Consider the following 69,067-nt stretch of genomic DNA (forward strand, 5'->3'; position numbering starts at 1 on the left):
GGAACACCAGGCCTTCCTTATCCTTACTCACTGCCTCTTTAGCTCCTGTAAGTGTTTGCACTATTTCCTCTTCACAAGGGAAGACCACTGCTTCCTCAACTTGGAAATCACCTCCAAGGAGTACAGTGAGGTTCTCAATCATCTCCTCTTGGGATACCTTGTTGACCTGGTAAAGATCTCTGCGGACATCTGCAATTCTGCATCATGTTGGTGGGTGCTTTCTGATATTGGATTTCTTGCCTTAAGAATGTCTTTAGCTCAGGTGGCGTTTTAGAAACAAGAGTTTTTATTCCATGGACAGATGTAAAAGGCCCCCTATGTTTTCTTTTCCATTTCACAACGAGTTGGTCAATAAAATCACTGGCTCTCACTTTTTTGTAAATTCTCTTTCAACCTTTTCTTTTTCTTCTCTTTCTGCTTGTTGCTCCAGGTCACCTCCATTAAATCTAGTTGTTTGAGAATAGTAGTGGTTGACCGCTAAACTTCATTGATTTGTTTTTCTTATAGGCTAGCGTAAGATCATCTTTGATCCTCTTTGCCTTGAACATCCTGTTTGAGTGTTTGGCCAATTGTGAAGCAAGATAACCAAACTTGGCCAAGTATAATACTGCAGTCAAATTGTTTGTATCGGCAAGTTTTTTTGTTGGTCGGATGCCAGTGTATGGAGAAGAGTTGCTCGAGCAGCATTAAGATCAACATCCTAATACTTACGCTTGCACTGCAGTTCTACTTTTCTAGCCTGGATGCACATTGCACAATTGCACATCTCTAAGAAGAAGATGGTCAAGATCGCTTTGTGGAGCATTGTCTTCCATTTTCACATGTGCTTCCATTTTCACATTCACATTGTCTTCCAACTGTCCATTCTACATAGTAGTCCCGTAGGGTGTGTATCTTTTTTCAGCAAGGTCACTGCAGAGCTGAAGAAGGATGTCAATTAACAAATCCTGGTTTGCTTGTTCCACACAGTCAAGGAAGGGCATTGTCACTTGGTATGTAAAATTTGCAAGTGCTTTGAATCATGCTATGATGAAATCATTCTCAAGGTAAATATTACAAGCTACAACAAGATTATTAAGCAGTGTCTTGGCAAGTAACTGCTTCATGTACGAATGCAATCATAGACTGCACCTGCATGATATGCAAGTCAGGTAAAATGTCGCTCTTTGTAGAGGCTAAATGACTTGTACTCCAACTTCCTCTAAAATCAAATCAAAATGTACTGCTAAAGATGCTGTCTTGCCATTTCCCTCATGGGCTAAGAGCTTTATAAGAGTTGCCAGAGCAGTTTCAACCACAGATTTTTTTTCCAGAGGTAGGCCTGCAATGCTGGCTCTCTTTTTACAATGAGTTTACAAAGACCAATTTTGTTTTCCAGAGCAGCCATAGCTGTGAGATTGTCTGTATCAAACCGTTCACATGTATGGGACTTACAAAGCAAATGATATGGCACATGCTTTAATGCCAGTTGTTCTGCAACACATATCTCAATCTTGAGATTTTTGCTTGCAGGTGCTGTCGTGAGGGCATCAATCTGCTCCCAAAGACGTAGGCTACTGCAGTCCAGCGAGGGTCATTGGCAGCTACCTGTAGTCTCTTCATCGTCTCAACAATAAGGGCAACTATTTGGTCTCTATCTTCAAAGGCAAAGAAGAGAGGACGAAGTGAGATCATTTTACATTCAGTATAACTATCATTAAAAAAATTTAAGATGAGAATCACCCAAGTAGGATAGACGCCAATCACCGTCTGTTATCCTACTTCTCTGTGTAGTGTCAAAGTGTAGTTACTTTTGTTGCGGGCTTCTTATTTACAAGGGCATTTGCAGCTGCTACTTCCTGACAGAGTACCTTTTTGTGTTTGAAGTTTTTTATTGATTTAGCTAAAGGCAGGACAATTTCATACAGTTTGTAGTCTGCTGATGCTCGAAACAAAAATCATGAAATACGTTTAAAAAAGTGGGTAATTTTGTCAAACTATATCATAACTCTATACGTGAAAGTTAAATCCTACTTATTATTGCTTAAACAGATTTCCTGATCCCACAAACATGGGGTAAGACACCACAACCAGGTAAAAATACCCTAAAATGACCAAATTATGGCTAAAAACGTCATTTTTCAGGGAAAATGGTGGCCATTTTGAATTTTCGCCGTGCACACTTTTTTCTTGGAACTTAGACCAAAAATTTTGTCATTTTATGTTGAGATAGGTTAAATGGGGTCCACGTCTTTTAGGCGCAGACAGTCAGGCGCCGGTCAAATAGGCGCGCACACTGTGGCGTCAGGATATTTAGGTGCAGAGCACTGTGGCGCCCATTCAGGGTCTGCTACTATTCGGCGAGTCCGATTCGGCGAGTCCGATTCGGCGAGTTCCCTATTCGGCGAGAGCCTTTTTCGGCGAGTGCCCTATTCGGCGAGTTTTTAAAATTTGTGAAAGGAAATTATCGGATACCGTAGCCTAATTACAATTGCCGTTTTTACATCGTTTTAACGTCGCTAAACGTTGAAATCGTGCAGAAAGGAATAAAAATAAAATGTTTAAACTATTAAATTACAATTCGTCATGTCAGTTCAGTTGTTTTTATTCCTGACCATCATATGAAAAACAATACACGTCAACATAGCAAAGGTGTAGAAAAAGGTAGAAGCGACAAAACACGAACGTTGAAACGTGCTTGTGACCGAAGTAAGTTATTGAGTTGAAAGAAACATACGCGCCGACTTCCGGGGGCCGGCGCCCCCCGTAAATTTATGGTTGAAGGGCAACAAAAATGGTGATGACCAGTGGTGTTTCAAAGATAAAACACTTCGTGAAAGAGATTTAGATAATTTAAACGGACTTAAAGAATGCCGAAAGCAAGAAAAGCCTACGTTGCTCTTGCCCGCAAAACAGCAGCTGATCGCATGGCTTTCTCATACGGTATGGAAGTTTCAAAGTAGATGGTAGAGTAACTATTCACTGCTGGAATAGTCACGTAACTATTCACTGCAATATTAAGTAAACCAGCTAAATTAGACGCGCTATTTTCAACGAGGTCTTCCCGCTGTGAGACAATTATGATTCAACAGAACGCATTGTTTTCTTCGCAATGTGTGAGAATTAAATCGAAAACCGATAAAAGAAAAGGTGTTTAATGGTCTTGGTCGCAGATATTGCCTGCATTAACGACGTCTCTTACCGCTATTATCACCTAGCTAACCTGACATCATTGTTTTATGCGACCGCTAAGGTTTGACATCGACTTCAACGATCATGGAATGTTACGTTATAATAAGAACGATTGTATCCTACACGCAAAAATAAAAAAATGATCTCCTCTTTCTGTTTTGTCTCGTGAGCTTTGCATATTGCTCAACAAGTGCATAAAGTTTAGAATTGACAAGAAATCATTGAATTTGAAAATTAAGTTTGAATCACTGCAAATAAACGTATTCAAAAGTTTTACTTAGGCCGACGCGATTTCACACTCCGTAATCTACGTCGACAATGATTTTTAGTGCGTTCATTTTGAAAATTGCCGAGCTGGAGACAACAGCTTGTCCCGTGTTAGTTGAACTTGTCTTTTTGAGGTGAAAATCACTTGCGAACATCTCGACCTTTACTCGAGTATAGCCTACTGTATTCAATAAAAGACTATAAAGACTTTCGATAAAAAACAGAAGAGAAAACACTTCGCCGTTGTCAACGCTTTGAAAGTAATTAGCGAAACGAGGTTAATAAAACTGATAGCGGCTTTTCACTCTGCTTGAGATCATGATTTTTTGCGTTTTATTTCGATAACTTCACTGTCTTGATCGTTGTTATTCACTCGCACGAAAAGGAAATGAATCGGCTTGTTTTCCAACTGTTCCAATTATGAGCTAACAATATCAAAATTTTTACGACTAGGCGTACTGCATGCGTAAAACTAATCCTTTCAAGCAGCGCTTCTAATAAATTCGGTTTGCGACCTATTTGTTAATATAAACAAGACACTAAGCTTAATCAAAGACTATTTTAATTGAGTAAAATAGCGTTATGGTTATGACGTCATCACCTTTCTCGCCCCCCAAGGTTTTTTGAAAAGTCGGCGCCTATGGAAAGAAATTTGGCACGGTCGCAACACCTTCAGAAAAATTTAAGATATGAAGGGAAAATAAAATAAAAAAAATAAAACAAAGACAATGTTACAAAAAAAATCATGTTTATGTCTATAAGTTAGTACTTTTGAATAGTTAAAATGATTAGTTTGGATCAACAAATGTGTGGCCTACAGCTTGGATTGAAAGGAAATTATCGGGTACCGTAGCCTAGTTATCCCGACCAGCAAAAATTTGTTCCAAGAACACAGTTCATTTTTACATTGTAGTAACAGAATGAAAAGGCTAACCAAATGTGTGGCCTATCGTGTTAACGTCGCTAAACGTTGAAATCGTGTAGAAAAGGGAGCTTTTGCTGACTAGGATACTTTGAAACTGAGAAACATTCACAGAAGCCTTTCGATTTGTTCCAAGAACCCAGTTAGCCTAACAGTTCATTTTTACATTGTAGTAACAGAATAAAAAGGCTAACCAAATGTGTATAGCTAACCTACTGTAGGCCGCCTACAGCTTGGATTGAAAAGGAATAAAAAGGCTAACCTACTGTAGGCCGCCTACAGCTTGGATTAAAAGGAAATTATCGGGTGCCGTAGCCCAGTTATCCCGACCAGCAAAAATTGCCGTTTTTACATCGTTTTAACGTCGCTAAATGTAGAAATCGTGTAGAAAAGATAACTTTGCTGACTAGGATACGTTGAAGCTGAGAAACATTCACAGAAGCCTTTCGAATTGTTCCAAGAACCCATTTAGCATAACATTTCATTTGTACATTGATTCAACGTCTGAATACATTATCTTAAAAATGCAACGTATCGTAGGGCTTCTGTGAATGTTTTTCAGTTTCAACGTATCCTAGTCAGCAAAGTTCTCTTTTCTACACGATTTCAACGTTTAGCGACGTTAAAACGATAGGCCACACATTTGGTTAGCCTTTTTATTCTGTTACTACAATGTAAAAATGAACTGTTAGGCTAACTGGGTTCTTGGAACAAATTTTTGCTGGTCGGGATAACTGGGCTACGGTACCCGATAATTTCCTTTCAATCTAAGCTGTAGGTCACACATTTGTTGATCCAAACTAATCATTTTAACTATTCAAAAGTACTAACTTATAGACATAAACATGATTTTTTTTGTAACATTGTCTTTGTTTTATTTTCCCTTCATATCTTAAATTTTTCTGAAGGTGTTGCGACCGTGCCAAATTTCTTTCAACTCAATAACTTACTTCGGTCACAAGCACGTTTTAACTTCGCGTTTTGTTGCTTCTACCTTTTTCTCGACCTTTGCTATGTGACGTGTATTGTTTTTGATATGATGGTTAAAAATAAAAATAACTGAACTGACATGACGAATTTTAATTTAATAGTTCAAACATTTTATTTTTAATCCTTTCTGCACGATTTCAACGTTTAGCGACGTTAAAACGATGTAAAAACGGCAATTGTAATTAGGCTACGGTACCCGATAATTTCATTTTAAAAATTTCAAAAACTCGCCGAATAGGGCACTCGCCGAAAAAGGCTCTCGCCGAATAGGGAACTCGCCGAATCGGACTAGTCGAATCGGACTCGCCGAAACGGGCCATTCCGGCCCATTCATTTAGGTGCTGTTCCTAGTAAAGTCTGCAGATTTTATGAGCTCAGCTTTGGCAAAACCTAGTCGGGGTTTTGACGGAAAACTAAGTTACTCTTCACTCAAGCCTACCACCCGCTTGAATATAGGCTACGGTATATTTTTTACTGATGTTTAGTGTAGTTATTATTTGACTTATATAACTAAAAGTGAACTCAGTCATGTTCGGAAACTTGAATAATTTATTGATAAAGCTTTTGCTGAAAGCAAACCTGGACTAACAACAAATAAATGCCGAACACACCCATTAAAAAAGCAATATATTTTTCTGTTCAATATAACATTTTGTGTGAAAAGCATTTCCGGTTTAAACAGCTGCACTCACTGAAGCCATGACATATTGTTCTGTTCAATACAACATTTTGTGTGAAAAGCATTGCCGGTTTAAGCAGCTTCACTCACTGAAGCCCTGACCAACAACAAATAAATGCACGCGCATTAACAAAACAACATATTTTTCTGTTCACTATAACATTTAGTCAGAAAAGTATTGCCCTACCTGCCAAGCTGATACAATCTGCAGATTTACTAGGAATGACACCTAAATGAACGGGCGCCACAGTGCTCCGCACCTAAATATCCAGACGCCACAGTGTGCGCGCCTATTTGACCAGCGCCTAACTGTCTGCGCCTAAAAAACTTGCTCCCTTGAATGGAACACAAAAAAACTGTCCCTAAAACAAAACTAAAAATTGCCCATTTATAGCCCACTGCTACTAAAAGCGAAATTTAATCTTTGGTATATTTTGGGATGCAAGCAATCAAGCATATGATGTATTAGAAAAATGCATTTTTACTCGTTAATATTAAAGGCTGGTTGAAACCTGTGAATTACTACCATTCATTGGCTTTTTATGACTTTTACTAAAAATATCTGATACATTAGTTAAATGACTGACTTTGCAAAAGAGCAAAATTGAGCAATTGTAATTGCAACATATTTTCAATCAGTCAAATATCAAGGCCTCAATTTTCAATCAGTAATTGCAACAGGATTTTCAATCAGTCAAATATAACCAGAATAATTTAAACTTGGTGTTGTACTACAGCACTCGTCGTTGGATTCAAATCCGTACTTTAATAATCAGTTATGTCATAGCAGTATATCATATTATTTATATACCTGATATAGGTAAGGCAGGCAATAGAATGATAAACATATTATTGTTAAGACAATGCTTTAGATTGTGTTTTAGGTTGAAAGTCAAACAACTGTACAGTGCTGTGTGAGCACTGTGTGCTGTGTGAGCACTGTGCTGTGTGAGCACAGCCTTAAAACCCCCTATTTTTAGTGACAGCGCCTAAATGTATTGCAAATTTTTATCAAACCATGTAGCATGAAACCATTAGGTTAAGGAACTAAATTCTTTCAGTTTGGAAGAAATTTAGTTTGTATTTCCATTGTTGTAGTAAAGAATTAACTCTCACATTCTCTAGAAAATAATAGTGAATAAGCAGACAATGCATTTCAAGCCTTAAAGCAGCCGGCGGCCATGGCCGCTAAGTAGTACTTGAATGACCGCTGGTGCTACTGTCTCAGTCGGCCAGGTTTGGCCGCCGGTTTCTTCTAGCCATTTATTTAATTTTGCAATAGAATGAGCGTGGATTAACTGTCGAAAATATGTAGTATCAAAGAGTGAGGCAGAATTAGGTCAGCGCGTTATAATCACCACTGATGTGTTGTGTGGGAACACTTACTATTGTATATTATGGAATATATCCAGCTGCGATCACCAGCTGTACCGGCGCATTTGCAAATGCGTGAGCGCGTTAGGCCAACGCGCATTCATCCATTGTGCGCGAATAATAGCGTTAATTATCATGACGCGAAACCACAAGTTGCAGGTTTGCGATTTTTGTATGATTATATAGCAGTACTAGACGAACATAACTGAACAAAAACAAGACGAATTTTCCGCTTATTACATGATCTAGAATAAAGTTTTTAAAAAACCTTCGCGCATTTGCCTGTTTGACTAAGTCTTGTTTGTAATTCTTGACGTTTATTTTAACAAAGTGTTAATCCGAAGTGCTAATTTACATCGGCTGGCAATATTGTCGTTTTTATGTCGGTGTAATGATGTCGGACATTGAATCATTGTTAAAAAGGAGAACTAAGTTAGTTGACATCCGAGGGGAAAACACGTGTCTTCATAGTTGAGAAATGTTCCCACTATGGGTTAGTGACCTCACACCCTCAATGGTACAATCATAACAGTATAAATGGTCAGATTTTATGAAAGGCGGTATTTCGGTAATGCAGTTGAAACAATTTACTAAGCAGCTGAAACGATTTAGTGTCGTTAGATGGTCCCGCAATACCGGATTACAATCCCGATAAAGCAGTTATTGCGTGGTACAACGATTCTATTGCAGGACGTCGCCCAGACTTCAACAACGCTAAGTGATCATTTTAGCATTGTAGCAAGTTTAAGTCTATTTACTTGTGCTATGGTTATTTGTATTTTGGCCTCCAAGCGCGCAGACTTGGCCGCCGATAAGGAGCTCCCGGTAGGCCACGATGGCTGCCTGAAAAAAATACGAGTTTTATGGCCTGCATTTATTTGCATTAGAGTCTTGCATAATCTGTTATGTTTTAGTGCTTCTTCAATTTGTTTTACAGTAGCTTATCGATTGCACTTATGTTTTAAACAATGGTTGTGAATTTGAATGGAAAACATCTGACTTTAACTTGAATTGAATATCGAACTTCTGTTGCAGTTTTTTTTTTAATAGTAAATATAACTCTAAAACATTAAACAGGTCTAAATTGAGTGGTCCTTTAAAGAGCTCGGGGGTACGGCTGTTTACACAACTCTATAGCTATCCAGCTATGATTTAAACATTTTCTCGTCTCTTATTATTAATATCACTGACTTTTTCTATTTTTATTTTTAGGTTTTCTGTGATTGTTCTTTTTCCATCTATGAATGAAGCTGCAACATACTGATATCTCTTCAATGAAAAAATCGCCTTTCCTTTATCAATGTGATTGTCAAGCGCAATGTTTCTTTTCGAAAACAATGCTTCTTTTATTTCAAACTGAATATTATTTTGAACGGTTAGTTTGTGCACGGTTTTCCGTCTTTTGTTCCTCGTATTGAAAGAGTTGGACGTCAGCAAATTTCGATCAGACTTTATTGCGGCTTTTCACGTAGCCTACTCCTATTTTGAACGTTGACCGCCACAAGGTTCCCCTTTCAGAGGTCGCTTTCGGATTTTGATATCCCTTTAGAATCAATTTATGTACCGTACTCTGTAGGCTATAATTTTCAAGAGAGTTACGTTAGATCCAATCATGGCATGAACATAGCTTGTTTATTACTTTTTGTTAGTTCAATTGATGTTGACATTGCAGTTTTGTTGTGGTGTTGTGAAGTAAGCCTAGAAACTTGTTACTTTGCTGAGTTGGAAACAGTATATTACATGTGTTTCTCTGCAGTTGAGTGTAGCAAGAACTCAGCGATAGACACGTAGTTCTTGCTACACTGGACTGCCGAGAAACACATGTTTTTGGGAAAAAGTCTTGATGGCTAGTGTGGAGTCTACACCGGTATGGTTAGCGAAACACTATGCTCGCTGTTCTGTAGTGAGTAGTCAGGTACTGCTGACGCCAGGAAGATCGCTCCTTTTCAACAGTATATTACGTTAAACAAGGTTCATCCAGCGCTTACAGGAGGCTTCAACTTGGCAGGGACCGAGTGATTAAAACATTTTACAGGTGCTCAAGAGTAGAGTTTGTCAATTGCGACTTGATCGATGTCAGCTGTTGCAATTTACTGTAACCACACTGTGCATTGTGTCTACTTCGTGTTTACGTAGTACAGTAGCCTATTATCCCTGGTATTGGTGCTGACATTTTTTTAAGCAAAACACTAATCCAGCAGGCTACAGTAGCCTATTTCAGTGGGCTAACTTTTTACTGGATTTAATTTTGAAAGCAATTCATTTCACAGGTTTTCTTACTCTTACATAATGTATTGTTTTGACAATTTATTCACTCTGTTTACATGGCGCTATCAAAATAAATTAACTTGACGTGAGTTTGAATGATTTTGTGCTGACATCTGAGAAACAATCACTACGGTAAGCTAAAGACGAGACGTTATGGCCTTATCAGAAATCTCGTCAAGGCATGAGATGGAAGATTTCGATGATGGGATAAAAAACAGTCGACCATCGTAAATTAGAGCTCGACCGATATCATTTTTTCAGGCCGATATCGATACATCAACTATGAAAAATTTGTTACCAACAAAGTTAGTAAGCAACAAACCAGTCCAAGAAAGTTTATGCATTGGTTGCTGTAATGAAAAAATCTTTCTTTGCACTAATCACAAAAAAGAAACAACCAAATGCAGCCTACTGTTTTGTGTTCAATTCAATAATCAAAGTTCAACAGTTTCAAATTGTAGTTCAAAAAACATAGTTTCTCAGCATTCATGCTTAGAAGAGAACACCTTTTGTCATCGTTAAATCAGTCCAACACGACAGGAGTTTCTACTAGGATTCGCACAAAGACCGGTGTCACCGCCACTAGCCCGATAAACAGAAGCACAAACAGGCAGCTAGAAGATCGCCCTTCCACGTGCAACAAAACATTCAAAAGCATACCCACGTTTTGCGTGCAAAAATGAATTGTTTGCAGCCACTTGCACGTAATTAAAACGAAAGAGTTTAAATGCGGGTTTGAGCAACTTAAGTTTCTTCTAAAGGCATGTAGCCTATGACTGGTTTTGAGTGTGCTTTTGCTGGCCGATGTTTATCGACGAAAAATAGCCGATAGCCTACAATATATCGACTACTCCTGATATCGGTCGAGCTCTATCGTAAACTCTCTCTAACACCGTATCGAGACCATATCCTTGATCGAGATATACAGAGTTTGTAAAATAAGTTGAGTAAAAGTTTACGTATCGTAAACTGTTATCATTTTTGGAGTTGAATAAACGCACGACTGTTGTCAGAACGAGAAGTCGACAATATTCACACCTCGTGAGTAGCTTATAGTTTCACTTCAATCATTTAAATGCGCTAGCAGCACTACCCTCGTACCCCAGATAGACTTGTTACGGCCAATCTCTGTACAAATCAAACGTCATATAAAACCGTTATGGTCTACTTAACCTAGCTGGCATCTTACGTCATGGAAATTGCTAGAAAATGTCCAAATATTGCACCATCGGTCGTAAGACCTGATGAAATATTGCATCACTACCTTTGAACACCGGTTTGAATTGCGTGACAATGTCTTTCGTTATGACGTCACAGTACTGCGTACGTGAGTTTGAGATATTGAAAATTATTTTCGTCATTCGTAAAATTGTTGCTTGAAAGTGAGTCGCAAATTTAACTGTTTTGCTGATTGGTTGCTAGCTGGACAAATTTTCCGTCTTTTATCCAAGTAATCTGTTCTGTAGTGACAAGTTTTAGTGGTGTACGGCGTTGCATCCCATTTTAGACAGCCAGGTGGCTAATTTTACAGAAATACAATTTTGAATAGAGGTTTCAAAGGAGTGTTTGTTTTTCGGTCATTACATACAGACGAACGGATTCGGGAATCTTATGTTACAATTTTCCCACGAAGAGATTATGGTTTACCGCTGTGACCAGACTAGAGCAGTGTTTTTCAACCTGGTGGTCGCAAGACGCCTGAATTTCAGGCCCTGAAAGTCCAGTGCATTTTTTTCAATTCTACTTTCCTAGAGAAGAAGAAGAGCTGTGTTTTTGTGCAATTGTTCATTCCTCGGCCTGAAGTTTGCACCTTGCAGCTCACGTTGTTTGTGCAGATTAAAGATGACCAGCAATCGCGGTAGGCCTATGGCAAAAAGTGGGTTTTTTTAGAATCCTATGTCAAGTATAGATTTGTCAGTGTCATTTCCAATAGCATTAAAAAACCTGAACTTTTTGGTTGACTGACCGAGATGTCGGGATTGAGCATTGAACACCGGGACTGTCTCGACTAAAAGCGGGACGTATGGTAAACTTACGCTACAATTAAGCCTTTAGGCCTACCTGCATTGCAAAAAGATAATATCAATACTTTTTTAACATGTTGACAGCCGTGTTGTAGGGCTAGGCTAAGTTAGAGATCTGAGTAAAAAATAATAGCTTCGCTCTCAATTTGAGTGAAACTTTTAACTTACTGAAATACCAAAACGGTCTCGTACCGAAACTGCAAATATAAAAAGGTTTTCAATAGCAAAAGAATTAGTACGTGAGGGGATAACCTAAGGCCAACTAATAGCCTACCTTTATTAAACCAAAACAAGAAGCATAGCCTAAAAACGTAAAAGAAGATTAAAATTAAGTCAATACATTAGCCTACTCATTAAGCTAGCCTAATTTTGTTTTGACAGGAAGGTAACAAAATAAACGGCAGTCCACACTTGCCGCAAGCCGAAAAACATGTTTCTGCCCTCTCGAACAAAAACATCTTGGAATAATTTGAGACAGAAGTCTCAAGCACTCCCATGACAATGGTGTCACTGCGCAAAAAACTACCATCTCGATCTATTCCATTGATGAAACGGTTGGCTTGCCAGTTGGTTTCAATCTTCATGCACCGTAAGCTGTGACCCACTAAGAGCAATCAATGGAGTCTCACCACATCTCATAACATTTAACAAAAGCATAGGCCCGTTGTTCCAGACAATTATTCACCTAATCAAACGTCATATAAAAACCATTCAGGTCTACTGAATCTTAGCGTATTACGTCATGGAATTTTTCCTAAAAATGAGCCAAAATTGCACCATCGTTCGTAAGACTTGTGTCAAACCTGTTTAAACATGAAACATTGGATCACCACCTCTGAACACCTGTTAGAATTGCGTGACAATGTCTTTCATTATTGCGTCCGCTATTGCGTCCGCTTGTGAAATTTGTGCTGAGTTGAAACCTAAGTTCTACAAGCCAATTGAAATTCCATTGATAAAAGCTACGCAACCTATGGAGCGCTTAAGCATCGATTTCAAAGGACCTTTACCTTCTGCTACGAATAACAAATACATTCTGACTGTAGTAGATGAGTACTCTCGATTTCCTTTCGCCTTTCCTTGTAGTAAAGTAGACACTGAAACTGTAATCTCGTGCATGTCTAGTCTTTTTGCAATGTTTGGTAAATGTGGTTATGTGCATTCGGATAGAGGTGCATCGTTTATGTCTAAGGATTTTGTGTCTTACATGTACAGTTTGCGTATTCCTACCAGCAGAACCTCTATATACAATCCACGGGCTAATGGCCAATGCGAAAGATACAACGACGTAATTTGGACTTCTGTAAAACTTGCTTTGAAAACTCGAGATCTTCCTATTTCTAAATGGGAGTGTGTTCTACCTGATGTTTTACATTCTATGCGCTCTTTATTATGTACTGCAACAAACGTGACGCCACACGAGCGATTTTTTAATTTTCAGCGTCGTTCAAGTCTAGGTCTTTCCATACCTACTTGGGTTAAATGTCCTCAAAAGGTTTTATTGAGACGACACGTTCGTGCTAGCAAGTATGAACCGCTTGTTGAAGAAGTGGAAATGACTCATGCAACTCCGAACTACGCGCACGTTCGTTTCGCGAACGGACGCGAAACCACAGTGTCAATTCGTGACATCGCTCCAACTGCTCGTGGTGGCCTTGACGAGTCGACTCTTAGTTTGCCGGATCCCGGGAGTCCAAACGAAGGGATAAACAATCCATCTGTGGAAATTCCCGAACAAATAACAACTAATAATGAGTCTGTCAATGAAGATGCTCCTGCCCCGTCATCGGAAACTCATATACCGACTGATTCCAGCGAGCGCCCCATGCCCCGGCGCTCATCTCGTTCAAGGCGACCGCCAAACAGATTTGTAAATTAATTAAATGTATTTAATGTATTAGCGCCTTTAATTTTTGTTGATCCCTATTGATAATCTATGGAAGGGGTGAATGACGTGTTATTGCTTTAAGTTGCATTGTAATTTACGTTGTTGCTGATTGCTTTGTTACGTTGCCTTAAGTTCCTTTGTCGTTTTTACTGGTGTTTATTTTCAGTCTCAATTCAGTTTGCAGTTTATGTCGTCAGAACAACCTAGTTGCATTTTAGCGTAATAAACTTCTTAATAGAGGAATTGTAGATGGTTTCACTACACTACACATTACACATTAAGGCAGAACTGTTTAATATCTGACCAGCTTTCTCATCGACAATCTACAAAATGACAAAACTCATTGCTATTATTTCGAACGCACATAACTTGCCTTTATGACGTAAAAGTCAAATGGTTTGTTCAGTAATTTCACAGGGGTGAATCTGGCTGATGCAATATTTCATAGTTCACACGAGTTAAATCTGGCTGATGCAATATTTCATAATTCAAGATGATGTAAGAGTTCCTCGTTTACACAAATATTCCATGACGTAAGACGCCAGGTAAATTTTAACGGTTTTATGTTTGATCTGGAGAACGATTGTCCATAACAGTATCAACGCAAGATGAGGAAGTCTTTTTTGTGTCATTGAGCTTCTCAACCACGTTTTCAGGCGTCTTAGAGCAGAAAAAAACGTTCTAATGATGCAGCTGAAACCGGGAGGCAAAAGCAGAGCTCTACGAATTTTCGCGTTTCTTTATTTTGAACGGAGTTTGCGGTTTTTCCACTTACAACACCGCTGAGCAAGGAAAGTTCCGTTTTTAAGCGATCTTTTCTGATGGCATCGGGTAAGATGATCTCAGTAGCCTAGCCTATCAGATCTTTCCTCACCGTTTGCATTGCTCAGAAGGGCCTTCTCTCTGTTGGCTGCTGTAAATTAAGCAGATCCGCCTGGTCGAATCTTCGACCAAGCTCAGCTTGAACCAAATCAAGGGCTTCGATGTATTGCCGTTTCCACACTCCTTCTCTCGCAGACGACAAACCATCCGATTCCTCTGTGTTTCGAAATCTTGCTAGAGTTCTGTTCACCGAGGATTCTTTAGCGTCTTTAGGTTATTGGCAGACACAAAGACGTTTGCTGCTTCCATAAGATTGGAAACGGATTCATCTTTTCTGAGATTTTTCATCCGTTTGCCGAGAATGATGATGGATTCCAAAGTTGAAGCAGAAATCTTTTTGTTTTGGAGCTGTCTTGCGACGACTTCTACAGGCTGAAAAACTTCACCGCTGCAGGTAATCGCAAAATAAAGCCGCATCGTGCGTGTTTGTTTTACGAAGCTGAATATCTTTGCACGTGCATCTCCTCTCAATGCACTATCTTGTGTCATGTCGATTAGACATTGCAACAAGGTAGGGTAGCACTGAACAACACGAGCGGGGCAGAAGCACGAACGCACCAACGAGTAGGACACAAACCCAACAAATTGCAGGCAACTTCATCGCAACCAAAAAGCGACATGAATAAAGATTTAGCTTATGTTTAGACGATTCACAAATTACAACTGCAACGCTTTGAACGAAGTTTAATAAGACATCGGCAATAGGCTAAGCCTCACCTCCTTTGCAACGTCTTGCCAAATCAAATCGAGAGCATGATTACGGCAGTGAATGTTTGGTTTGGTTTCGAATCTTTATCCTCGGACTGACAACGCCTTGATACTTGATAGGTTATTCTTGGTAATTTCGCAGACTTGTAGAAGCTCTTGACGCAGGGCCGGATGCCGAGATTGACAGAGTGAAGGTTTCCGATTGTTGAAGTGTTGTTGTCGAAAAATTATTCCATTCACTAAGTGCCGCTGAATGGAGAGCAGTCCTGATGCCTTGCTCAGCGCACACCCCGTGTGTCGAAACAGCGCCGCGTGATCTTCAGCCAGGCGCGTAACTACTGAGCTAACGGGGGACAAATGTATAACGATCCAGGGCATAATGATTTAAGTTTGGCCCGCACTCGATCAGTTATAGCAACCAGATATATTGGCTGCACCGTCAAAACAGTAGCCTTGAATTCAATTCAATTTATTTTTCTTTGTCAGAATGCAAAAGAAATGATATTGTGAAAAAGAAATACAGTAACAAAACTAACAAAAGGAAAAGGTGGCAAAACCTTAATGGTTTAAGACGTGCATGAAAGGATCTAATATTGCGGTAGGCTATATGTATCAATAAATATAGTTAAGCACGGCCACCAAACCTGATACTTTAAAATAAGTTGATGAATTAGTTAAGAATCAGTCGCCTCCTCGTTCCTGGAACAACTGGAGCGCCAATTCTTAAAGCAATGAGAACACGACTGAACCCAACATCACAAAAACAAACTAATATACACAGTTACACACACATATTGAAATTACGTAACGGACTATCAAAACAAGGACTATTTACAGATTTCATACAGAAATAAAGTGTTTGCAGCAACGATATTAAGTAGCCTATATATTGCAGAACAAATACATAATATGGCAGCTCATTATCAAGATAAAATAGTTAAAAAAGCTTTGTTTTTTAAATTAATTTCCTGCGCATGTAAGAGCATAAGAAGCATGATGATATAGCAGCGTGTTTTTGGTATTTCTAATAAGAGTTGAATCATCTTTTATAGCGTCAATGAGGGATGGAGTGTTTTTGGTATCGCTAATGTGGTGGAGGTGGAGATGGTGGGATGGAGAGGTGGAGAGGTGGAGATTCTTTGGTAGTGCCGATGAAGGATGGAGTGTCTGAGTTGTTTCAAGCATCTTTTCCAAACCAACCTAAATAATAATCTTACGAAAAGTCAAGCGATCCTCTGAACGAACATAATAGCTTATAATAATCAGGGAGTAGTTAGATGCAAGCTGGTAGTAACTTAGTGATATATTCTTATCTGGCAAATATTAAATTATACAAAATGGTATAGTAGCTTATTCATGGAAGAGTAAAGATAATAATCATCCTTATCCGGTCGGGTGTAATATATAAGATATACGTATAGTAAGATATGTTAATGTATAATATAGTAATATATGATATGTAGGATAAATTTACAAAAGTGGCATTTGGAAAGGCATGCTATACCAGGATATGGTGCAACAATCAATAATACAGTCAGATAATTAAAGAGTTACAGCATAGGTTGTTAGAGGTTAATTTTCAAAACACAAGTGCTTTTTCAAGTTACCGTACTGCAAAATATTGAAAAGGTTTCAATTTCAGTGATGGTTTTCATTCGGTCGTTCAATCGGTTCAATCGGTCAATTCAGTCGGGAAAACTAGTCGGTAATACACGAAAACAACGTTTCCGACTTTGAATCGGGCGCATTATCAAACCCAAGAAAAACGTTTTGCAACACGAATTCCGAATCATCGTAACAATTATTGTTCGAATATTTTTCTGCAAATATGTTATGTAGCCTACGCCCTACGGTACCGTAGCCTACCTAAAATTGTTAGAATTTTCTAGGGGGGCTGAAGCAATTATCGAAAATTCCAGGGGAGCTGAACTAGTTCTAGGGGGGCTACAGCTCCTTGCGCACCCCTACTTCCCACGCCCCTGACCGGTTGCACTGCTTGTAAAAGGCCTTCACATATGTTTCACACTGTTCTGAACCAGATGATAGGCTACCAAATTTTTCTTCAACATCATCACGCAATCTTTTTTGGCCTCCTTTTTCTCCTTTGTGTATCTCTCTGTGATTGTTTTGGCGGTTAAGCCTATCTGTTGTCCGTAATTTTTGCTACATTCCGCCACTGCATTGCTAAAAGTCCTTTGAAAAAAAGGCAGTTAGCCATCTTGGCTATCGCAGCAGCAGTAGCGTAGCCAGGAATTTTGAAAGGGGGGGTTTTGACGACCCAACGGCGGGGGGTCTGGGGGGCCACCCTCAGAAAATTTTGAAAAATTACTTTGAATTTGGTGCATTCTGAGAGCATTTTCAACAAAAATGTAGTTACGAATATTCCTGTAAAGTGGTGGTGTCTGGTGGCATAGCAAAAGGATAAGAGCATGTTTTCTTCGGCATTTTTCGGAAATAAAGCTAAGTCTCTATGTTTTCTTGTTGCTAATTCCTGGCTGAGATGTTTAGTATTGGCAAAACTTGCTCTTTTAATGCAATTTTGTTTAAAATTAAGCAATTTTTTTAGACTGAAAGCATCATTCTCAATATCGTGACGTCACACGCGTACCAAAGGGGGGTTGTAACCCCCAACCCCCCCCCCCCCCCCCCCCTTGGCTACGCCACTGCGCAGCAGTAAACAACTTTTGTTTTCATTATTACTGAACATAAGCCTATCTTGTTTTAATGTAATTCCGATGCTACTTATGGTGCTATTTCATTTGCATTGTTTATAATTGTACCGTATAGGCCTACTATTCTCGCAATAACCGAAATAAAAGGTTTCTCTCTCATCTTGCCCAATGGTGCACCTAGCGGTACAAGTATGTTTTTCTCCCAAACAAGTTTGCGTCATCGCATTGGCAAGTTTACCTCACGTCGCGTCATGTGATATACTGTGACGTCCAACGAAGTATGAATTGTAAAATAATGTCATTTCATTGTCGATCCAATGTCATTAAGTTACCAATAGATGTGTACCAGTATGCACTCTCCTTCATTTGCATGAGACAGATTGTTCAAATTTCCATACAAGTGATGCAAAGCTAAATTAGAGTTGCGTCCTTCAGTGAGCTACAATAGGCTACCAGTACCATGTAGTGCTGTCCTTTATTTAATCTTTTCATGCATTCCAGTATGCCGATGTACAGGAAGAAGTGGTAAGACCTCTTCAGTGGTTTAAAACGTGTTTCATTACAGTTGTTTTGAAAGTGAGTTACATTTCAGTTGTTTGGAGGTAGTGTGGCCACAATGTCTAGTCTACAAGTCTTCGAAAACGTTAATAACATTGTGTGGTAGTAATTACTTTTTTGCCACATTGAAACATGTAAGTTGTATTGAAACTTGTAGAAGAGTTATTCTAGGACTAATGAATAAGAAAATCAGATTGTTTCAGCATGAAACTTCCATGAAATTACCGGTGGTATGGTACCGTAGGCTACTATGAACAATAGTTTGTGCAGCCTACTTGTCAGCACATTCAACTACTTGTGGTGTTTGAGATGCAATTTAAAACGTGTTTTTGTTTTAGCTGTGTAGTGTAGGCAATATATATGAATTGACTGATGTGTTGATTTTTTAAAAATTGGAATCTACAAACTCGCTACCAAGAACATTTACAATTGTATCAAGAAAGTATGGCAACTGTGGCAACTGACAATACATCAACAATTGGAATGGTAATTTATTGTTTTGCTTTACTAAAGTGATAAAAAGTTATAGAAATTTGATTTATACTGGCCAGTGGCCACTCATGAGTCATGACCGATAAAAGAGTAGAGCTGCGTAGGATGTGACAACTTAACACAAATCATTATGCAACAGTAATCTTGTGTCAGTGATGCTCTGTTTTTTCCCATACAAGAATTTGATGTTGATCAAGTGGCAGGCCTCTAAGCTCGCGACCATGGCCATCGAGAAGTCGTTAAATGGCCTTTGAAACAATCATGCCGGTGGGCCATGTTTGGTCACCGGCTTCCACAAGCCAACATTTCTTCACTCGCGTTTGTACGTGAAACTTTTTTCTTGTCACTCATATTTGCAACCTTTTTTCATAAACAAGGCAAAGTTTCTATACGCCGACGAGAAGTATTGCTGATACAATTTTAGCAAAAAGTCTGGGCGTCACCTTATAAAAACTCAAAGACTAGCTGTGGCTGGTACTTACATGGGAAAAAGGATATTCATGTAAGCTATAACTACAAATCAGGGCCTTGTTTGTATTGTTCTTACCCTAGTGAAAAAAAACATGATATTAATTAACTGATTTTTAAAAACACAAATTTTTGATGGAATTTTTCATTTTGGCTGACTGGCGTAAGGATTTGGCCACCAGAAATAAGCTCTGGTAGGTCATGCTTGGTCGCTGGAAAAATAAAGGAGGTTAGAGGACTGAAGTGGTCATCCTTTGGCATAGCTCAGGCACTTCATAGTACTGTAGCAGAATTGCAAAAGTGGTATATACCCTGAAATAATTATGGCACCCAGCCATTACACTGATGTGTGCAACTTACCAAATGTAATTATTACTAAAACAAACTTTTTTTTTGAAATTACAATAACACAACAACAAAAAGTCTCAATTACAATTACCGTATGTTTTTACTTGAACATTGAACAATTGAACATGCATCCATGATAATTGCATTTAATTACAGTTGCAATTGACCCAACTCTGGTTGCTAACAACAGTTTGCTGACCAGGCAACCACTGCACTAGATGTTAAAGATACTCTTAATACAACAATTACACAACAATTACTCTTTCTGACAACTTGTCAGCAGCCCATAATTGCACTTTCACTTTTAGCCAATCCTGTTAAATAGTGTTTTTTAAGCTGATTTTTTTATTTACAATAGTTTTCGTTTTATTTCTAGAATGATACTGACACACCACTGGTTCCTTCACGTGTATTTATGCAAACTGTGGCTTGCCAAGCTATTTCTGGTTTGTTCACTTGGGCTGCTATCCTTGTTTCTGTCCATCATGTAAGTATATACTTTAAAAATGCTAAAGGTTTGACATGAATATTGTGTGCATGACTTATGAGTTGGAAAAAGACTTGGCTTGTATAAGATGCAATAACTTTAACAACAACAACAACTTGTGCTGTGTTTTTACACATGACAAGTAAATATCTTTGAACAATCAGTTTTTCATAGTTAAAATACTGTACGGTATATGCTTTGTTTAAGTAGAAATTTAATTTCAGTTGGTATGTTGTTTAATAGTTGGTAGGAGTCCAGCCGATAGATCTAATACATTATGGCATATACCGTACTATAAAACAAAACTTTCACTGTTTCAAATATTTTCATTTGATAATGTTGACTGCACAATTTGCTTTAGTTGTTTGTAGTATGCAGAAGTATATAATATATATACCCGAAGTGTGGCCTGAGGGCATATTTTACTGGGCCTTTTGAAGCTTAGATTATTTTTGTTTCGATACCCTGCTTCAGAATTATGTTTGGAACAAAATTTCAATGTTATACAATTTTTCAGATTTCTGATTCTTATGCCATAAATATCAATCATCATATTGTACTTTTTATTAGATCTACAAGCATCTCAAGTTTTACACAGTGCCTGCAGAACAAAGGTGGATTGTGCGTATTTTGTTTTTTGTTCCAATTTACAGCTTTGATTCATGGCTCAGTCTCATGCTATTTGATAACCCAAATGAGCCTTATATTTATGTGGATACCATAAGAAATTGTTATGAAGGTAAGCGACTTTTTTATAGTTTAAAAGTTTTGGTCAACGTGTTATGGTGTTGTTTTTTTCTGGTTGCATTTTGGAAAGTATGCAACCGTGCCAGTAGGTGTTTATTGTGGTGTATATGTTTTGTGATGGAATATGAAAAATATTATTTACACTTTCAGCTTTTGTTGTCTACAATTTTCTCAGTTTGTGCTATGAAGGCTATTTGGGAGGGGAAAGTGCGATCATGGCTGAAATAAGAGGAAAGCCTTTCAGGTAAATTTGCTTTTTGTTAGGCCTACTGCCATGAATTTGTCACTAATTCACACATAATATGCCATAAATTTTTGTGGTGTTGTCGCCTGATCACGTCCACAAATAATAGCGCAGAAAATCCCAGGCTTCCCTAATAATGTATTTATTAATTTCCAATTGTTCTTTAATCAAGTTATACCAAATGGTCATTGGTCAATGGTCATTGGTCAAGTCAAAAGTTACATCAAATTGACAGTGCATTATTGCATAGGCTACCGTGAAAATGAAACAATAGAAGGTTCTTAAAGCTTGGATAACTTTTGTGCCATTGTCAATGCATTTCTCTCTTTTTTTTTATAAGTAATTGTAAAATCAGTAGGCTATTTTGGTCATAAGAATTGTTGATATACTGAATCAATGAATTGAAATCATTTTTTTTTATTGAAGTGAAATAATCAATTGAAAAACCTAATGACTGAACTGCTATAATGGGAAAAAAGCATGAGAAGTTTTAAAAGAAGATTCCTATTGGATAGATTTATCCGCATTTGGTAGATTTATTCATGCGACTGTTTCTCATAAATTGCAGTGTCACAATGTAAGTTATTGTATCCCCGCTGTTTTTCATAGCCATTAGACGTACGTTGTTCCTGAGTGCTCATGTGAAGTTTGTCACATTCTGAACAACTGCCAAGTAGAAAATCCTGCTATCACTGTGTACAATGTCAACAGACTCAACACCCAAAATCTTGCGTTCAGTCTCCTGTTTGTCTTGACTTGTATGGGTTCAGGAAGCACGTGATTGAATATAGCATGTCTTACATAAAACAATGATTCTAGAGATTGTGCACAATAGTATGAATGGCCATTTGTTTATAAAAAGGCTGGATTTTTTAAAAACAATGGTAAGCCTATGCATTGACTGTATAAGATGAAATTTGATTATTTGTGCAGGACAAGTTGGTTGAATTGTACATGCTGCTTTGGTGGAAAAACGTACTCAATTGGAACACTGCGGTTTTGCAAACAGGTCTGTGACCGAAATGGCTGTAGCTTATATGCAAATTTAAACTGTCACATAAACAGATTCGGTCTTTCAAGTTCATCCTGGCCAAAGGATGTGGGCATATGGCTGTTGATTGATCACCGATCATGGTCGGGACTTGTCTGCTAGGTGTTTGGATGATTAAACCGGGCATGGAGCCTTTACTTAAACTGAGCATTTTAAGGATCCCACGAAGGGTTAAACAGGTTGTTAAGTTTTCTCGGAGCGGAATGGCCCGTTTCGGTGAGTCCGATTCGGTGAGTCCGATTCGGTGAGTCCGATCCCTTAACGGGGATTTTTTCAATTTTTTTTTTTATATTATTGGGTATCGTAGCCTAATTATCATTGCCGTTTTAGGATTAGGGGGTAGGGTTAGAGGTTAGGAACTCACCGAATCGGACTCACCGAATAGTAGCAGACCCTTCTCGGAGAGTAGCAGCTAAATTTGGTTTATGTTATAAATATACGAATATTATGTGTTGTAGGCTATCTTGATTGCTGGAATGTTGTGAGTTGTGACTGGAATAAATTTATTTGGAATACGTTTATTTTAATATGAAATTGAAAACACATTATATAGCCTATCTAATTTTTTTCAGGCAACTTTGCAGTTTTGCATTATCAAGCCACCATTAGCCATCACTACGTTAATTTTGCAATCTTATGATTTATACAGAGACGGAGACTTCAGGTATGACCGTATGAGGACTTGGTTAAATTACTTTTCATCACATATAATATATCATTTCATCACATCATATATAATCATTTCAACACAAAAGTAAGCATTATTTTCTTTTCAGACTGTTTAAAGATTTTAGGCTTGTTACCAGCAGATGTACCCTCAAATGCGTTTTCATTTTCTCATTTCTTGTTTTAAGCTCTTTAAGCTTTCCTTTCTCTAGTTTTCATCCCCACTACCTGTTCCTTGCCTTTTGGTCTTCATCGCCGTCATCACTTTATACCGCATTGCTGGTTTGGTCTTCCTTTTGCATATCTCTCTTTTTGCTTGTGTCACTCAACTTACATTAATTTTCTAAGTGTACTCCCACTTGTCTAAACCTTCCTTTCTAACTCTTGTAGTTGTACTAGAAGATATAAACCAGATATATAATTAGGCTTAGCTCCAGAATAAACCCTTTCAACTAATAGTTTTATCAATATCTTTTTCTCAGCAATATTCTCTAGCCAACGTAAAACTCCGGTTTAGTGTAAAACTCAAATTCTTTATGATGTGATTGAAGTGATTTTTTAACACAGGCTGCTGCTTTGTAAAAAGTTTGATAACTTTGCTTAACGTTTATATTTCAGCGTTAACAGTGGCTACCTATACATTACTATCATCTACAATATATCTGTCAGTCTTGCATTGTTTGCACTGGCTTTGTTCTATTATGCAACTTTGGATATTCTGAAACCGTTTGAACCGGTGCTGAAATTCATCGTTGTCAAATCTGTCATTTTTCTCTCGTTTTGGCAAGGTAAGATGATTGCCTTTCTGCACAGATTTTACAAATTTGTAATAAAATCAATGAATAAATTTTAATCTTATAAGTTTTACTGTATTGTTCAGAAGGAAAGTGATGTTTTACGTGATATTTCTTTGCTTCGTTTTGGCTGCAAATTGTCAACCAGACGTGTTGTTTCACACTGATACGTGTTTTATCTGTTAACAAAGCTAGCACGTTTTGTGACATGTTGCCAGCGATTCAAAAACACCAACGCAGCTGGATGAATCCTGCAACTTTTTTATTTCTTTTATCTGAAAGTGTAAGTGTATTATATTCGCTGCATAAAATTTACTTAAACCGACCTTGCCCGAAGTAAAAGTATGAATCCACATAGTAAAGCTGTCATTTTTGCATAGATATAACGTCTGCAGACGTTGTATGAATGTAAATATGACAGATTTTTGCTTTCCGAGGCGGGGGAAAAACACTGCTGATCATTATGAAGGTGTATTGCTGAGCATGCTGGAAGCAGTTGGCGCAATCACGCCAGTGAGCGTGGGTGGTTCTGGAACGGATGAGCTCGGGGTGGTTACTGTTGCTGCGGGTATACAAAATTTCATCATATGCATTGAGATGTTCTTCGCTGCTATTTGCCTGCGCTATGCATTTCCGTATCAGATCTATCAGGAGAAGCAACTTGATAGAGGTGAGTCCCAGTTGCAATGGTAAGCCTAACTTTAAAACTCTACAGGTTTTGCTGCATAGTCACTTAGTTTGTTTGAAATTGAAAAAATACTCCTACTTTAGAATGACGTCATGTTTCGGGTTGTATGCACTCATGCAACCACCTTGCTTTCACCAATTTACAGTTTCAGTCATTGTTTGATTTGCAAATATTTTACTTAATTTGTGGTTTCTTGTGTCTTGCACGTTTCTAAAGTGGATTCGAGAATCTTCAATAGAATTAGGATTTAGACAGAGGATGGTGCCGTCCATTTCTTGCTGCTGCTATGAGAAATGTGTTTAGTCATATGCATAGGCGCCGACTTTTCAAAAAATCTTGGGGGGCGAGAAAGGTGATGACGTCATAACCATAACGCTATTTTACTCAATTAAAATAGTCTTTGATTAAGCTTATAGTGTCTTGTTCATATTGACATCTAGGTCGCAAACCGAATTTATTAGAACCGCTGCTTGAAACGATTAGTTTAAGCAAGCAGTACTCCCAGTCGTAAAAATTTTGATAATTGTTAGCTCATAATTGGAACAGTTGGAAAACAAGCCGATTCATTTCCTTTTCGTGCGAGTGAATAACAACGATCAAGACAGTGAAGTTATCGAAATAAAGCGCAAAAAAATCATGATCTCAAGCAGAGTGGAAACCCGCTATCAGTTTTATTAGCTTCGTTTCGCTCATTTTTCTAATTACTTACCTTGAAAGCGTTAACAGCGGCGAAGTGTTTTCTCTTCTGTTTTTTATCGAAAGTCTTTTATCGAATACCGTATATACTCGAGTATGAGATGTTCGCAAATAATTTTCACCTCAAAAAGACAGGTTCAACTTATACACGGTACAAGCTCGGCAGTTTTCAAAATGAACGCATTTTTGCTGCGGCCAAATCATTGCCGAGTAGATTACGCAGTGTGTAATGGTGTCGGCCGAAGTAAAAGTTTTGAATACGTTTATTTGCAGTGATTCAAACTTAATTTTCAAATTTTTCTTGTTAATTCTAAACTTTATGCACTTGCTGAGCAATATACAAAGCTCACGAGACAAAACAGCGGAAAGAGCTGTTTTAAGAGATCAATTTTTTTATTTTTGCTTGTAGGATATAATCGTTCTAATTACGTAACATGATCGTTGAAGTCGATGTCAAACCTTAGCGGTTAGCTAGGTGATAATAGCGGTAAGAGACATCGTTAATGCAGGCAATATCTGCGACCAAGACCATTAAACACCTTTTCTTTTATCGGTTTTCGATTTAATTCTCACACATTGCGAACAAAACAATGCGTTCTGTTCATGGTTCTGTTGAATCATAATTGATCTCACAGTGGGAAGACCTCGTTGAACATAGCGCGTTTAATTTACTATGGTTTACTTAATATCGCAGTGAATAGTTACGTGACTTTTCCAGCAGCGTAAGTTACTCTACGCTCTACTTTGAAATTCCCATACCTATGAGAAAGCCATGCGATCAGCTGCTGTTTTGCGGGCAAGAGCAACGTAAGCTATTTTTCGCTTTCGGCATTCTTTAAGTCCGATTAAATGATGTAAATCTTTTTGACGAAGTGTTTTTTCTTTGAAACACCACTTGTAATAACCATTTTTGTTGCCCCTCAACCGTAAATTTATGGGGGCGCCGCCCCCCGGCCCCCCCGGAAGTCGGCGCGTATGGTCATATGCAAATAGTACAATTTCAAAACAAGTTATATAGTCATGTCATGATGAAGTGGTATGAATGTCCAATGAATGATTTCTGATCAACTGTATTTACAATCCACGAGACTTTTAAAGGCTATTTTTTTTTCAATATTTCCTTTTTTCAGTAAAGACTGAAAAGGATGTGATATAGGACAGGTGGAAGTGATTGGTTTTGATGGCACAATTTTATTTTGCCTTCTATGCATAAGTGACTGGCAACACCACACACACCACAATGATGAATCATATCCGACGAGTGTGATTTACACATTATGGACTTCAACCATGCTGATGCTCACATCGATTTAACGTGCAGTACAACTCAAAGTTTGTGTGAAGACAAACGCATCAATTAGCTTATAATCTCATTTCATTTATTCTTCTCTCTAAAACAATCCCACCTCTCTTTGCCTACATTACTGATCAACCAGCCAATCAGTGCTTTTTTGCATTCCATTGTATCAGCGAAAAATCGACGTAAAAAGGAACTGGTTGAGAACTATACTGCCTTCTCTTCTGACCTCATAGCCCAGACAGCAAAATCTGTCATTTTCACATTGGTTTAACATTGATTCAAACTGTATTTTTTAATTAATCGTAAAATCAATGTAAAAAGTGGTGGATTTTGCTGTCTGAGAGTGTAAGCGCGTGCTTGTTCTTTCACTGAAAAGAATAACTATTGGATACCTATGTGGCAATTTTTAATTAATCGTGTTATTTAATCGGATAGGCGTGGCAAGCTGCTGTCTGTCGACATTAGTGGTATATTCATTCCTTGGCGTCTTCAGTGCAGTATCTCCAATTCTCCAAGTGTGTCCAACCTGTTCATGCCCAATAATCTTTTCAATAAGATCTGGACGTCTTGACCGAACTTACCAACAAAATGAGTTGGTTCTTTGAAGTTTAGTTTTCTCATACTTTGCATCTGTATAAGCACATTAGCGCGGATACCACGTTACATCGAAATACTGCAAGAAAAGTTTCTGTTATTCACCAACTGCTATCTGTCACATTTTATGTAGTGAAAGGAAACTTTATGCGAATGTACGAATTGTACACTGTATGTATACACTTGTACAGTAAAAAGAATGTTCAATCAGTCACTTCTAGATTAGTCTGTCAGCGATCACTCGTTTTTCCAGAACGATAAATTTAACGTTATATTGCTCGGTCCGCGCATCAACGTTCTTATTCAAAGTGTACAATGCTTGATTTGAAAAATTCTACTTAAAATTTTCTTTGGTGTCACAAAGTTATTTTTTATCTTGACAAACAATAAAGTGGTTATTGTTTTAAAAGTTTAACACAACTTTTGTTTTATGATTTTTGTTCATCACTAAGGTCTAACTACAAATATCTACTTCACTTATTCACTTTTGTTGTCGCATGGCCACATCATAGTTTGGTCAAGGTTTACTTTACCACACCATCTCATATAACAGCACTTTTATTCAAATTTTAACAACGACCTTGGTCTGAGTGACGCCTTATGTTGCATTTTGTTGAATGTGAAGGCTTTCAGCAGCTGCAAGTACGCCAAGAGAAGTGTTCAGCCAACAAAAGTTGCTTTTTTGCATTGCTTCAATGTCTCGTGATGTTGAAACTATGTTAAAAACGCTTCCATTGACTGAACATTTACGGGTATTCATCACCACGGGCAAGATGCTGTACAGTATCTTGCCGTTGCCAAAACGTGCAAACATTCTGAGTTGTCGATGTCTCAATGTTGTATCTAAAGCTTGTCTATCCCTGGAATGTTCACCATCAGTAGTCTTTGTGCAGTGGCATGCGTTGTTGTAATCGATGTATTTGCAGAGAATGCCTCGGCACATACAATCTCATCCCGCCTCAAAGACACCGTCAATCCGACTGATGTTGTCCACGACGCTATTCACAATTTTTCTCCGTCCTACCAGAACTATACCCATCTTAAGTATGAAGCTTAGAACGTAGCATCCTGGTTCATTCCAGCATGTACCACCAATATGACACTAACCAGAACTTACCAAAAGTTGCTTTTTTATCATTTTTACGTGGCGAGACCTTGAAACTTTGACGAAATGGTAACTTTTGTTAGCTGGGATGTCGATCTACACTGTGTAAGCTACGTGGTGTTAGCTACTGAAGTTATTGAATGCATGCTTTAATGGTTACCTACTATATACCATGTATATACACAATTACATATACGGACAAGAACGGTAGTGTGGAAGTGAGAGGCTGAAGTTTTATCGAGGTGCTGCACCGGCGCTCCATAATCAGTGTTTCTGTTATGCATGGCTATTTAATGGGTGTTTACTGGTAGAGTGCAATTGACAGCAACATGTTACCTACTAATTACAGTATATATTATATAAGATTTTAGTATCATGAGTTCTTTCCAACGGATATCAATTATTAGATGACTTATCCTTTGTTTTCTCGTACCCTTGCAATGTGCATGCTGCCTGAATGTGCTTGTAAAATTACTGATAATTTTCATACAACCTTTTTTTGGTATACAGTATAACAAAATGTTTTGCTGACGTGTTCAAACCATGGTTCAAACGTTTAATTGGTTTTAAGAAGCTGATTGACAAGCGATATGTAGACGATCACTACGTCATCATAAAGACCATACACGCAAGGCTACACTGTTGTATAACTTTGATTTTTAAATTCCGATTTAATTTAATATAGAATTTAAGAAATTTTCTATTGTGATGAGTTTCTGCAACACAGGTTGTGTGTTTTCCAGCTAATCATTCTTCTACTAGGCATTTTGTTTTTGCAATAGCGACTTTACCACATGAAAAATACTTCTCGCGTATAATTGTACTGTAGCCTACAATACATGGGAGTGGAAGTTTCTAATTAATTGCTTGCATGCTTTCAATTAGTGGTTAGTTTGTAACAAAAATTAGTGAAACGTTTCCTTGCTGAGGAATCTTGTTTTTCTTGTGAAGCAATCATGCATGTTTAACCAAGTTGGTTTTTGTGGGAGTGGTGATGCACACTCTAACTGCGTTTAAAGGTTGCATGTGTGTCGAAGGGAAGAGCAATGCTAATTCATGGATTGGTTAGAAAAATGCCAATTCGCGGTGGCCATTGTTTATTCTACGGCGTTTCGCGAAAATAAGCTGATCAAGTTTGTAACTGATATACAACAAATATGCTTCTGTCACTCTGTCAGCGCTACTGAAATCGTTTCATGTTACAGTTTGTAGGAGTTTTTGCAATGAATGCTCATTTGTGGTACAGAAGTAATTTGCTTGTTTTGCAAAGGTATTGCACTATTGCTTCAGCTGTGTTCTCTGAGCCACTGCCATATTTTTATTGCTTTCGATTGTTTTCATTAAACAATTATCATTTTAACAAGTTGGCCCAATTGTTGTTGTTTTACATAGATTGACAAAATTACTGCTTCGTGAAAGTGAAACACTCTAAACACTATTTGGTGTCTTGGGCAGTGACACTGGTTACTGTTATACAGTGAATAGATCACATTCTATGCGAGAACTGCCCACCTGGCCAGTCGCCGTTTTTACCTCGTTTCATCCTCAATCGTCGTTTCCCATACCTTGGTATGATGTACTGTCCAAACATTGGCGGCGATTTCCATTGTTTATTCAACTCTGTGGCGTTTCCCTCTATTATGTCATGATCGGTATACACAGTTGTCACGTGATATTTTACAGGGAAAACGAATCTACAAAGGCCACAGCTGAACGTGGCGAGTGAGTATACAGTCCGATAGCAAACCATTTTTATGTTATTTAAACGTTGTTAGAGTTTAAATAGACGTAGCAATACTGAAGCATTGTAGTTGAAGAGTACGGTAGCTCTTGCCTTTCACTTTCCTCTGTAGAGTTCTTTAGTCTCATTGTTTCTGCTTCAAAATGTGTTGTTTTTCTCTGTTGAACTTTTGGTGACCTTCAGTAGCTTCAGTTTATGGAAAACTTTGCTATCAATCAATCATACACTTGTCTGAATTGATCTAAAGACATTTTGTCATTCTTGGCTCGGTTGGTGGAAAATATTTTAATCTTATTGTAAAATGCAACCTTCATAAAACTGCACTATTTTACCTCTAAATTTTAAAACCACCAGTTCCAACTACTTTTTGAAAAAGTTTTCCAAATTTATTCTGATGGCAGTGGGATTCGAACCCCCAGTCATGGGATTGACGAAAACTTCAAGTTAACCGCCATACCATGTTGTCGTTGGTTAGTTATTGGCCGCACCTTTGTGGCGATTGTAGGTGGTGAATTGAGTCCCTTTGGAATACCACGCGTCTGATTGAAATCGATTTTCGAGTGAATTGAGTTTTTGTTGTGTTATTGATTGAAAGTCCTTTTTTCCACTTGAAATGTCCAAGTTCATCTCAGATCACAACATTATTCTACGTTTGTAGACGTTGAATCAATGTAAAAATGACAAATTTGGTTGTCTGAGATCGCATTCACGCTGAATAGTGCAACAGTTTGGTTGCAACCTCACGAAGGACACATTGAGTTATGTTGCACGAAATTGAGTTAGCAATTGCAAAACCTTGTGAGGTGAGAAGTGGTTATTTATCAAAACACATCGTTCATTAAACTTGCATATATGTATATATCATATGCAACCCTTGCAACACGGGAGACAAAGGACGTAAAACCGTACACTAACTAACTAAAATGTATAGCGCAAAATTGGAAGCGACAGAAAACTAATGCAAACTTTTCATTTCCGAGTTGAGTGTATTTCGTCCACTGTTTCAATTCATGGTAGTTTTTAGTGAGCAACTGAAACTGAATTTTTGTGGCTACCTTGAATGGAATGAGTAGGGATTTATTCATAAGCCATAAGCATTGAATGTGGATATTTCAAGCTGCGTTGGTTAACACGCTTCGCGACCTTCGTCTTTATGTTTTGTATGAAATGTGGATGGAGAATTGCATGATTATTTATTTTCTTCACTAAAATCGTTTTACTTTTCATAATGAAGCGATAGGGAGAGTTACCGTGATTGTGATCATAACATTTTGCATTTTGATCATATTTGGTGCATAACCTGCAACATGGCCTACTACACCTAAAGTTCTAAACCTTTATACTTTACCAGTTCATAAAATCCGTCCATTTTACATTACCGTACTTCATTATCTACGTGTTCAGACGTTGAAGTAATGTAAAAATGACGAATTTAACTAAGATGACGCAGCGCTAACCCAACCTATAATCATGCAAAGTACTAACAAGGACGCAACCATTTATCTTTCCAATTATTTTTATTACTGCTTATGTACTAACACCTCTACCGAATAATCATCCGTTTGTATTAGAAAGCTCTTAAGTTAGTCTAATTACAAGGCTACTATATAATATGTTTTATAATTTATGTAGTCTCTTAATATCTTCTATATTGGTTATTTTATTTAGTAATACTTTGGCACATAACTTGTTTCTGTTTATAATTGTTTTAAAAGTTGAATTGTTCTTGTCTCAAAACCGTCTTCTCGACACTGAAAAATACTCGTTGCATTGGACTAGTAAATATTCCCCTTTCATGTCTATAGCTAGTATGCAAAGTACAACCAAAGCGACGATGGATTTCACGTCAGTTTGCCATAAAAGAAATTCCTTCAAGAAAAGATTGAAGTATTTTATTGTGAGACGATTTAATGTCGACACAGTTCCCCTTTTGTACTTCAGCGACCCTTTGTTCGACGTGGCAGTCATCATTGTTGCCCGTAGTTTGCTACATATAATCTAAGCCTGAGTACTGAAGTAGTTACAGACTACAGTGATCTTTCTTATTGCTTAGTTCTCGATGTATTCTCTTAGCTCGCAAAACTTCCCCTTGTGGTACCTTAAGTTTCTTTGGCTACGTTAATCCATTGAATCAAGGTCTGCAGACTTTGAATCAATGTAAAATGACGAAAATTGCTGTTTGGGAACGTTTCCCATCATCGTTCAGTGAAGTACGATCTTTATTTTCTGATGAAATATTTATTGTTCAGATGAGAGCGGCGTTGTCATGAAAAGCATTTCCAGCTCGTTACGAGAGACAATTAACCCCGGTGACGTCCTACAAGACGCAATACACAACTTTTCTTACAAATACAAAGATTACATTCAACACACTGGTAGTGAAAGGCCTCAGCAAAATAACGAAAATTACTCCAAGACAAAAACCACTCCACTTCCCCATGAGTATTACGACGATGAGCTCAGCGATTTTGAGTATCAACAAGAAAAGCATGTCAATGGCATCGACTACAGGCAGACTAGTGGCAACCCTTATGCTGGTATAACGTCTAATGGTTTGGTAAGCACGTGTGAAAAAGCATCTACTTACTACACCACACCGGGTAGGACTCAAAAGCGGGCAAACTCCTCCGCTCTTCCCCAAGAAGGCTCAGCCGGTGCTGCGTCTGTGCATTTGCTGCGGAGTTCAAAGGAAAGCGAAAAATTAACTTTGCTGAGTTCCGACGATGAAATATAATGTCTTTTACGGTGTTTCTTTTTTGCAACTTTGTTTAAAAATGTGTTTTTATTTTATTCAACTCAATTTGTCCAGTCGTTTCAATAGAGATTTGACGTCATGTCCGAAAATTTAATTGTTTTTTTTTCGCTAAATGAGCAGCAGGTTTGACTACAATACTCGTGGGGTTTATTTTTAAGTATATACTAAGCGCATGTGTATATATTTGTATTTCTTGTATTGTTGTTAAACTTACATCTAGATTTTTGTCGCATTTATCCAATAAATCTGTATCTATTTGTTAATAATTTCTCTGATAAGGTTTTTGTTGTTGTTGCATTTCTTTGAAGTAAGGTGAAGAAATCCCGCCAGACTTTGTTATCTAGAAACTGTAATCAATTTGATTTCTGTGGATTAGCTTTGAGATATCAGTTCGACGTGAAAATCCAGGGGGATTGAAATTTACTTTAATCAGTTAATCAATGTACCGTAACTTATTGCTTTTTCTTTCTTTTTTTTCTGTTTTTTTTTTTTCAATTACAAATTGTGGGGGATTACTACATGGTTTGTGCTGGGCAGTGGGCACTATTGACTGAAATTTGTTAAACGTTGTACTTTCTTGCTCCAAATCGCTAAAAAAACGTCACCTAGTTTTGAACTCGCTGATGCTGAAGAAATATTTTGTAGGAGAAGGAAATTTATTATTATTAATTAATTCATTATTGTCATTTATTAAGTCAATTTATCCACTTTAAAACTAAAGGTGATTGGTCTGCAGAGCTGATATTTTGCCTCTACTACAGCTGCAAGTGGTTTGCATTGGGACAGATTCGCCTTCAGCGCAACACGTCATCGCATAGCATTTGCTAACTCAATTAAAACAACCTAATGCATGCAGAAATTTTGTAATGTGTACAGTAGATTTGTAATATAATATGTACAGTAGTAACGGAAGCCTACCGTCTTTACTACTCTTCCAAAAAAACTATGATGATACAAAGTAGATTGCAGAACTTTCTGTATCTGGACCCTGATTTCAAGATGACGAAAAGATAAAACATACGTTAGGTTACGTGTTGCTTTGTCTGTACTAAAACTTTTTGTATCGCAATTCAAGTGATAAATGCCCACCCCGGACAGCAAAATTCATCATTTTTACATTGATTCAACGTCTGCAGATGTTGAATCAATATAAGAATGGTGGATTTTGCTGTCAGGGCGTACGTTGCTGCGTGTAAAAAGTTTAAAACTGCCTTCGTTGGTTTCATATAGCTTTTCGTTTCTTATAAATATTGAAACAAAGTGTTGTTTTTGGGTTAAAAGTTTTCACCTAAAATCTTAGCAAGCAGACAGAATTACAATTCAACGTAAGTTGTAGACAAGTATTATCATCAACTCGTCCATCTTTGAATTGTCATTAATCCCCATGTAATCAGTAGTTGTTGTGCAATGTTTATGTTGTCAAGTTTTAATTTCAGTATTTCAACCTTACAAGCGCACCCAACGACAAATTTCAGCCTATAACTAACTATCTATGTTGATAATAATTCACGCAAGACAAATTAGATTTGCCATGTCAGCCTCAATTTTTCAACAGCCTGGGAAACTTACGTTTATGTAATATGTATGTAGGATTTACTGTGTAATAATGTTGGATCAACATTAAATGAACATGTTTTGCAGCCGAGTGTGTTGCATGCGCAGTTATTTAATTAATCCTTGTGTTTAGTAGCTCTGTATGTTGGTGCAGAAATTGCTTTATTTAGAATAGTTGTGAGTTTCTTAAAAATGCTTTCTTGTAAATTTTGTGTCTATAGATAGCTTGTTGGACTATCGTTACCATCGGTGGTAACGTTATTGTTACATTGCCTTTCCAAGATGGAAAATACCATTCTGCAAGTTGCATCACTGAACTTGAGCTGGCAACAACTTCTGTCTAGTGATTATCTGGTGTCTTTCCGCTCAACAAAGCTTATTCTTTTTACGTCGTTTTGGTGTCGCCAGACGTTAAAATGATGAGAAAAAAAACACAATTTTTGTGTGTTAGCCTTTTGCCAATTTTATCTAGACTGCAGTGACACACCATATATAAGGGAATCCGATCTTCGCTAATTTTGAATAACCAACTCCACAGCTCTGGATTTTTCACACTTGCTTAGCCAGTGAGTAGCATAACTAACTCAGATGATGTTATTTTCTTTACACAAATTTAATCTAAACTATCACTCTCTTGCTGTTGGGTACGTTTAAAACTGTACAATCTACATATAGCACTGTTTATTGTTTGCTTGTCGTTTGATTTGCATTTCTACCGCGCAGACATACTTCTAGTTTAGCTACAGAGTTTATGTTTGTTTTGATCTCCAAACTGACAGTGCACTAGCGCCACGTGTGTTATGAGAAAATACTTAACCACCGCGCTACCACATTTGCTTTGCTTGCAGATGTTACCTGAAAGTTGCAAAATCGCAACTTTTGGTTTGTTTGCATGTGTGGGTGTGGTCATACAGTTAAGCTTTACAAAAATGTGGATTCCGATTCATTTTTTTTATCATGGGCCTTTTCAATAATTTAGTTAAAACAGATCTTGACTCAAAACATGCAAACTGCATTGTGCATTAATGATATACACGTGCTTCCTCCAAATCACATCGACATGATTAAACTACTCCATATGTTTACCATATAATATAGCTTGTAGCTGCGCCAGTGCATACTCTGTTTTTTCATTTTTGTGTTGATACCCAGGTAGAATACAGTATATTACAGTACCCAGACAACAAAATCGTTCATTTTTGTAAAATCTAAATATGACGGATTTTGCTGTCTGGATGGTTATCGGTTATTCTTATGAAATTATTACAAAAGAATTTTATTTTATTCCTGAGTTTATGGAAGTGGTTGGATATTCTCTCGTTTGTGCAAGTACCGATTCTTTCAAACGTTTTTACAGAACATTTTGTTAATCCCATAGAACCATATATTTAACTGTTTTGATAAAACCATGGAGCTTACAATTAAGTGTTTTCATTTCGGTGGTAAATAATAATCGCTTGATCAATGAAAACTTTGTTTTATATTGCTTACTACACGCCATTGTGAATTAAATAAGTTGTGTCACGTGTCTTGTGATGGTTTGAGTCTGACATAACCTTGACATGATGGAAAATGATTCTAACAGCTCAGATTACAAACTACTTTGCATATGTTTCGATTGTATTTTTCGATCTTCTTGCGTTTGAGGTCACCGCAGGTCACGTTGTTATATCCAGGCACAGCAGCCAATGGATCTTTAATCCCCAAGTGGTAGAAACGAGAATAGCCTACTTCGTTGAAAGTTTTACTGAAATGAAACAGGCAATGCATTTGACAGTGTGGCTTCGAAACTCTAGTCTACATGTAGGTAAATGTCCCATCAGGGATACCAGTTCCATACAAATCCCTGGGTCCCTTACTCAGTTACTGAGCTTTGGAAAATGAGAAGATACGGTATTCATCATACTGCACTTTCAGCACTAACAAGAGTAGTGTGGCAAGTTCCTTTCTCTCCGTCGCCTTTCCTTTAGCAACTGTTTCCACCCAATTTTAATACACCCTATAGTTAGAGGTGAGCGGTGTTTTTCAGCAACCAGCTTTAGCCGGGTGTCCAACCAGGTTCGCGTAATTGGAAAGCCAACGCCTTATCCGCTCCGCCAGCCCATGTTGGTATTTGAGCCTAAATTTGATCGAATGATTATGATGCTTCGCAGAATTTTCAGTGGATTGCATTAAAAGCATTCACATCGCCATCCCTGTCAGCCAACATCACGGCAATATAGCCGCAAATTCTAATGAAAAGATGGTCCGCTTTCATCCCTGTCCGCTTTTCAAAGAATGTTGATTAAACACCAGTTGACTGACTATACAAATGGAAATCGTAATCTTAAAGTTGGCATTCAAGTAGCCTACTTGATTTTTGCATCAATGCCTCATAATCGCTTGTTTTATTTTTCTAAAAATTAAGAAAACTTGTGACAATGACATTTATTTGACGTTTCTCAATACATGTGAGTTGGTTCAATTACAAAAAACAGTCCAAAACAATTGTCATCCACCATTCCATAAAATCAGTCGTTTATCTTAGTATGAAAGTAATTTCAAATAACGGGTTATACTGACCAGCGTTAAAGTGAATTTAAAGCAAGTAAACTAAAGCAATGCATCCTTCTAAGAATTCAAACCTAGTGCTGCTCAGACGAAATGAAATGTTACTTTAAAAAATCCTTTTTGATTAATAGTAGGCCAAAGGTACGCTAGTCTAATTCATTGAAATGGGATATTTACTTTGGAACGGCTGCTCGTCTGCAAGCCTGCTACTGATTGTGTAATGCAGAAACGATCAGGTGTGCTTTACTTCGAATATACTTCTAGCCTACTGCGTTTTTGCAACACGATACAGACGTAAAATAAAACCAACGCTGTAATAAAGTCTTGCATGGCAGAACGAATGATCGACAGTTGCAGCTAACAATCACTACATTAAAGCGGTAGGCTACTACCCTATGATAGAAAAAAAAAACTTTAAAAACAACTTCTTCATCGTTTGTAATTTTTCAACTTGTTTGGCTCGTGAAGTTTGGTACTGTAGCCATTTTTTGCTATAGCAATACGTAATCCAAACATTGTTTCGTCTATTTTTCGACGAGTCTCTGCAAAAAGATTTTGAAATCTTGTTCGATAGGTTTCGGAAGTTTCTCGAAAGCGACGCATGAGTTCTTCCGCTTCTTCTTGGTCTCGACGATGCTGCTTCACTCTTCTTGGCCAAGTACCTCGATACGATGCAGCTTCATCTTCCTTTTTTCTACTTGGTCGTGGTACTCGATCTAATGTTGCGGATAGCGTGTTTTGGTCGGTACTCCAACTTTGATTTGTTGTGGGAGATTTTCCTCTGTTGCTTGGCAATGATTTCCTGCAGTGAATGGTTGCCTTGTGAGCTTCGCCTAAACCTGTCGTTTCAGTCTCTGAATTTTTAATATTTTTCTGGCGTGATGACTTCGTTTTTCGTTTAAGTGTGTAAGTGTATCCCTCTACAGGACTACCCCGAAGCACAGGCGCACTCACTTTTTTTCGGACAGCTATATTCGAAAACATTTCATCTTGAATTGACTTGACACTTTCGTATCCGTAAGAAATTGAAGAATTTTCTTTAGGCATTGTACAACTATCAAGGACGAAGCTTTCTGTTAAACTATCTTCTTCAGAAACGTTAACAGACGAGCATGATGACGACATAGAAGACTTCATAATTGAAAGGCTTGACGAACGAGAAATACTTTTGCAGCTGCTACCACTTGAATGAGTGTTGCGCTGGTGGGGAACTGGTGGTATGGGAATGCCAGACCTTTTTTTTCTGGGAGTTGCTAAAGGCTTATCCGAATTTGGCATTTTGGGTTTATGTTTGTCGTTATAAATGTAACACTTATCTTACTTCTGCATCAGCTGTTGCTCCAGTTATTTCGTCAAAATTCCAAAACTCAGTAGGCTTATCAAGGAGGGAAAAACATCAAAGTTGAAGTTGTGAGTTTTAGCATTTATTACTAAACAAATCCCTGCTTTTTCTTAACCTGAGTTTCTTCTTTTTTTCTGCTTCCACTGCTACAAATTTACTGAATTTTATTTTTTTTCAAACTGAACTTTTATTTTAAAACCTTTGCAATGCGTTTCGTGCTGCAAATACTGTGGTGGCTTATCGCTTTATAGATAAGCTTTCACACTCAGTTGTAAATTTGAACTCGCTGTCGACCCCTCAGGCAGTTCTTTTGGTAAGGTTAAAGTATGATACAAATTCCCTACGTATGCGACACTGGCATTAACATCTTGAATATCAGCGAAGCTTGCCGCAACAAGATACGTATCAATTGCATCTTGATCTCGATGATCAAAATTCTTTTCGAACGACACCAGGTAGGCTACATGAAGGTTTTTTGTGACAAGTCAAATTGGCTAATAATTTTCTTATTACGGCAATTTAGTTTAACCGATATAGCCTGACACTCCAGTACTCCAAATTATAATTGACAATGAAATTATACAAAAAGTAAAATCTTTTTCATATCTTGGTCATTTAATAACTGAAGATGGGAGGTGTGACCATGAACTTCTTAGACGGATAGAAATTGCAAGAACTACATTTGGAAAAATGAAAAATATTTTAACCAATCAACGTTTAAATTTATCAACTCGTCTCAGGATCTTAAAATGCTATAGGCCTATCTGGTCGACCCTATTATACAATTCTGAAACTTGGACAATGTCACAAAAAATGGAGAAACGGATCGATGCCTTCGAGCTCTGGACATACAGGCAAATGTTAAAAATTTCATGGAAACAAAAGATCACTAAGGATGAAGTACTCTCCAAATTCAATTCAAGCAAAATGCTCTTACAAACAGTCAAAAGAAGAAAATTGAAGTATTTCGGACACACAATAAGGCAAAATTTATTACAAAGATCATTAATAGAAGGGAAGATAAACGGTAAAAGAAGTAAAGGCAGACCAAGAATGATTTGGACAACAAACATCACAAAATGGACAAAATTAACTTATGAATGTGCAGTACGCACAGCTCGTGGTCGAGAACAATGGCGCATTGTATCCAACAATCCATACGAGGAAGGAACAAAATGATGATGATGATGGTATAACCTGCGAAAGGGAATAGTTGTGTCACTCTCCTAAAAAATTTAAACGACGCACAGTTTAAGAACTTCTGGTTTAGACTACAGCCTACCGCTATAGATGCCTTCAAGTACACCTATTAATTTTAGTCTTCCGGGGTGGAGACATGACCAAGCTCAGCGCCGGATTAACATAGTAGCAGCTGTTACGGGCATCGCGCTTGGTGAGCAAAACTTTTTTTTGCAAAAAAACTGTCGAATATAGTTGGTAAGTAATTTATAGCTTGCAAACTGGAATGGCATGGTGAGAATATTATAGTTGTAGGATTGAATTACTAGTCCCAACGTCTTGTCCCTAATTATTGTAAACTTTAAAAACCGGTAATTTCCGCTTGAGGCAACTGCTTGATCGAGTGCCACTGCCACTAGCCCACGCTACTAGTTGTTTGAGAGAACATTCAACTATAGGCTACTGTACACCAGTGAGAAGAGTATCAATCTTGCCGATTGCCTTAGACAGAGTTATGACAACGCGTCCTACATGAGCGGGAAATATAACGGAGTACCTACAGGCACTTGTCAAAAAAAATTGGTGCTGTTGCAGAATAAAGTTTTTTTGTGACAGAGTCCGTCCCGCTAGCTCAGTTAGTTAGCGCATGACTTCTGGAACGAAAAAGCTTCAAGATCAAGCTGCGCTGGTTCGACTCTCGGGGTGTGCGCTTGAGCAACGCACGTTAAGGACTGCTCTTCATACAACGGCATGTGATGGATGGAATAGTTACAACAACACTTCAACAATCGGAAACTTCACTCTGTCAATCTCGGTGACCGGGCCTGCGTCAGTGATTCAAAGCCTCTACAAGTATGCGAAACTGCCAGGATTAAGCTCTGCAAGAAGCTTTCCCAGTCCGAGGATAAAGATTCAATCAATATGTTCCATCCTATGCTCATTCGTTGAATTTAGTTGGTGTATGCGCTGCACAATCGTGCCCAGAAACAGTTCAGTTCTTTGACTTCGTTGAAAATATCTATGTAGGCTATTCGTTGCTGCTTCAACACACCGGTGGTCCGTTCTGGAGTGTTCAGGTGGTGGAGTGCTAAAGAGGCTCTCTGCAACACGATGGTCCACATGAGCTGACGCCATTAAGGTAATTAAAGAACGTTTTGTTTTCAAAAAGGAGGCACTGGAGTCTGGAGTATGGAGAAACTCGCAAATGACCAAGAGAAAAAGGCAGAATGTCAACAGCAGACAAATGGACTCTTCGAGAAAATGAAGTTGCTCGAAATTGGAATCTTAGTGTTTTTTTGGAACAGGTTAGCCTACTCAGTCGCTTCCAGCCAACTCAAGCCTCTCTTCAAGCAAAACGGCAAAATCCCAACATTGCTTCAGCGTTGTGTGCCTCTTTGGCAGGATCCCTACAGACTTTCAGAGAACAATTCGCTAAGTTTGAGTCAGAGGCGCAGAATCTGACTCAAGTGCCAGATTACCGACAACTACCACAAGAAGAATTGTTCGAAATCGAAGGTGCGATGAGGGTGTGGGCTGTTCAGATAATCAATCACCTAAAGACAGATTCCGGGTGGAAGTTTTACTTGCAGTATGGGACAGCCTACAATCTGCGCTGGAGCAACGTCGTAAGCAGGCCCGGATTTAGGGGGGGAAGAGGGGGCAGTTTTGCCTGGGCCCCCCGACTTTTGAAGGGCTCCCTATGTGGAAAAAAATGTGATTTTGTGTTATTTTTTTCCTTTTGGCCTTTAAAGTTTCTGCAAAATGCTGTGCAGTACTGGACTGATGCTACTGTAGACGTAGAGATGGTTTTTCGCGCCGTAGGCTTGAAAAATTTTTTTGCACGGGGGCCCCCCTGATCTAAAAGTGCCCCGGGCCCCCCATCAGCTAAATCTGGCCCTGGTCGTAAGGCAAAGGCTACACCCAATTGAACACACGGTTTAGTTTTTTGCGAAATCTGCATGACTTAATACCTGCGCAGATCCAAGAAAGTGCTGACAGACTTTTAGAAGAATATTCCCAAGATTTTGAAGACAGATTGAAAGATGAACTACCTCAGTTTTCAGAATTCGTAAAGCATATTGCTATTGATTGCTCCTCCAGAACTCGACTATTTCACTTTGATTAAAGAAAACCATATTGACACCACGTTTCCTAACATTGACAAATTGTTACCCATTTATCCATGTATGATGGTAACTAATTGTAGCCTACTGGAGAGAGATTATTTTCAAAATTGAAGTTGATTAAAAACTATCTGCGAAACACGATGGGGCAAGAGCGGCCGCACTATAGTCAAAATATATCAAATCTATAAAATATTCAATTACCTCCTGGTCATTATCTGTACATTAAATCAATCTGCTACAAGCCCTGCACTTGGTTAATCCGGCAGTGACCAAGCTGTCTATGCATTGCATGATATCATTTTATTGAGAATAAGGCTGTGCTACTGTCAAGCGAAGTCCCCAGTAGTGAATCCAGAGGGGTATTTGGTCACATACCACTTGAAAATCAAGAACAAAATTTTATCTTTTATTTTTATCAACATTTTTCCTCTCGTTCAATCTCAATTTAGGCTGTCCTGTTAACCAAATCAACTGCGTTGAGTTGAGCAAGCAAGGTTTCAGTAGTGGATTTTAGAGATGCACATTTCTACGCGTCCATCAAAAAAATAATTGAATATTTCCAAGTGAACACATTGCATATTCAATCAGTTGAACAACTAATTTGACCTACCTACTTCAGTACATGAATTTAGCCTATTAAGAAAGGTGAAATCAAGACAACAAAGTGTGAGTTTGATCAAAAAGTCATTATTGGACCTAAAACTGGAAAAAGATTTTTCAAAAAATTTCATTTGTCAAGATTTCTGGTGAAAGCCAAGCCTTCAGATGAGCTCCGACCGCTCTTACAACTTTGATGCTCTCCTACCCAAGCTTTTTTTTTAGATCCACGCTTCTCCGCTCCGTTAGATCAGTGATTAAGCAACGGACTCGAGAACAGAAGGCGCTGCTCCGGTTCTCCGGGTGTATGCTTCAGCAACGTATTTTAGGACTGCTCTCCATTCAACGGCAGGTGGATGGAATAATTCCTCGACAACATTTTAACAACAATCGGAAACTTAGCTCTGTCAACCTCGGTAACCGGCAGTAGCGCACCCAGAAAAAAATTTAGGGGGGGGCTAATTCAGAAATGTCGGCCGAGTGATTTGCGACAATAGTAACAGTGACAATAGGGCAAGCCCATCCCTTTGATTACTATATAAAGACACTCACGGCTCACAACCCACCGTTTGTCGATACATCAAGATTCGTTCTCTCAATCAGATTAGAAGTTGGCCTAGTAAACCCCATGCTACTAGCACCATCAGCACCCTCATCCCTACGTCCACTCTCGCAATCTTCTATAGATCTCGACTTTTTTGTCATGTAACTTATGACCAAATAGAATTAGCTTTCCGTTTGCCAACACAAATAAGTGCGAAAACAACAACTAGCACGAAAACAGTTTGAAAACAACAGTTTGAAACAACACTAATTTTGTAAACAGTAAATTTGATGTGGACATTTTTCTTACTTATAAAAACATTCAAAATTAGTTCGTATTTTCAATTAAAGTTCCAGACGCCTTCGTCTCTCTGCTCAAATGTCGTATACAGTTATACACCACGAGAGTATGGGAGCATCTGAACTTTAGGGAGTTAACCCTATCTGTAGCGACACGGGGTTTAATGAGGACGCCCCACTCTAGTAGTGAAATATTTCTCAAATGGAAATATGCTAGAAATGTGAAATTTCTTAACTTTTGGTTTTTGTTCTTGGCGAATTTTTTAAACCTACACTGGTCATTTTTTTACTTTCCTGCCCTTCACAATAAGAATTTCGTCTCAGGTGGCTAGACATTTTCGTGCAATGCTAGATATATATAATTTAATGTAAAACAATGAAAACTATTAATACTACAAAAAGTGCTCAATGCTAAGCAAATTAATCAAATATAGTGACAACTATAGCCTATTTAATTTAATGTAAATGCAATATAAATGTTAGGCCTACCGCAATTAAGCTTACTTTGAAATGTAAAAACGCCCAAAAATGCCTTATATTTATGAGCAAAAGTAATTTTTTGTTTACGTTAGCATTGCTTTATGCTAGTTATTTTTAGGAAAGTAGAATAAAAACCGACTTTCTGACGTCTTTTCATCTCAAACACTTTAGGGGAAAGTGGGGTAACGTGGACCAGTGTGTAATTTGGACCAGTCCCCTAACTCAAAAAATAAAAATCGTTTTGTCAATATTTTTGAACAGCTTGAAAGAAAAAATAATAATTGCCCGGATGTGAAAAACTCAGCTCATTAGGTTTAGAAACGTGGACGGGAGATTGGAATTTGTGGTTTTGGGTATGCTGATGTTATTTTGGGGAGTTGATTGCTAAGCGCTGAGACGTTATTGGCATGACGTTTGAGTCTGATATGATGTTGGTATTGTCTTTAACCTATAAGGAGATGTTGTGCTCAATTACAAGACTTGTAACCAAGTGTGGAAGTCATAGTTGGTAATTTTTACCAGTGCATGACAGTGTGTAATTTGGACCAGTCCTCTCACCTATGCAGCATCGCGTCAGTTCAAAATTCCCAAAGCTGTAGTGTTAAAACATGTCCATAACAGGCTACCAATAAATATGCTGCACAAGTGTCAAGAACCATTGGTCGACAACTTGATCTTTCCGAAAATATTGAAAATCAACTGATCAAACATGTTTTGGAAATGGAGTGAAGATTTTATGGTTTAGGGGCCATAGATTTAAGAAAGCTTGCATATGACATTGCGTCTGCCAATAATATCAATACCCGCTTCAACAGTGAAAAGGGTCTGGCTGAAAAAGATTGGCTTAAGGGATTCTTGAACCGTCATCCAGAAATTTCATTTCGAAGACCTCAAGCAACTTCAGTTGAAATTATATACTCCAATGGTCCAAAATACACACCCCAATGGTCCAAAATACACACCATATGTGTAATTTGGACCATTTTTGAACATTTTTTATTGCTTAATTATTCTGTATTTTTTTATTGTATGTGATTTATATTTTCTACACTGGTTTGCAAGTACCTAGACTGTATCTGGGTGAAAAATAATACACATTGACCGGAAGTTGGCTGAGTTGTGCTTATTTTTCTTTAAGGGGTTCAAAATACACACCTTTCCCCCTATGTCAATAAATTTGTTAGGTAAAAATTTAATTTCCATACGCACAATACACATTGCTATTATCTTGTAAAATATTTTGGCTCTGTGATTTTCATAGCTCCCGTTATTAGCGATTAATTAGCCCGGGCTAAGATAGCCCGTGACGTGCTTTCCGCGTACGAAAACAGCTCGAATTAAGATAGGGTTGAAGAAAAGTGCCATCAAAGACCATACCATGGAGTGTTCTTTTTGCACAGATCAAAAATTCTCTGCTGACTCATTTAAAATTTTACGCAAAGAAAAATCTCAATTTGACACCAAAATTCAGGAAGCACTGTCAAGTGTTAACGCTACAATCCAAATTCAAACAAACAATTACTTGCTGGAGGCGCGTCCATTCTCCTTAACATTTACTTGATATATCACGTTCCCTGTGGTGCAAATTTGTTTTTAGTTATTTACAGTATGCTGTTGCCTTTTCCTAATGTAAATTTACCTTCAAGAAGTTGAAATTCATTGCATTTTTTAATTAACTTATTTTCAGATTTCTGATGAGGGCTTAAAGTTAAGCGGTAAACGTTCGACTGTTAAAACCATTTGTAAATATGTAAAATATATTGTTATAGTGCTCAGCCCTGTTGTATTGTTGTGTCTTATTCATATCTAACCTGTAAGTAAAAGGTATAGCTTAAATGGGGAACATAAAAAAAACTTCATTTTTTGTGGCGGGTTTGGGGGGGGGCTTGAGCCCCCTTAGCCCCATGCTGGGTGCGCTACTGGTAACCGGCCCTGCGTCAGTTTGTTTGTTTGTCGTATCTTTATCCTGCATTGCGGGAAAGCGGACTTGAGCGCTATGCATCGGTGTACGCCTTCCCAGTGGCGGCTCGTGGTATTTATAGCAGGGGGTGCTGCAACCGGATGTAGCCTATACGTGAAAGAGCGAGCGCCAAAGGCGCGATACCAAGGGGTCTAGGGACATGACCCCCATAAATTTTACCTTATTTTAGTGGTATTTCATGAATTCTGAGGCTATTTGAGCAATTAATTTCCTGATGTTCATCAAGTTTAAATAGGCTGTTTTAGCATGTGACCTTTGGCCTTAACTTATTATCGTAAGTTAACAATGAACCTTAGGTTACATTTAATTTATAAAAAATCAACCAGGTTTGGTAACCACAAAAATTTATTGGTAGAGCTTTTCTTAAATTTAATTTAACAACACTAATGAAAACCTAGTCTAAGCTTTATCTTTTTGTGGAGAAAGCAAAGCACATTAGTCTAACCATGTAACAGCATCAGTCGCAGCCACCTAATATCGTGTTTGAAAACAACAGTATTTGCAACAGTAGCTAGCCTGACCACGTGACCAGCAACTGCAAAATTTGCAGTTCGAAATTGTGTGATTTGAAGCAACCTGAGCCAAAATATGACGTCACAATTTCTCTTTGTTCTTCTTTTATAAGATCGCAACTGCAGGCCTTGCAGTTCAGAGCTGCCAAATACAAAACTTAAAAAATCATCATATTTTTTAAAACCCAGAAATTATGAAACTTCTAGTCGGTAGGATCTATAGAGAACACGAGAAAAAACGTGAAATTAATAAAAAAAAATAAAATACTGAAATGTGCAGGGGGTGCTGCAGTTTTGCAGTTTCTATGGACGAGCCGCCACTGCGCCTTCCGACGTTCACCTGACCCACGCTGCAGCCGACGGCAATATCTGTTTCCGGTTGTCTACTCTACTTATGACTTAAATTTGGTACTACCCATTACTTGAAATCGATCACTGGGTAGAGGCAATTATCATAAAGTTTCTTGCCCAGAGAAACAACAGCAAGTGCAGGTGGCTGGAGTCGAACATGCAGGCTCTCGACTGCGAGCCCAACGCGCTAACCACTCGGCCTGTGGTTCAAAGGTTCAGTGGTTCAAAGGCTCTACATTTTACAAGTAGGCTATGTGAAACTTCCAGGAATAACCTATCAAATGGTTTTGTCAGTGATTGAAAACCAACCAGACCAGCATAGACTTAAATGTGTTTATTCCTCAATCAACACAGATCAAACACATTATTGCACAGTAGCCTTCTGTATGGTTGCTACAGTAGACCATGCATGGCAGATTGGCAGCCTAATAGCAATTGCAAACGGGCCATTATATTTTTCTGCCAAGGTGTGGGCACCTACCACGAGATGTGAATGCAGATTTGTGATTTTTCCACAGCACGTTGTAGTCATTTTATGATGAACAACTAACTTTCAAAGTTGAAGACCATTCTGGTGGCTTATTCGCATATCTACTATCTTCAGCGGATGGCTGTTCTTCAAACGGATGTTTTAAAATCATGTGCAATTTCCAAGCTTCTGTAAAATCGCCCTTCTCAGCTTTTCGAATAGCACTTTCTGCCATCCAATTGCGCAAAATGTATCTGGGATTCGCAGCTCGCATTCGCTTCAATCTGTCCGTGTCGGTATCGTTGATGTTTGAGAAAATTCTTTCTTGATATGTATTTAGCCAGTTTTTAAAGTATTTGTGCTTTTTCAGCTCGTTTAAAGCCCATAGTTTTGAAGATATGATACCAGTTTTAATGCTTGCAAGTTCTAAACTGCTGAGTTGTCTAAAAGTCATCGTGTAATCAGCTTTAACATCTTCCATTATTTTCAAAAAAGAAGCCACCAACATGTAATCGTCATCTTGTTCTCCGAGCAAACCGAATTTTGTCCGAAATTCGCTCAACAATGCCGTATGATAGTTTTTCTCGAAAGAAGAAAGCAAACGTTTGACTTTAACTTGTTGATGACGAGTTAAAACCGGCTGCAAAGCTTCAAACAGCTTTCCAAGGTTAAACAGAGCAACGGTAGGTTGTCGCTCAAGTGAGTACATTCCAGCATCATCTGACATATTGGGGACAAAGTTCGGATTATAGGCATCAACAAAGCCGAACGGTCCATAATCGATGGTTATGGAGAGAATGCTGAAGTTGTCTGTGTTGCACACGCCATGCGCAAAGCCGTAACTCATCCATTTAACAAGCATGCTAATCGTTTGCTCTTGAACAAGGCTAAAGAAACGAAGATAGCGATTTGTACTGTCAGGTATGATGGTAGTTTTAAAGTTGCTTTCGATAACAAAATCCAGTAATTGGGCTAAAAGTTCGATTTCATTATTTTCGGAAAGTATTTCAAACGACCCGAAACGAAACCATGAAGGAGCAGTTCGTAAAACAACTGCAGCTTTTTCTGATATGATGTTGCCGTTATAAAACGGATCTCGTATCACAGGGTCGTCAGATACTACAAGGCTAATAGCACGAGATGTTGGAACACCCAAAGCATGCATTGCTTCGCTACAGAGAAACTCACGAAGGGATGATCGTAACACAGCACGGCCATCACCGTGACGAGAATAGGGGGTTCGACCGGAGCCCTTAAGCTGAAGTTCATTCCTTTGATCAAGGTTATTGACATATTCACCAAGCAAGTGAGCTCTTCCGTCACCGAGCTGTGATGCCCAATCACCGAACTGATGGCCTCCATATCTGTGACAAAATGCAATAGTTCATTTAGATCAGGGGTTCTTAAACCGGAGGTTTACGCGCCACTAAGGGGTGCAAGACCTGTTCCCAGGGGATACGTGGATATTGAATCAAGGTTGGTTATAAAATGACGTTAGATACTATGCTTTTTTGTGGGCTTTCCTCCGACATTTTCAACTATAGGCTACTATTACTTTTCAGCCGTTCTAGAAGGTGGTGCAAAATCCGGTTGTTGATGATTTTAAGGTGGTGCCAATAAGGGAAAAAAAGATTAGGAACCACTGCTTCAGATGAAACACTCGCATTCAACAACACGAAGAAAAAGAGCCTAAACAGACATTACTTGCCGGTGAGCGATGGAGGCGTTGAGAATTCTATTTCCACTTGCAAAATCTCTGAATTGCTTGGATCGGATTGCACTGTTGTAGCTCACGTCCATGCACTCTTCCAAAGCATCACGGGAGAGCAAAGCCAGTTTGACATTTGTATGCAGTGGCGTGGGAGCAACTTCTGAAAAGATCGCGTTTCTGACGTTACGCACAAAATTCCGCCTTTCTTTATCAATCGGGAGTTTTCGAAGAGAGGAATTAGAAAATTGCCATTCCGAGAAATCGATAAGTTGCTTTGAAGTGGCCTCTCCATTGCCTACATAGCACAAAGATGATGCCAAAACGAAAATGGAAATCCTTGTGAAGTCACGTGACGAAAAAGATGAAAAGATATTCCGTCGTTGCAGCAAACATCTCATCAAGTTGTTAATGTAACAATTACAGCAACACAGCCTGTGTTCAGAAAGAAATTTTATTGGTAACATGTAAATCACAATTCACAAATGCTAAAACTTTAACAAAAAGTAATTTGTATGCTAAGTTCACGTACCAAACATACAAGAAATCAAATTTTGAATAGATCAGTGAAACTGTACAAAAGGATCAAAGGCAATGTTTTTATCACACCAAGGAAAGAGATTCGCGTTGGTTCCAATACAAAGCAAGCGTCTTCCCAAACGTTGAAACTTTCATGCAATGAAAGATTGCATAATACATTAGTCGATAGTTAATCATATCCAATATCCATGCATCGCTTCAATCACTTCACCACAAGAATCGATAGGATGAATTAAGTAACCAACCCGAGATATTACGTGTTCATGGTGACTGTCAAACATACATTAGCACAAATTCAAACATACAACCTTTTAAAAAAACAAGAAGTTTTTTTCATTTGGTTTTGAAACGTTGAATAACGTTGAAACATTGAACGTTTTGAAACGTTGAAACATTGAACGCGTGTGCTTTTGATTGCATGGCAAGTAAACGTCAACGGAAGTAGCCTCCTGATCATAGAAAGCTTACGTCATCACAAAAGAACAATGTCACAAACAGCGAATGAAGTCAACAGTCCATGCAACAAACCAAGCGGGGCTATCTCCACAGAGAACGACAAATTTTCGCTTACGAACGACATATCAACATTAAAATGAAACACTTTGCGACTGAGGATAAAGCAAAGTAAACAACCAACTTCTTTTGGATAGATTACTGGTTTACGAATTGAATTTCAAGAAACGTTATGTTGAAGTAAATTTCGATAACAGATACATAAAATTTAAAGTTTTCTAACTTTCAAAGCAGAATTTTAACAACAACATAATATCAGAGTATTACTTTCGTAGTCAATATTTTAATGGGATTAATTTAATGTGAAAATTAGATGCCTGGTAAACAATCTCATGAATAAATTTGTCATCACAGTTTGGTCATCATTCTTTCAGCAATGTGAAGCTTGTTTAAAGACTAAGTGAAAATTCGACAGCTGAAAGACAAGCACGAATTTGAGTGTGATAAGTGAAATATTAAAACTGTAGCAAAACTGAAAGACTTCAAGAAAGGAAGCTTTCTAACTAAACTTTTTAACATCGCATTCAAAAGTGCTAAAACACATCGCTAAACTAGTTTTTGAGATACCCAAGTTCGACATAATCTCTCCGACAAGTACCTTGGAATATTTACAACTGGTCTTTCTGACGTATTCATAACTGTTGTGGACGTTGTAACTTGTCATAAAAAAGTACACGTGAGGAGCTTATGAATTAATGACTAACACTCTCAAAATAGACCAAGATACGTTGCTTACTGAACAAATTATCACAACGGAAATGCGTACTTAGTTACAACGGCTGCCATAATGACCACGTGATGACGACAGTCAACTACACTGACAAACAAGAGTTGTGTTTCCATTGTACCACGTAGCCTAGCAAAACAATGCATGCGTTTTGGCCAAAATATCTCTCTCATACCAGATTTTTACATTAAAACGAATGATTAATGCTATGCTCACAAGTGTTTGACTTTGAAATTGTAACATGGTACTGTAGTAATTATTTGTACGTTCATTAATACTCTTGCAATAGTGGTCCTTTTGAATAATAAACACATATATGTACAAAAAATGTGGGATTATGTCATTACAATTCGTAGTCACCAATGTTTAGTTACACTTCAACATCATGTTAAGTTTTATAATGCACATGACAACTGATGAAAGCATGAGGAAACATAGTCAACACGAAAGAGCTGTTTGATCTTGTGTCCAACGCTTCTTTCTAGTCGATTTATTCTGCAGTTTTGACAAGTTTTAGCAAGGCTAGTCCATGTCACAGCCAAGAAAGTAAAATCCATGGGAGCTAGATGCTCCAGGAGAGCCGTTGCTCTGACACTCTTTGATGGACACTAAAGTGAGAGAGGGCTGGGCATGCTCAAATCCCATGAAGCGAAACGTCTTCACCAGATCTCGGAAATTTTGGCTATTTCGATCCAGACAAACAATCACACGGGCTACCCCATGCTCTTCAGCATAATCCAGCAAAGCAACAAAGCTGTCTCTACTACCTTCAAGTGGAATTTGAACATACATCTGATCTCCGACATGGACCTGTTCACAAAACAATAAAGCTAAAAGTCGATAGAATGTACGGTACAAAAAGTAATCGTTAATTGTATGTTAATGTATAAACAACAATACTCATTGGCTAATGCTGATTGCTGAACAAAGGGAGACGACATCACATGCTGTTTGCATAAGGAATGTGCAAACAAATCGATTTTACAAAGAGTGGGCTTTATAATAACTACAGCAAACATATCATTTTGCTGGCAGATATGCACACAAAATATCATAATGCGATGAAAATTTGCTGAAAAGTAAATGCGTACTTTGTAAGATTAAACCTATCAATACTTGTATCAAATGACACTTGACAGAGCAAACGGTTTGTACAAATTCAGTTCACAAGAAAAACTTCACTTGCAACAAAAATTAATCCAGAAACATTCAAACAAGCAGATAACTCACAGTATTATAGTGAACTAACAACTTATTTGTCAGTTGCTTTGAAAATATCTTCAAATCAAGATCATTTGAACAAATATCCACTGGCCCACTATCTTTTCCAAAGAGTCGAACAGCAAATTGCATGCATTCTTTCATTTCATCACTGAAAAAGAAGAAAATTTCTTATAACAAATTTCACTACAACATTGACTTCTGTTGGTGAGCAGATTTTTTTCTAATTGAGTCTAGATTGATACGCACTGGTGAAAATTTTATATTAAATGCACAGAATATTAGGAAAGCCTATTCTCATCACTGCCCCTCTATTAGGGGGCTCAAATTAACATCAACTGAAAAGAGGGGCTCAACTGTCATTAGGTTTTTTGTCAATGCATATTGGCAGCCATATGGACTCCTTGGGTGCTAAACTGATGAGTGACAAGTGATAACAGAATATGATGATGTGCCTATAAGAAAAACGAGTTGTTCAACTGCTTGCATAACAGGAAAGCAGGTATTTTTGAACAACTACCGTACTACAATAAAACATTACTGCAACATCACAAAAAATATATATTCACCTTTTAGGGACGTCAGGAGCACTGCCGAGCCTTGATCCCAAAGCAAAAGTTGCTTTCATGCATGGCTGAAACTGGAACGTGGGTGGATAAAATGGTAAAATAGCCTTCTTTTTCCTCTTTTTCTTCATATTCTTGAATAGAATTACTCAAGTCTTCTGTATGCATATCACAACGACTATCAACTTAAAAATAATATATGCAATTCTGCAAAATACCATATCATTCTCTGGGCGGCATGGAGAAATGCCATCAGAAAAAGTAGACATTTGTTGGCAACCATTCCTCGTAATACAGGGAACAAGAGATGTTGAATCATATAGATAAATTAAATTGTGATGTACATAAAAACTACAGCGCAATGTAACAACAGATGCAACACAATGGTGCTAGTAAGTCTCATAGGTTTTGAGTCGTCATATTCTGAAGTGCTGCTTGTTTTCCATGCTGTGACTGATGTGAAGTTTGTAATCTCAATACGCAAGTGAAAGCAGTGGAAAACCATGCAGTCATTGAACCAGCTGCTATCATTTTGTCAGACCATTAAATTAATGTTTTACCAAGATACAATCAAACAATTTTAAGCAATATGAAATCGAAATTCAATTGAATGTCATGCAGGCACTCTCACAACCAATAAACTACCAATACGATAAAATCCCAATAAGTAAGTACAACCAGCGGCGCAACTAGAAAAAATCAAAGGAGGTAGGCAATGAGAGAGAAAACAAACAATTATTTGTAGAAGTGGATATATCACAGTTAGATTGTTAGAATATTAGCATAGTGAAAATTGACAGCGCTATGATCCAATTCTGTGACGTGCGAAGCGACCTTTTTCCTTCTGTCTGTGCTTGCTACTCACTCTCAAAAAAAGTTTCCCGCGCATTCGAAAGTAGGCAGCAAATTGTTTGCTCTCCAGGTCTACATTTTTAAAAGTACGGTAGTCCACATTTTTAAAAGTAGTCCACACAAGCTTAGGGTCTGGATACACGCCAAGTTTGACAAGATGGTAAAGAAAATTTAATTGCCGTCTTTTTGATACCAAAATTATAAAACTGGTTTAAGAATGTGTGAAGTTGCGACCATACGAAGATTACAAATCAGACTAGCCTAAAGCCAGCTGCAGTTTCGTTTTGTGGGTTAATAAGGTTGCATCCTAAGTAGGGGTGCCCAAAGTAGAATTTCGAATCCATCCAGAATCGAATCTAAAAACCGCTTTTTTATCGGGTAATTGGATTCGGAAATAAAACGAAAAAAGGAAAAAAAAATGTTTTGAAAAAATGCTCCGTCATCCACAAAACGCCTGCAAGTCACGTGCGTCGTGCATGCCAATCCGTTTCTGCATGTGATTAACAGAGGCTCCTTACGTGTGTTGTTTTGAGAGAACAAAGGCAGCAGAAGAAAACGATTGAACTTGAGAATGAGAACTTGTTAAAATGATGGCTTTGTAAAGCTTCTTTTTCATGCCATTGTAAGCGTAAAGCTGAGCCGGTTTCCCGCACTGCAAGTTTTACTACTTTGGAAAGTCAGCCATTTTGTTTTAATGACATCATATTGCGAGAAAAATGACGGTCTGTTAATATTTTGTATTGCGGTTTATGCGACTTGAGCATGAAACAAGTTTGGTATGCATAGAACATAGCTAGGACTGACACACGTTAAGTAGTAGGTAAGTCGCAGTCTAGTTAGTTGTCCGTCTTCTTGAAGTTGCAAATTTTAAAGGGGGCTGTCATGCCAACTAGACGACCGCCCTAGTTGCGCCCCTGAGTACAACGTTTAAAAACACAATACTATCAATTTTGTACCTACTACAAAAAAGTGGTCAATGCCAAGCAAAACAGATTATTATGTTTGTTTAACTATGTTGATATACTGTAGTACAATATGTTTCTCGGCAGCCGATTTGTAGCAAGAATTGACAGCGATAGACACGTGTTTCGCCCATGAGGCTGGGCTCATCAGTATCGCACCGTATTCTGCCACAAATTTATTCGACCACCGCTTTACCAGTCAGTTTAACTCTTATCTTTGTGGAAACAAAGAAAAAGCCAACAAAACCAGCAAGCGCCAGGGCAGAGGACATTGTGAAGAAAGGGGCGTTCTTCCCGGCTATCAGCACAACCTGTAAGTGGAAGCTGACATGCACACAACCTAGCTAGTTAATCAAAATATAGGCTTCAGGCATGTAATGATGTATTGCTTTTGCATGCTTCATGTTAAAGAAATAATGTGTACCCTTAACCCTACTACATGTTTCAAAAAACTTTCTAAAAAGTAAGGAAATGTCATAGCTCAGGCCTGGCCAACTCGCGGCTCATACACAAGATATATAACTCGCCTGAGTCAACTTTCTAAAAATCTACAAGTAAGCCTAGCTTGTATATATACCAAAATATTCAATTGGAACAATGTCAAGAAGCCTATGATGGAATTCGTTGATGGAAATGGGCTGCACTTGATTTACTGTCAGTGTTCAGGCTAACATACGGTACGTCTGTTCTTTCTACCTTGAAAAAGGTTGCTTAAGACAAGGATTACCAAGGTCACACTAAGTATGGTACCGGTAAAATGAATAAAAGTAAATGACTTATAAACTTCTGTCATTTTCATGTTTGTGTGTAATATTTCAGGTAAATCCAGCTGAGCAAACATGTTTGAGTTAGGAAGAGACAAGGTGACATTAATTTGTGCCCATGTGTATGATATGAGTGTGGTTCTTTGCAATTTACAAAGTGAAAATTAGGCTTTTGGCCTCTGACAGGTTGATCACATCCAGCGATCTACGTCCATACAAAAAATATTGACGCCGTCAGCGTTAACGCAAACGTTCGAAAAACCATACGCCGTATGCGTCAACGCAACTTGTAAAAAAGTTGGCGGCGTCGGCGCCAGCGCATACACTAGCGTAAATTCATTTTGTTTGCTAGGTGCCAAACATTCACACGGTATAAACCACTCGAAACAAACAAGTTTTATTTTGAATTTCCACAAAGAAACACAAGCATTTGAAAGTGTTCATCTGACATTTTGCTGCGTTTTGATTCCAATATGTCTTTGCCCATTGAAAACATTCTTTCAAATGCAGCGCTGGAAGGTATTGGCATGTTGTAGCGAAAAAAAATACATTAAAAAGAATGCGTTGACGCTATGCGCTAAAAAAACGCGAAAACTTTACGGCGTAGCCTCAAGCGCAAACTATCCAAGAAAATGTGGCCGCAAGCGTTAGCGTGAACAAAAAGTCTATGGCGCAAGTATGCGGCGTAGCATTTGCGGCGTATACGTACATCTCTGACCACACCTGCAGGGTTCGATCTCAACGCTAGTCCGCTAGCCAATGGCTAGTGAAAATTTACGCGGACTAGTAGAAATGTTGCAGTACTAGTCCGATCGGCTAGTGAAAATATTAGCCGGTGAAAAGTTTTTTTTTATGTTTTAAAATTGCATTGTTTGCGTCTGTAGTACGAGCAGGTGTTTTTGTGCGTATTGTTGCTCTCTTGTGCGTACTGAAATCTGAAAGCCTTTAGTTAGTTTCAGTCTAAGCCAAAACACTTATCTTAATACGTCATCAGACAAGTGAAAAGTCAGTAAACTGGTCGGACTAGTAAAAAATCGTGCGAGCTAGTGAAAACGGGGAGCAACTAGTCTGGTGGGTTAGTGAAAAAAAAGTTAAGATCGACCCCTGACCTGGCATAGCCTAACATATCAATTTAAAAGTTAAGCTATAGGCTATATAATATATATATTCTAAAGCCAAGTGGTACAAAAACGGATTTAAGTTTGAGTAGGTCTGTAAAAGAAGGATGCACAACTTTCTATACCCAGGCACATTTACCATTAATTCTAGCCTAAAATTGGCAAGTTCACTAAAAGCTCTAAAATAAGCAAATTCAAGTTTATTAAAATTAAATTGGCGTGATGCTCTTACTCAGGTAAAGAAATTTATTTATTTAACCCAAATTTAGAAGAAAAAGAATCAAGACAGGACTGTAATTTTTTATACGTTTGAACTCTTTTTTGTTTTTGTGGCCGTGCTAACTACCGTAATGATATATAGCCTACTACATAATTTTTTATTCAGGCACATTTTAAACCTTTCAAGGTTTTGCCACCTTTTCCCGTTCATTAACGTGCGGCAGTGGCTATTTGACCGGCGCCGGTCTTTGAAACTGAAACACTATTTGACCGGTCATGACGTCATTATATGGGCATTTTTTTCTTTTTCTCTTTCAAAGCAAAAGACGAGAAGAGTGCCTATATAACTTCTAAATTCAACACCTATGTTCAACTGATTCTGTGGCGCATAGGATACGTAACGGACTGGTGCTCCAGAGGGTATGAGTTCGATACTTCACGGAAACGTACTTTCATTTTTTATTTTTAACTAAATTTTGACCCGAATTGACTCAATCGTTAGCCTGCTGCATTTTTGTGGTCAATTTTTAATTTGAGTACGTAGCCTACAACCCAATTTTTTATGTCTTTTCAACTATGAGTAATAAAGTTGGAGTTTTTAATTTTTTCAAATTTGAGAATTTCTCTGGGTAATTTTCCGTTTGTCATAAGAGGATGTGACCGTGTTTGCCGAACGACGCATTACATTTTTGCGTCGTTTGGCAAACACGGTCACATCCTCTTATGACAAACGGAAAATTATCCAGAGAAATTCTTAAATTCAAGAAAATTAACAAAATTAAGTAATAAAGTTAGAGTTTTTAATTTACTGGAACTTGAGAATTTCTTTAGGTAATTTTCCGTTCGTCATAATTTTCCGTTCGTCATTACATTTCTGCGTTTTGTAGGCTACTCAAATTAAAAATTGACCACAAAAATGCAGAAGCCTAACGATTGAGTCACTTCGGGTCAAAATTTAGTTAAAAATTAAAAAAAAAATTTGAGTAGCCTACAAAACGCAAAAATGTAATGATGAACGGAAAATTATGACAAACAGAAAATTACCCAGAGAAATTCTCAAATTCCAGAAAATTAAAAACTCTAACTTTATTACTTAATTTTGTTAATTTTCTTGAATTTAAGAATTTCTCTGGATAATTTTTCGTTCGTCATCTTCGGTCACATCCTCTTATGACGAACGAAAAATTACCCAGAGAAATTCTCAAATTTGAAAAAATTAAAAACTCTAACTTTATTACTCATAGTTGAAAAGACATAAAAAATTGGGTTGTAGGCTACGTACTCAAATTAAAAATTGACCACAAATATGCAGCAGGCTAACGATTGAGTCAATTCGGGTCAAAATTTAGTTAAAAATAAAAAATGAAAGTACGCTTCCGCGAAGTATCGAACTCATACCCTCTGGAGCACCAGTCCGTTACGTATCCTATGCACCACAGAATCAGTTGAACATAGGTGTTGAATTTAGAAGTTTTATAGGCACTCTTCTCATCTTTTGCTTTGAAAGAGAAAAAGAAAAAAATGCCCATATAGTGACGTCATGACCGGTCAAATAGTGTTTCAGTTTCAAAGACCGGCGCCGGTCAAATAGCCACTGCCTTAACGTGCTGGTAGGTCTATATCGATTTTTGTAGTTAGTATCTTTTTCGTCCCGGATGCGTTAATGACGAAAAATAAAATGATTGATTGTTTTTTAAAAAAAAACTTGAATTTGTTAATTTACCGTATTTTACGGATCATAAGGCGCACCGGACTATAAGGCGCACTGTCAATAAATTGTTTTGATTACCGGTAGTTTTTTTGTTCATAAATAAGGCGCACCGGACTAAAGGCGCACCGGACCATAAGGCGCACCGGACCATATATAATAGTATATCGGTACTGGTTTTGAGTGTAGGCAATAAAGCACTACCGCACTTGATCCATACATAAGGCGCACAATCAATTTATGAGGAAAAAAAAGAATTTAAAGTGCGCCTTATGGTCCATAAAATACGGTAGTTTGATATCCTACTGTCTATATTTTTGATCAATAAGTTAACCTATACCAATTTTGCAGATTACGGTTAGGGTTACAAATGGGGACTAGAATTACCGTAAGAGTATGGTCTGACAAACTTAAAAACGCACGGTACGCCAACAACTGAAAATGGTAATGCCTGATTATTTTCAAGAGTTGTCAAATCCTTTTGTTGGTGTAAAAAATACATTTATTACTTTGGCATGTAGGCCTACCGGTACCATCTTTTCTGTTATCAGTTTCAGTGGATGCAACCTAGTTCGTACCCTGAACAGTTCGGACCCTCAGTTCGTACCCTAAAAAGATCGAAAGAAAAAATTAAAAAAGCGGAAGTCGCTGATCGCAGTTTCCGCAAACATTTTAAAATTTTCCCCCTGAAAAGATCGAGAGAAAGATAGCACAAAGCCGAAGTCGCTGATCGCAGTTTCCGCTAACCTTAACCATAGGCTAATCTATGCTCTAACCCTAACCCTCGCTGATCGCAGTTTCCGCAAGCATTTTCCGTAGATTCCGCTAACCGCAGTTTCCGCTAACCTTTACCCTAGCTCTAACCATAGATTAATCTATGCTCTAACCCTAACTGATCGCAGTTTCCGAAAACATTTTTCCGCAGTTTCCGCTAACCTTTACCCTAGCTCTAACCATAGATTAATCTATGCTCTAACCCTAACCCTCGCTGATCGCAGTTTCCGCAAACATTTTTCCGCAGTTTCCGCTAACCTTTACTCTAACCCTAACTACCTAGAGCAATCTATGCTCTAACCCTAACCCTCGCTGATCGCAGTTTCCGCAAACATTTTTCAGCAGTTTTGCTAACCGCAGTTTCGGCTAACCCTAACTCTAATCATCGAGTAATCTATGCTCTGCTCTAACCCTCGCTGATCGCAGTTTCCGCAAATATTTTTCCGCATATCCGCGGTTTCCGCTAACCCTAACCCTCGAGTTTGTTTGCGGAAACTCCGATCAGCGATTTCGGCTTTGTGCTATTAAACTGCGATCAGCGACTTCGGCTTTTTTTAATTTTTTCTCTCGATCTTTTCAGGGTACGAACTAGGTTGCACCCAGTTTCAGTTATATTGCTTTATGCCTCCTAAGTAGGGTGGCCAGATGTAAATTTGGCAAGGAGTCAACTGCACGTTCAAAAAGGGCCAAAAAAGAGCTAACTTCTAAAACAAGGGCCAAAAAACGGGCCAACTCAATTTTCAAGTACTAAGAAGTAATTTCACTGAATTAGCAACACATTCTTAGCAATATAGCTATATATGTCACTTGTAAACAAAATAAGTAAGGTAATATCTTATTTAATAGTTATTGTGTAAACAAAAAAATTCACATTTCTTTCTTGTGCTAGTTGTAACGTGTTATTTTGTTTGGTATTTGCAGAAAACAATAGATTTGTTTGGCCTGCGGAGTGCGGATGGAGCCTTAGACTTGTGCTTATCAGTTTTCTCATGCCTTTCTAAATTAGCGACCTTTGGAACAATAGTGTAATGGCATAACTTACAGAAATATTCTTCTGCTGCACCTGGAGCTCTTTTTACCCAAAGTTCTTTCCCAATTACTACTAAATTACCATTATCATATATTTCCTACTGCTCTCATATCCTGCTTTCCACTTTTTTGGAATCCTAATCTTCCTGTATCAAGGTCAACAAACACAATTGAAATAAAATAGTGTACCGTACCAATATTGGTGTTATTGGGTTACCACCTTCTCCAGAAGACAAGACAAAAAAAATCACTGGCTACCAGCTCTCACAGCACCACATTACGTGAATAATTAATCTATTCTCATTTCACAAGGATTCGTAGTTCGGACACTAAGCGTTTCAAAAAAATCTGGAAATTCGAGTTTTAAAATTTTAAAAGCTCAAAATTTTCTTACGTACCGTATACTTTGAAAAAGGCCAAAGAAGGGCCAAAAAAGGCTAAAGGGCCAAACTAAAATTTAAGAAACCAACTGGTTTTGAAAAAGGCCAAAAAAGGGCCAAAGAGCCAACCCAAAACTTGGGAGCCAGCTGGCTTTTAAAAAGGCCAAATTTCTGAAAGTTGGCCCCAAAAAGGCCAACAACCTGGCAACTCTTCTCTTGAGTCTTGTCTTAAATCAGCCAGGCAATAAGCAAATAAAGAAGTTGCCAAATCAGCTGAAAATGAATACAGTATAATGGAAAGCACCATCACTGGTCAGATTCAGAACTCAAAATTAGGGAAAAGAGGTTGCCATTTAAAAAACATGCTTTATAAAAAATAACATGTAAGCATTCCGCAAGTAGGCTATATAAAAACAGGGTTTCTTGAACTTCAATTTAAAATGCTCAAGTACAACTTCCATAAAAACGTCATAAAAAAGCCAAACCGTAAATAGTCTGCCAAACAAACAAAATTCTCAAATTTGGAATTAAAAATGCCAACATGGCAACATCATTCTCAATATCGTGACGTCACACAACATCTTAAGGGGGGGGCCATGGCCCAATGGCCCCCCCCTGCGTACGCTAGTGGTTGCACGTAACAGCTTAATCCGCTTTCGGAATTTTGCTCTATTTCGGTATCAAAAACCTAAGTTTTTTCTGGTAAGTAAGTTGTTTTATAAGGGTCGACTTGCCTTCGCTTAGCAACCCAATATCGGGAGCTCTCACTCTCACATGTAGGCCTAAGGCAACGTTGACCAAAGGGTGTGAGCAGGGCCTCTGAGAGAAATTTTCACTAGGGATAAAAAGAGTCATTCCGGGCCCCCTTTGTCTTGGGCTAAAAGTGTGATGTTTGCTTAGGCGTATTGCACACCACACAACATTTTACTGCAGAATTGGATATCTGTGCGCAATAATAGTATCAGGCTGCAATAAAACAATTATTTTGTGTTGTGCAAATCGTGTGATCTGTCCCTCGCCAATTTGTGTATCCTGCATTGAATTCGTGTCTCAGTTGTTGATGATGCTGTTGAGTGGTGTCGCTTGTAGCCTACATCTTCAATGTAAAATTTTTAAATTCATTTTTTTATTTCTCTTAGATGTAGCTTATAATTATTTTTGAAGAGGACACTATGTGGTGTCGAAAACGTTGGATTTAGTAGTTTTTTCATGTTTTTTTTTGTGTGCTTAATAAATCCATTAACGTTACTGAGTGTTATATGTATCTGGACCTGGTACAAGCCAAGCTCTCTACCAAAGCTCAAACATAGGCTAATATCTTGTTAAAACATAATCAAGTTAATCATCTGACCAATCCTAATCTTTCTTCATTAACTTTTGCATTCACCACATACCCAGCACTAGCAGAGGTGAACGAGAGAAGTCACTTTTTTTGACTCCGGCTCCGGTCCTGCTCCGAAAGTATTCTCCGGCTCCTGCTCTAACTCCGAAATTCATTTTGAAGTGAAATAAGCGTGAAACTACCTTTGTGAAATAGTTTTAAAAAAAAACACCCGGCTTTTTCTCAAACTGCTTTTGCTACACTTTGCCCTTCCCCCCGGACAGCAGAATGGGCTAACTAACTTTTATGATTTAATTTAGGGTGCTTTTAACAGAACATTTTTGCGCGTAAAGCATTAAATTACCACTTTGGGCTCCTAATTTGCTCGCAAAGCACCCGATTACCCTTCTGGGTCCTTTCGCTAGATTACGGGTCTCCCAAGATTAAAGAATAACAACTTTAATGCTTGAAATCAGTCGTTTAGGATAGTTTTAATCAAAAAAATTGCGCATAAACTATAAAATCACAATTTCGGGCCCGCCAACAAACACAGGCCTGGGCCCTCAAGGGTACGCCGTACCCTCCGTACCTCCCTCTCATGAGCCTTGGTGTGAGCATAGTTAATAAATATACCATATATTTATTAATTATGGTGTGAGGACTTGTCACCCTCCCCCGCATTGGTGACATCCGACGTTCAGAACAACGCAGGGCACTCTACCTTTGCTTGTCCAGGGTAAAACCAGACTTCAGACACTGATGGGGTGTTATGTGGCACGAAACAGCTCAATCCACTTTAAGCTTTAAGCTCAATCCACTTTAAGGATTTTAATCTGAAAGTACTTTTTAGGCTACCACCAGACAAACAAGTTTTGCAATAAAATAAGATAATAGCCTACATTATTTTGTTTCCAAATTCAAAATCTATTCATTCAAAAAAGTGGTGTTCTAAATTTTGCAATTCGAACTCATAATTATAAGAAATTCCTTGAGACTCAATTCGTTACCTCTGTGTTATCGAAGCATAGCTACGCCAGTAGCGGTTTTGGTGTTATCAGGAGTTAATAAACATTTACAACAAAACCTAGAGCCCCTGCATTGGTACCTATAAACCCCTGCAAACTCTTAAACTGACAACATTAAAGGTGGTTCTTTGTGCACTTGCTGTTTGTGGTATTATTTTGTTGTTTTGGCAATGGACAGCTTTGTCTCATGCAAATAAATAATAAAATGTAAACACAATGAAACAAAGTTGCTGTATGTGAAATGACGTGAAATGTTGGTTAGTTGATTAGTTTGTGAATTTTTATCTTCGGACTAACAAAGCCTTTGATAGAAAGTACTCTTGGTAGTTTTGCACACTTGTAAAAGCTTCTGACGCAGGGCCGGTTACCGAGATTGACAGAAGGAAGTTTTCATAAGTGTTGAAGTGTTGTCTTTGAGCTATTTCATCGACTAGGTGCTGCCGAATGAAGAGCAGTCCTGAAGTGCGTTGCTCAAGCGTACGGTACACCCCGAGAGCGAGAGCCAAACCAGTGCTGCGTGATCTTACGTGGGGTGCTTAACCAGTGAGTTAACGGGGAGTAGCTTACACAACACCAAAATACCGTATAGAATTACCAAGACCTTATTTATTTCTTTGATAGTTTAGAAACACACATTAGCGGTTTTCTGGCTTGGTGTGTAAGACGACAGAAAGGTTTAAGTTGTACCGTACAGAAGAATTGTTTTATTGGAGTCTTGCAACCTGTTTCTCGACCTTTGCTATAGACGTGTATTGTTTTTGCTTTGATGGTCAGAAATAAAAACAACTGAACTGAACTGTGGTTCTATCTATGTATTCATGGTTAGCCTACAGGTAGAATGTAAATGCAAAAAAAAAACGTTTTTTTTTTTAAAAGCGCGTTTTTTTTTCAAAAAAAAAACACTCGTTTTTTGTTTTTTTTCATAATGTTTTTGCAATTTTCAGCTTAGTTTCATTACTGTATAGTGCTCTTGAAAAAGATTAAACTAATAAAAATAGTTTTATTGGTGTGTGTTCCCGACAATTATTCACCAAATCAAACGTCATATAAAAACCGATATGGTCTATTGAATCTTAGCGTATTACGTCATGAAATTTTTCCTAAAAAATGAGCCAAAATTGCACCATCGTTCGTAAGACTTGTGTCAAACCTGTTTAAACATGAAATATTGCATCAGCCTCTTTGAACACCTGTTTGAATTGCGTGACAATGTCTTTCACTATTACGTCACAGTACTGCGTACGTGAGTTTGAGATATTGATATCTATTCTGGTCATTCGTGAAATAATTGCTTGAGAGTTAGTCGCACATTTAACTGTTTGCTTAGTGCTTGCTAGCTGGACAAAAATTCCGTCTTTATCTAAGTAGTTTGTATTGTAGTGACAGGTTTTAGTGGCGTACCGTGTTGCGTCCCATTTCGACAGCCAGGTGGCTAATTTCACAGGGATAAAATTTTGAATAGACGTTTCAAAGGAGTGTTTCTTTCGGTCATTACATTCAGACGAACGGATTCGGGAATCTTATGTTACAATTTTGCCACGAAGAGATTATGGTTTACCGCTGTGACCAGTGTGCTAAAATTCCCAAGTGTTTGTGCTGGGCACTGGGCAGCATATGTTTTTTGCATAGTCCATTAGTCCTACGTTGTTTCACTTTCTTCTTCATTTTCAGGCATGTTTGTGGTAGTAGACCTGACAAACATTGAATTAATATAATTTGATACATGACATAATGTAGATGAGTTAATTTCTTTTTACTTTTTTAATATGGAAGTACCCACTAGCGTACGCAGGGTGGGGGGGCATTGGGCCATGCTCCCCCCCCATTAAAAATGTTTTAGTAGTTAACGACGTAGATTAAGGCATTTAATATGTTTTGGATTGCACTGTCAAAGCAATTAACAATGTTGTTCTATAGACTAAACCAATACGAAATACATGGCCCAATCCACCTACCCCACCCCAGGTATGCCAATGTGGCATAGCGTTCTGTAAGCCTATTATAGTGAGAAAGAAATGGATAAAGTCTAAACTAAAACCATACTGATATCATGAAAACGTCTGGGATATCATGAAAACGTCTGGGATATCAATGGCCAGTGGCGTAGCCAGGGGGGGCTTGGGGGTTACAACCCCCCCCCTTTGGCACGCGTGTGACGTCACGATATTGAGAATCATGCTTTCAGTCTCTTTATGCTTGGGAATGATGCTTTCAGTCTAAAAAAAACTTGCCTAATTTTAAACAAAACTGCATTAAAAGAGCGAGTTTTGCCAATACCAAACATTCAAACATCTCAGCCAGGAATTAGCAACAAGAAAACATAGTACATAGAGACTTAGCTTTATTTCCGAAAAATGCCGAAGAAAACATGATCTTATGCTTTGGCTATGCCACCTGACAGCACCATTTTACAAGAATATTCATACTCACATTTTTGTTGAAAATGCTCTCAGAATGCACCAAATTCAAAGTAATTTTGCAAAATTTTCTAGGGTAGGACCCCCAGACGCTGGGTGTCCTCTTAGATAGGCGAACACGCCGTCGGGCTTCGCCCGCCGCTCGTTAAACCCCCCACTTTCAAAATTCCTGGCTACGCTACTGTCAATGCCCCCCCCCCCCCTTGAGAAAATCTTGCGTACGCCACTGGAAGTACCCTTAAAGGAAGTTAGCCTACGATGTTAGTATACCGGTAGGCCTACTGGTTATTCTTGTACACACTCAATGGGTTGACAAAATTTTGTCAAAAACAAGATGGCAGTATTCAAAACACATATTAGGCTACCTTGTTTGTGGTAATTTACTAACGCAGGCTATTGCCAATAGCTTGTTTAAACATGTTTTTTAACTGATAGCTTAACAACGATGTTTATGCTTTATAAACGTTGAAACAGAAGTATTCCTTTCGTGTGTTGTAAGGTCTTAGACACTTTGTCTTTGATGCTTCTTGCAGATCATTTGTGACGTAATGCAAGAGATCTTATCACTGATATTTTTAGCTGTCAAAAGTAAGTGCATTTGTCAGAAAAGGTTTAGATTAATGTTCCTTCCAAATGTCCACCGACCACCCATGTTGACTATTGCAAGTAACCACCAACCCTGAATGAAGAAATTTTCCCCTTAAAGTGGAGTTTTTCAGCACTTTTCAGTGTTCACATAGTGAATAAATGCTTCATAATACTTTTTCTGACAAGTATAAAGTTTTACCCATATTCCTGCAATGCAGGATAAAGATACAAAACAAACATCAAAGATGAAAACTTATTTTATTTGGGAAGTGGGCCTACTACTTTTTGAAATAAAAAGAAATTGACCTCTTGTCGATACGCAACAATAAAACCATGATGCGTAACTTTAATTTTTTTTTTTATTGGATAGACAAAAGATTGACGAAAAGGTTGGCAAAAACAGAAAAGTGCTAAAGTCTCAAAGTCAAATTGGATGAATTAAGTGCAACCATACTTCTTGTAAACATGTCTATGAAAGCACAATGGTGTGATTAAGGGAAAACAAACATGACTATGGCATTACAAAGGAGCATTGAACCTCTTCAGGGAAAATAAAAAACATCAAAATGTTTCCATCTTTCACTACATTTAAATGTGAATTGAGCTAAAAGTTCGGACTTTAGCATTACACTGCTTTTGCCAAACTTTTGCTCAATCTTTCCTCTGGCCAATTAAATTTTTTTTTTTTTAAAGTTATAGCTACATCATGGTTTTATTGATGTGTAACTCCAAGAGGTCAATTTCTTTTTATCTCAAAAAGTAGTAGCCAAAACTTGTTTCAGTGTTCATAAACAGATAGCCCACCCCAGAAAACATGGGAGTGGAGCTAAAAAGTATCTAAATATGTTAAGCGGTTCTTGAGATATTGTCGTTTTTCTATTGCTCCTTATTTATGAAGCCATCTAGTGGCTAAGGTGATTCACTTATAACTCGAAAACCGCTTGTGTGGTTTTCATCAAGTTTGCACCAAATGCACATCAACTGGAACAACCTCTTGACGTTGTAGGCCTACTTGAAAAGGTGTGGAGTGCTGGTCAAAAGTGCCTTTGTGAAGCAGAGAATCAGGACACTGACCACCTGGACCTGGTCCTAACATGCCCATTAACCAAAATCCCAGGTGGCTTCGTAACTGTACACGAATGTAGCTGGACCAAATTACAGACAATACTTGAGATGTGGCCACCATAGGACACTTACTACTATTTGAGACGATGAGAAATCGTTTATGGCTCGTGTGTTGAGACTTGAGATCTATAAAATTGCAATGATAAAATATATATACCAGACATATGGTCTGATTTGAAATAAGTTATACGAGTTATGAGACTGTTTGTTTGTTGAAAGAGATAGACCTTTCCCGCAGCTCTGTGCAATGAAGCGTGACGTTGAAAACAATTACGCTGGCTGCTTCATTGGCAAGCACGAAATTGCTTGTGAATGCTTGATAACTTGTTGAGTAGTTAGTAGAATTTTGATTGATTGATTGAATCTTTATCCTCGGACTGGGAAAGCTTCTTGCAGAGCTTAATCCTGGCAGTTTCGCATACTTGTAGAGGCTTTGAATCACTGACGCAGGCCCGGTCACCGAGATTGACAGAGTGAAGTTTCCGATTGTTGAAGTCTTGTTGCCGGGGAACTATTCCATCCATTAGATGCCGCTGAATGGAGAGCAGTCCTTAACGTGCGTTGCTCAAGCGCACACCCCGAAAGTCGAACCAGCGCCGCTTGATCTTGGAGCTTCTTCGTTCCAGAAGTGACGCGCTAACCAATTGAGCTATCGGGGCGGAGTTTTTTAAATTTTTTTTTTGGAAATTTTTGAATCTTCGTAAAAACATGGAATCAACGTTAAAAAACAAGGATCTGACTGTTAAATTTTATTCAAGTTACTTTTGTATGAAAAACAAGCCCAGTGATACAATGATAATAGCCACTTATTTAATGGGCTCTAGTAACTACGTATAAGCTTTGGCGCTTGAAGGAACTGCTGGTAGTGTGTCTAAGCAAAACGCTGTTGGTCTGCAATTCTGATAGACTTGAAATTTCTTTCTGCTTTAGCTACTATGTCTTTATAATAATAAGTGAGAATTACTGTCTTATTTGCTGCAATAAGTAGGCTAAGTGGGGGATTTTGGTAGGCACTTTAACGTAGTACACTGTTCGAATTCCATAACGCAATCATGCGTGACGTATATGACATCACTGGTATTTCAGTCACAATTTTTCTTATTAACTCCATTGATTGCAGTCATTAAGATTCTTCTTGCACTCAGTTCAGTTGCAGAAGAAAAAATAGTATTAGCAGAAGGTGGGAATCGAACCCACGCAATCGAAATTACTACTCCTTTCCCCTAACCCATTCGGCCACGCAGGTTGTGGGGATGTATTCAGTTAAATTTCTTTGTATCAAAATTGTTCGATAAAGACGACCAGATAATCACGTGTTGAGTCACATGACTGAAGTCAGCTGACTTGCATGTACGTTTTTCGAAGAGTGTACTACGTTAAAGTGCCTACCGGGGGTTTTATTTTGTAGCCTTTTTTGCTTCTTTACTTGTGAAAGCAATGCAGCCTACCACTTATGGCCTACTTGCACTGAATATGAATCAACTGAAGTAGGCTAATAAGCTGGACTGCCATTCAATCAGGGCGTTATCTTAACTTCGTCAGTTGGGGCTCCGATACAATTATGGGGCCTCCATTTGCTTCTGTGCTTATTATAGAACGTAGAAATGACATATCTAAAGCTCGCAGGAGCTACACTGCTACAGACCACGAAACGCCGGTGTCCATTGTTGTCAATTCTTGCTACAATCAGCTGCTGACAATCATATATTGTTACTACATAACTTGTTTTGGCCGCTTTTTGGCTCAATTGCCCAACGGGTCAACCTATTGATAACGTATGGGCACACACTTTGCATTTGCCAAAACTCATCCAATAAAAACAGGATTTCCGCAGAAGTTTGGTGATTACTTTAGATATGAAATCGAAGCTACGTTTTAATCTTTTTTTCCGACCACAGAAGGATTTCAATTATTTGTTTGTTTAGCCTACCCAGTTTCATATAAGCCACCCAGTAAAGTTGACATGAAGTCCAGTAATAGGCTAGCCCAATCACGTTTTTTTGCTTCCATTGCAACAACATAAAGTAGTACGTAGCCTTCACTGCGATCACAAATGCAACACAATAAGAAGCAAGCAACGAAGAGATATATAGCCTAGTTTGTCGAGTCAGCTGCTATCCTTATTTTAGTTCAGTTCAGTTCAGTTGTTTTTATTTCTGACCATCATATCAAAACAATACACGTCAACATAGCAAAGGTCGAGAAAAAGGTAGAAGCGACAAAACGCGAACGTTAAAAACGTGCTTGTGACCGAAGTAAGTTATTGAGTTGAAAAAAAAATTTGGCACGGTCGCAACACCTTCAGAAATGCAGCATGCCATTAAGTGTCTTTGCCGAGACACAGCCGCAAACTCTGGAGCGGTGTCAAACCGACGTCCTTTGTGAACATCGCGCAAACGTTTTCACCACTCAACCATGCAGTCGCTATACGTTACTATAAATTGTTTGTAGATAATTAGAGTTTTATAATGTTATAAAGTTTACTAAAATTTTAGGCAACAGTTAGTAGACTAATAATTTAATTAAGTGGCTAGAAACCTGGAGTGACCAAAAGCATAGGGTAATTAAGTTACCAGAAATGAGCACAAACCGGAGCGGATCCGGAACAGAATTTTTAGACATTTTGGTGTTTATTACAAAACAGGAGCCGGATCCGTAGTCTAAAATTTCATTGAAAATAGGAGCCGGATCATGAGTATTATTTCAAAACAGCATATACATTTCTTTGTCTGAAGAGCATAATATACATTTTTTTGTCTGAAGTAATGCGCGTTTTCAAAAATTGCTTCATATAGGCCTACTTCATAATAAATTACTTCACACCAGATGGGTGCAAACTAGCATTTCAAAATAATAAATAAATATACAAACATTAAAACGGCAACTCTTTCTTTGCACATTTGTAAAATTGTGCGCACTGCATTGTTGAATGTTGCGAATGATAATA

The 69,067-nt window shown here is 38.1% G+C and overlaps 4 protein-coding genes across 5 annotated transcripts; 1 reads left to right on the forward strand and 3 right to left on the reverse strand.

The window, feature by feature from the left end:
- The first annotated feature begins 18,751 nt into the window (after positions 1–18,751).
- On the forward strand, positions 18,752–33,108 carry LOC145782303 (transmembrane protein 184B-like). 2 transcript variants are annotated; one of them, XM_082594101.1, is made up of 10 exons: positions 18,752–18,889; positions 20,088–20,198; positions 20,769–20,937; positions 21,096–21,189; positions 22,123–22,198; positions 22,813–22,904; positions 23,525–23,694; positions 24,170–24,370; positions 27,905–28,022; positions 32,074–32,214. In XM_082594101.1, the coding sequence occupies exons 1-10, from the start codon at positions 18,848–18,850 to the stop codon at positions 32,075–32,077; spliced, it is 1,077 nt and encodes a 358-aa protein (XP_082450227.1). In that variant the 5' UTR covers positions 18,752–18,847; the 3' UTR covers positions 32,078–32,214. The 2 variants fall into 2 exon arrangements, with proteins under 2 accessions (XP_082450227.1, XP_082450221.1); XM_082594095.1 differs by lacking the exon at positions 27,905–28,022 and having other exon boundaries at positions 32,074–33,108.
- Positions 33,109–37,112: 4,004 nt separating this feature from the next.
- Positions 37,113–37,961, reverse strand: LOC145766726 (uncharacterized). Its single transcript, XM_082578435.1, has one exon. It carries the CDS (start codon positions 37,959–37,961, stop codon positions 37,113–37,115), a length of 849 nt encoding a protein of 282 aa, XP_082434561.1.
- Positions 37,962–46,346: 8,385 nt separating this feature from the next.
- On the reverse strand, positions 46,347–48,701 carry LOC145782319 (protein nucleotidyltransferase YdiU-like). The gene is made up of 2 exons (XM_082594112.1): positions 48,272–48,701; positions 46,347–47,927 (listed from the first exon to the last, which is right to left on the reverse strand). Exons 1-2 carry the CDS (start codon positions 48,670–48,672, stop codon positions 46,628–46,630), a joined length of 1,701 nt encoding a protein of 566 aa, XP_082450238.1. The 5' UTR covers positions 48,673–48,701; the 3' UTR covers positions 46,347–46,627.
- Positions 48,702–48,706: 5 nt separating this feature from the next.
- LOC145782328 (ornithine decarboxylase antizyme 1-like) lies at positions 48,707–52,918 on the reverse strand. Its single transcript, XM_082594122.1, has 3 exons — positions 51,842–52,918; positions 51,282–51,423; positions 48,707–50,861 (listed from the first exon to the last, which is right to left on the reverse strand). The coding sequence occupies exons 1-3, from the start codon at positions 51,967–51,969 to the stop codon at positions 50,574–50,576; spliced, it is 558 nt and encodes a 185-aa protein (XP_082450248.1). The 5' UTR covers positions 51,970–52,918; the 3' UTR covers positions 48,707–50,573.
- Between the last annotated feature and the right edge of the window lie 16,149 nt (positions 52,919–69,067).

Source organism: Aplidium turbinatum, chromosome 1, assembly GCF_918807975.1.
Source record: "Aplidium turbinatum chromosome 1, kaAplTurb1.1, whole genome shotgun sequence".
Taxonomy (NCBI): domain Eukaryota; kingdom Metazoa; phylum Chordata; class Ascidiacea; order Aplousobranchia; family Polyclinidae; genus Aplidium; species Aplidium turbinatum.

Excerpts from the sequence above, each read along its gene's own strand:
- LOC145782303 (XM_082594095.1), top strand. The coding sequence starts at position 18,848 with ATGGCAACTGTGGCAACTGACAATACATCAACAATTGGAATG. Across the intron at positions 18,890-20,087 it reads ATACATCAACAATTGGAATG|AATGATACTGACACACCACT; the intron begins GTAATTTATTGT and ends TTTTATTTCTAG. Across the intron at positions 21,190-22,122 it reads ATAAGAGGAAAGCCTTTCAG|GACAAGTTGGTTGAATTGTA; the intron begins GTAAATTTGCTT and ends TTATTTGTGCAG.
- LOC145766726 (XM_082578435.1), bottom strand. The coding sequence starts at position 37,961 with ATGCCAAATTCGGATAAGCCTTTAGCAACTCCCAGAAAAAAAAGGTCT.
- LOC145782319 (XM_082594112.1), bottom strand. The coding sequence starts at position 48,672 with ATGAGATGTTTGCTGCAACGACGGAATATCTTTTCATCTTTTTCGTCA. Across the intron at positions 47,928-48,271 it reads AACGCCTCCATCGCTCACCG|ATATGGAGGCCATCAGTTCG; the intron begins GCAAGTAATGTC and ends ATTTTGTCACAG.
- LOC145782328 (XM_082594122.1), bottom strand. The coding sequence starts at position 51,969 with ATGAAGAAAAAGAGGAAAAAGAAGGCTATTTTACCATTTTATCCACCC. Across the intron at positions 51,424-51,841 it reads GCTCCTGACGTCCCTAAAAG|TGATGAAATGAAAGAATGCA; the intron begins GTGAATATATAT and ends CTTCTTTTTCAG. Across the intron at positions 50,862-51,281 it reads TGTTAGTTCACTATAATACT|GTCCATGTCGGAGATCAGAT; the intron begins GTGAGTTATCTG and ends TTTTGTGAACAG.